The sequence below is a fragment of the Castanea sativa genome, chromosome 5 (genome assembly GCF_040712315.1).
Source record: "Castanea sativa cultivar Marrone di Chiusa Pesio chromosome 5, ASM4071231v1".
Taxonomy (NCBI): Eukaryota; Viridiplantae; Streptophyta; class Magnoliopsida; order Fagales; family Fagaceae; genus Castanea; species Castanea sativa.
In genome coordinates this window covers 37885707-37957795 of record NC_134017.1, presented here as the reverse complement: position 1 = coordinate 37957795, position 72089 = coordinate 37885707, and the positions used below count along the sequence as shown (strand labels likewise).

General features: G+C 36.9%; 3 protein-coding genes across 3 annotated transcripts; 1 reads left to right on the top strand and 2 right to left on the bottom strand.

The window, feature by feature from the left end:
• The first annotated feature begins 28005 nt into the window (after window positions 1–28005).
• Window positions 28006–34792, top strand: LOC142636871 (putative serine/threonine-protein kinase). The gene is made up of 7 exons (XM_075811160.1): window positions 28006–28192; window positions 28919–29034; window positions 30516–30628; window positions 31391–31601; window positions 31696–31933; window positions 33511–33661; window positions 34134–34792. The coding sequence occupies exons 2-7, from the start codon at window positions 28959–28961 to the stop codon at window positions 34449–34451; spliced, it is 1107 nt and encodes a 368-aa protein (XP_075667275.1). The 5' UTR covers window positions 28006–28192; window positions 28919–28958; the 3' UTR covers window positions 34452–34792.
• A 294-nt stretch (window positions 34793–35086) lies between these two features.
• LOC142636872 (clathrin light chain 1-like) lies at window positions 35087–38124 on the bottom strand. The gene is made up of 3 exons (XM_075811161.1): window positions 37586–38124; window positions 35905–36058; window positions 35087–35806 (listed from the first exon to the last, which is right to left on the bottom strand). The coding sequence occupies exons 1-3, from the start codon at window positions 37993–37995 to the stop codon at window positions 35366–35368; spliced, it is 1005 nt and encodes a 334-aa protein (XP_075667276.1). The 5' UTR covers window positions 37996–38124; the 3' UTR covers window positions 35087–35365.
• A 2222-nt stretch (window positions 38125–40346) lies between these two features.
• On the bottom strand, window positions 40347–50039 carry LOC142636000 (RNA polymerase II C-terminal domain phosphatase-like 1). Its single transcript, XM_075810059.1, has 17 exons — window positions 49299–50039; window positions 47800–48279; window positions 47171–47381; window positions 46810–46967; window positions 46651–46721; window positions 46396–46501; window positions 46216–46299; window positions 45404–45979; window positions 45231–45294; window positions 44323–44453; window positions 44111–44164; window positions 43879–43975; window positions 43006–43241; window positions 42810–42896; window positions 42102–42167; window positions 41906–41979; window positions 40347–41347 (listed from the first exon to the last, which is right to left on the bottom strand). Exons 1-17 carry the CDS (start codon window positions 49551–49553, stop codon window positions 41239–41241), a joined length of 2859 nt encoding a protein of 952 aa, XP_075666174.1. The 5' UTR covers window positions 49554–50039; the 3' UTR covers window positions 40347–41238.
• Between the last annotated feature and the right edge of the window lie 22050 nt (window positions 50040–72089).

Here is a 72089-nt window from a genome sequence, read left to right as displayed (position 1 = left end):
GCAATGTCTACAAGATACATAAAGAATAAATACATGCCCATGTAGGGGCTACATCACGCTACAACAAAAGGCTAACCCTACTGGGAATTATCGTCCCCAGACAAATCAGCTTCTATATCAAAAAGGAGATCCTCAGCTGGCGTCTCTCCTCCAAAGGTCCCTCTCCCCGTAGTCAGCACACACCGTGAGGAAGCCCCACTGGAAATAATGTAAGACTCAGAGGAGGCACTAGCCATCTCGGCTGAACACCGTCTCCTGGATCGGGTCTCCAGAGGGATCTTGCTGGTGGGCCTGATGTCATCACCCTCGTGGTCAAAATGGCTCTGTAAAACTCGAGCCGCCTGCTTACCTGCAGAAACAGTCTCGTCGTCAGAAGAGGATTCCCTATGGGACGTAGCATGAATGAAGGCCTTCCCCCGGTCTCCTTTGGAAGTCGTCCTCCATGACATAATCCACAAAACAACCAGAAATTCGCCTATGAAATGAATGGCAATATAGATGAATTAAAACTATTTCCTAAACATGTTTTGTAGGTTTATGTTAAGAATATGTTCTCACAAGAAAAAGATTCTTACAAGAGTCATACAATGGGTTATAGCGGTCGTGTCGTATGCTCGCATCTTATTTGAAGGCTATCTAGCGGTCGTGCCATACTTCTATAGTGGGTTATAGCGGCCGTGTTGTATGCTCGCATCTTATTTGGATGCTATCTAGTGGCCATGCCGTATGTCTCTACAGTGGATTATAGCGGCCGTGACTTATGCTCGCATCTTATTTGGAGGCTATCTAGTGACCATGCCGTACGTCTCTACATTGGGTTATAGTGGTCGTGCCATATGCTTGCATCTTATTTAGAGGCTATCTAGCGGCCATGCCGTATGTCTCTACAGTGGGTTATAGCGGTCGTGCCGTATGCTCACATCCTATCTCGAGGTTAATTAGCCACCATGTCATACGCCTTGCCATCACAGTTATCCAGTTCCTAAAAAGGTTTTCAAGTTCCTGATCTACAGTGGATTATAGCGACCGTGCCGTATGCTCACATCCTATCTCGAGGTTAATTAGAGACCATGTCATACGCCTCGCCATCACAGTTATCCAGTTCCTAAAAAGGTTTTCAAGTTCCTAATCTACAGTGGGTTATAGTGGCCGTGCCGTATGCTCACATCCTATCTCGAGGTTAATTAGCGACCATGACGTACACCTCGCCATCACACAGTTATCAAGTTCCTAAAAAGGTTTTTGAGTTCCTGATCTAGAGTGGGTTATAGCAGCTGTGCCATATGCACACATCCTATCTCAAGGTTAATTAATGACTATGTCGTATGCCTTGCCATCACGGTTATCAAATTCTTGAAGAAGTTTCGAGTTCCTAATTTACAATAGGTTATAGCAGTTGTGTCGTATGCTCACATCCCATCTCGAGGTTAATTAGCAACTGTGTCATACACCTCGCCATCACACAGTTATCAACTTCCTACAAAGGTTCTCAAGTTCCTAATCTACAGTGGGTTATAGCGGCCGTGCCGTATGCTCACATCCTATCTCGAGGTTAATTAGCAACAGGGTCGTATGCCTCGCCATCACAGTTATCAAGTTCCTAAAAAGTTTTTCAAGTTCCTAATCTACAGTGGGTTATAGCAGCAATGCCGTATGCTCACATCCTATTCCGAGGCTAACTAGCGGCCGTGTCGTACACTCACCATTTCCACTATTCCTGACTACCAGGTAAGTCCCCTTACCTATGTCCCACATTTTATTTTTAGCATTTAAATTCCCCACATATTGGCACACCCATATGACATAGACAAAAAGCAAAAAAAATATATATATATGTATATGTGTGTGTGTGTGTGTGTGTGTGTGTGTGTGTGTGTGTATACACACATTTTCCTAAGATAGCATGGCATAAATCATGGCAAAAAAAATGCTTACGAAAATTCCAAAATAAAATAAGCACTAGCATGCATCCTTAGTAGTATTGCTACTAACATCTTGCTAAAAAGAAGAAGAGAAGAAGAAAGATAGACACTGACCTCAAGTGTAGAAGAGACTGAAGCAACAGACTGAAGCTGAAAAGCCAGACCTGCAAAGTTCGCAAGTTGCTCCAGAGAACTTTTTTAGAAGTGAGAAGTCGAGGATGGATTGAAATGAGGTAAAAATGGGCTAAAGGGAGGCCTTTGTAGGCCTTTGGGCGACCTGGGCTGCCCAACACTCCTTCTTGGGCCACCAGTCAGCGTTGACCAAGTCAACGTTGACCCGGTCAAACCTTAAAAAAATTTGGGGGAGGGGGCCTTTTCCTCTCCCAGAGCTCATAGACAAGGCCATAAAATGTTTCAAAAGCAGTTGCAGTAGATCTGTCCAATTAGGTAAAATTCGGTCTCAATCTGTGAGTAGTCTCCACACGCAATTTGGGGGCGACAAAATTCGAAATCACGTTCTTTATCCAACAACTCTCATTCCACTTGAGATGCTAGATAAAAAAGTGGCAGCTGTTAATATCATATTTTGTCCACCCTCGATTTACGTGTCGAATTTGAAAAAACCCAAAAATATTATTTTCTCTCCATGGGGCCACAAGGACAGCCAGAATGACGTGGCGCAACCCATTCAGACACCAGAGCACCCAAAGTGCCTTTTTCGGCTAAAATGACCAAAATGCCCCTAGTCAACCCTGGGTTGACCAAAATTCAAACAAAGTCAAAATCCCCTCATAATATCACTTTTCCTAGTTTTACATCAAGCTCGAGCTTTTCGGAGACTTTTGGCAAGTTTGACCTAGAGTTATGTCCTAGCGGGCCCAAAAACCCTAATTTTGATCCGGCCGTCAGAACAGGTTGAAACTAATTCCATCACGAAGAGTACCGAATTCTCAGTCCAGTGACTATTCATGGGTCAAAATTGGAGTTAGAACGGCTATGAAATCATGAAAATCAGGCTAACGCATCAATCAATGCACTGCTAACTTCCGGGAGCCATAACTTTTGATCCGACCGTTGGATTTTTAAGTTCCATACCTTTTTAGAAATAGGAAGCCAAGATATTTCCAAAGGTGTCAAGATCAACTCGATCCGAGGAGGTTTACAGATGGCAGCCCTTGAAGGTGCACCTTGTAATTCGCCCTGGGGCTATAAAAGGCCAAAGGCACCCTTTAGACCAAAAAGAGAAGACTTCTAAGGTACTTGCTGTCACGCCCCAAACCCTAAAGGGTCCAAAGCATGAATAAGACATCTCAAGTACCTGTAAATTTTTCCTTTTTGACAATTCAATCCACATAAACCATATCAAGTACCAACATCAAGAATTATCATAATAATTCCATTGAATATACTCTCAAAGTAAGTCAGAGCTCTAAGCAATAATTACAAGAACCATTGGCTATAAAAGAATAGAGGTCTGAATAAATAATTACATATCATCAGCTTGTCCCATTAGTGGGAATAATGTCACAACCACTATAATATACAAAAGAAGAGTCAAGCCTATTCTAAGATGCACATCATCTAATATCTCCATTACAAAAGTTCAGCCTACATCAGTAGTTAGTCTAACTACTGTTAGCCACTAAAAAGGCTGTCTCAAAATATTGTTGCCTACTCTGAAAAGTTTATAAAATAATGGAATGAGATAGAGCCTAATAAGTAGCATAATTAATGAGGGTGAGGGAAATGCAAGTTTCATCTTCAATTATAATAATATGACAAGAATGATTAAATAATGAAACACAAAGTTTCTCAAAGTAAATACCTTGAAACTGTATACTATAATTTGTAGGCACCAACAATATAATTTTCAAAGCCATAATTTTTAACATAAGGTAAATTATCACAAATATACCACACTACCACATAGACCGGTCAAGGGATCCAACAATTCACAACTGGCATGATATTGTCCTCTCTGGTATGCAGACTCTTGGCCCCATGGACAGTAGCCTCACCCATACCCTCAAGGTTTTTCTCTCCCCCCATGGGTAGTAGAGAGAGTGCGTCAAATAAAACCTCTCTTGCATGTGGTCTTTTGGCCCCACGTTTGAAAGAGCACTAACCTAGATTTGATTCCATTGTCACAGAGACCACGAAAACCAAATCGGGTGATCACCAAGAAATCACACATGGCATGGTGTTAAAACCACATAAAGCTCACAAGTTACTGAAGGAGAAAACTGGCTAGAATCTAATCTATTTAAGCAGTTTGAGATAGACCCAAAATCCTAATTTCTGAATTATAACAAAGTTTAATTCTCAGGATGTGATCAGTCTTTCCCAAGTACTTTATATCAAACTGGACTAGATAACCAAAAACTCCATTGGTGACAATAAATCAACATCATTCTAAATGATTAGAATGTCATCAACATACATTAAGAAATTTATTATTCTATATAGTTTTTACACACCTAAGGCCTTTTAATACTTGATCAAAATCAAACAATTTGATTTCTTGATCAAAGATGATATTTTATGATTTAGATGCTTGCTTTAATTTTTAAATGGAATTTAAGCAACTTGCAATCGAAATACTACCGTTTCTTTGCTATGTACAAGTCTAGTTACATCATATAGATGTCTTCTTCAAGATTGCTACTAAAAAGAAGCTTTCTTGATATCCATTGCCATATTTCATCCAAATGAAATACAATGGATAAGAAAATCTAGATAGAGTCAAACTTGACTATTGGTGAAAAAATATTTTCATAATCGAATCATTTCTTTCTGAATAAATCTTTTCACCACTTGTCTTGAGTTTGAAGGTTTGCACCTTCAAATCTATCAATCTCATTTTTCTTATAGACCTATTTGAGAACAATAGGCTTAATGCCATTAGGCTCCTCTATAAGTTCTAGACTTTAAATAGAATCTAATTCTATTTACATAACCTTGATCCAGTAATTCATATTTATATCATCTATTGCCTCTACGTAAGACCGAGGATCAAATTCATATCCTTGTGGAATGACTTCAAAAGTTTATTCCAAAAGTATGAATTTATTTGATAATTGATAATCCTCCCACTACGATATTGTATCTGTGTATTAGCTATATATGTAGAATAATTTCTTGTGGTGTATCTAATACAACCATCTCATTTCTAAATGTATTTTATAGTTGTCTTACAACAAATTCTGACATTTTTCTTCTAGAACGATTCTATGTATAACTTTAAGATTATTCACATAGTCATCATCAAGAACTTTGTATTTGTACTTTACAAACATCTTTTATGACTACCAAAACAATCTTTTGAAATTTGTTTTGGATACACAACATAAACACACATTTTTCTACCTTTTGATTTCATTTTGTTAGACTTCCTTTCTAGCACAAGTGCTGAACATCCCCAAAAGTGGAAGTATCATATACTAGGTTTTCACCTAATCCACAATTTGACAAATGTCCTAGGAACAAACTTTTGAAATCAATTTTAGAAAATGTATAGTAATACATAGAGTATATCTCCAAAAGAAAAAAGGAAATGGAAATACTTATCATGTACTTTACTATTTCTAAAAGAGTCTTATTCCTCCTTCATATATGCACTGACTTAAAGAAGTCATTGAAGCTATATTCCTTTACAATAAAGGAACCCTAGATCATATTATCATCTAAATAGAATTCATAGATTGGGAATTTAACAAGATAATGGTTCTAAAAGCCCATCTTTCACCAATCTTGAATACCATTTAGATTAATAAGATCTAGACATAAGTGTCAAACATACAATACCAAAGGACGGAAATTTTCTCTTTAAAAAGTAAAACATGAAAATCTCCATCTAGAAAACGATCATGGACAAAGCTTAGCATTACCAAACTAGAAACACTTTCCTTTGGTCATACTTTGAGTCTAATTCCCTTTTGGCAACTACTAGGGCAACTAGCTTGTCCATCTGTTTGGTATTTTAATTCCTCTTCTTACCACCTTTTCCTTTCGGTCTAGGCTAAGAATTTGAATTAAATCATATTGATCCTAGCCTTAGCTTTTAGGATGTCTTCCGTTGTGTAGAACTCACTCATCAATTTAGATAATATAAAAGAAATTTATTTTCAAAACAATCTGAATTGGTCAAATGATTCTAACATGGACTTATGGATCATATCCATATGAGATTAACATTTAATCTCTACATCCAAGAATTCCAATTCATTTTAAAAAATATAAAACATTCTTATAAATGTTATAGAATTGAAACTCCTTAAGCTTTCTTGGCACTCAATATGACTTATATTAAATATCGTCTAGTAGCACGATATTTCATACCAAACATCTCATTTAGACTTAATACAAAGTCTAAGTCTAGTACTAACTCTTGCATCTCATGTTGTAGCACATTTGAGATAAAAGCTAATGTAACATATTAGCATTTCAATGGAGATTATGATCATATCATAAGCCATCTTCCATCAATGCATCATGCATAGGAAATTATGATAATGCTGAATCGAAATATATATATATATATATATATATATATATATATATATATGTGCTTCAACTCCTTTAAGCACCATGTCCAAAATTATATCTTAGTTAATGTGATTCAATAAAAATAGTAGCTAGAGAACAAAATTATGACAACTTTATTTTGAGACTATGAATATAATTACAGGGACATTATATTTTGCATCCATAACCATATAGTATAAAACCCGAAAAACATACTATACCAGGTGCAACGACAACCTAATCCCGCAATTAATATTCCTCAGCATAGAGTGAATACCAACCACTACGATCAGGCGAGAATTACTCTCATTATTAATGCTATCATGGTAACTCTTACCAAACAAAAATAATTTGCCGCTCTTCCTTTGACCTCTAAGTAATAATAGTAAGAACTCAGCATAGAGGATACTATCAAACTTAGTCTAGTGTACACCATTGCCTAGAATCATGTATAGCCACATTTCATCCCCTTAACAGGCTTATTATGTAGTGCCATGATACAAAACACCCTCCACATGGAATGCAAAGCTCGAGGCTAAGACAAAGTGTTTGATCAAACTACTATAAACCAAGAAATTCAATCCTGTAGTACCATGAAATAAGTACTCTCTGCATGGAATGCTAGGCTCGAAGCAAAGACAAAGTATATATTTCACACTACTATGAACCAACAATGGAGACCGGGAGATCCAACCCTTGCATCTCTCTCCCACTAGAAATTTTAAAACAAGTGGATTGTTTTGCAATCATTATGATCTAATCACAATTTTAACCCTACACATCAAATTTGTTTAATTGTTTAAATTCAATGTGATGTAACTAAGGCACGTGAAAATAGCGTAACGAACTTTCGCGCAATCACAAAGAAGTTTAACCTTGTAACCCGTGAAGCAAATACCCTCCGCATGGAATGCAAGACTCGAAGTCAAGACAAAGTATCTGTTCACGTTACAATAAACTTAACAAAAGGGTCATTTCAACACTCCCACTCATTATTTGGGTTTTTCTTAAATAATTGTGATCCCATCACAACTAATAACCTTGCACTTGTTGAAGATTCTAATCTCATTAGAATCACTAACTAAAATGGAAGTCCTAAACTATTTAGGATTCCTTAAACCCTAATGGATCAAAAATTAGTTATAAAGAACTCTATCCTTAATTTATTAGATAAAGTATTCTAATCACATTAGATACTATATAACTTTTAATTAGAATTTTAATCTAATTAAAAACCTCTAATTAAAATAAATTAAGGACTTCTAATCATAAAACAATTTAAGATTAAGAGTTCTATTTAACTAACATCTTTGATCTCATTAGATCTTTTAGTTAGATAATGATTAATAAATATCCTTAACTTTTAAGGACTATAAAATTAATCAAATAGCCTTGCTTTTATTAAAGTTTTAACACTTAGTCAAAAACAAGTGAAAATTCAAAATTCAGTGCCTTCGATCGGTCGAAAGGAATTCTCGATCGATTGAGACTCACAAAACTGAATTTTTTTCAGAATTTTCAGGTAACCGTTTTTGGCATCTTCATTGTTCCCCCATCAAACACACTTTTGATTTTATCAACGAAGATTTACAAATCAAACTTTAAGGTTTTCAAGATCATGAACCAAAATAATGCTAGATACTTTGAAAACATAATCCTAATCTCATTACGAATAAATTTCATTAAACTAACATTAATATATATATATATATATATATATATATATAACATAATATAAACTCATATATTATAAAACTATATTATATTATACATATAAATATATAATACAATATATATAATATATGATCATTATATTATATTATATTATATTATATATATATATGCATGCAAGTTGGCAACCAAAAGCTTCCATTCCAAGCCAAAAAATGCTAAAGGATGAAGTCAATAGTGGGCCATCAAGAACATTGAATGCTTGAATAGCCAACTGAATAGCCAAGCCGTGCAACACATTCAAGGAATGCAATCCATGCATTAAGCCCAAGCCGTAAAAATATAAGCCAAACCATGCAATCCATGCATTTAAGTCCAAGCGGTGCATTAAATTCAAGTGCTTTGACAGTTACACGGATTCCATTCAATAACCATATCCAAGCAACAACAACGACAGAGACACGACACCATTAACAAGATCTGGCGCTATTCAATCCCACTTGCAATATATATATATATATATATATATATATATATATATATATATATATATACACGGATTTCATGACACAACACCATAACTTGATGCAGAAAATTGAAAACACAAAGATAACAGTTTTCTAAAATTCTAAAATTCAATCACATATTATACAATCATGAGATGAAAACCTGGCTTTGATACCAATTGAAGGAGAAAACTGGTTTTGTATCTCATACAAAACACATAGCGGAAGCAACAAACAATGATCTATTTCATTCATGATTGATAACATACACTATGTAAATTTCAGAATTTAAGAACAAGATAGCGTACCTTGGTGTGGAGAAATTCAAAATAAAGATTAGAAGCACTTGGGAACACTTTTAATCTTCACTCCAATTCCACTTTACGCCCAAGATGTGTGGTCTCTCAATCAGTTTTCAAAGGGAGAATGAAAGTGTGTCTCACACTCTCTCACACACCGTTTCTTATTTCACTAATAAAAATTTTGTATGTTTCTCCCTTTATAAGTAACTGATTATCTAATTGGACTAGCCTATTGGGCCTTTCCAATTGGGCTTTAGTGTGTGGCTTGGAATGGGACCAAAAGGGACCAATAAGACACTAGCTTCAATGGGCCTTGGGCTTTTCCGTCAACTCTTGACAAGTCCAAAGTTACCATTAATTATATTTAATACCACTATACAAATATAATTGCACTCTAGGCCTTATTAATAAATTATATCCCAAGACTTTATTATGCATGCAACCCCTTCATTAAAATATCCGTAGTAATCCAAAGTCATGAATATAGACTGCCACTTTGAAGATTACTACATCTTAATCCTTGAGTACCCGGTTTAATCCTTTATGTTATTCATCATATATTTATGAAATCCAATTTCATAAATATATACTTTAGTAACTCCTTACTAAAGTGGTTGGGCACAACACTCTAAATAATTAAACCTATTAAACTTATCTCAAGAGAATATTTTGTATCTCCGTTAAGAGACTATGAATTCCATCTTGAGAATATATGTTCCATCAACACTAAATGCGGATGCCCAACATACTGAGGTTTTGACCGTAACTAATAGATCACACTCCTAATATATCAAAGCAACCTACATCTCATGATCAGGTCCATTATTCTCTCAGGATTTAGAATTGATGTAAATAGAAGTTGTGAGATTTATTATTCATTTGACAGTCGTTAGGAGAATAATAAATCTCACAGCGGTCCAGTTCAATATGTCTTAACTCTTAAAACATATCAACATACCAACTAGAAGTCTCCACTTCCATGATCAAGACAAATCATCTTAGTTGATATGTTATAGTCTTCGCAGATGAAACGCCCAATTTCATCACCGACTACGAACTAAACTTCTGAGTTTACAAAGAACTTGTGATTTATATCTTCTGTGACTTTTCACATAAATCACATACAATGCATCTCATGGACTATGATAATGTCTTAGTTCATTTATAGATAGTCTCATATAATTAAACAATTTAATTATTATAAACATGCCAATAAATTGGGTTTTAGGGCATAAACCCCAACAGTTACATATACTTTGAAACACATAGTTTATATTTAGGTAATTTCAGAAACAACTTAAATAATCTAACTTGCACAAAGTTTGTAAGGTTTTCAACTTCATTCTTGTCAAGAGATTTTCTATCAATTTCCCACATAACAAGACAAGATAAGCATCTTTAAATTTTATAATATACCATAAAATCCATGATTTCCTTATCAAAGATTAAATAAAAGATGCTCATTTTTTCATATCAACAATTCATGCATTTCCCCAAATGCAATACCAAATATGATACATTTTCATATATAATCATACATATATTAAGGTTACGACACAATAGTTTTTTGGAAAATATAGTTTCCATAGGTAGTTTCCAAAAGCATGTCTAACCCAAAAACAACATTTGTGCAACATGGTTACTTTTCAAAAATACCATTAGAAATCTACTTACCTCACAACCACAAAAGCCTAATTCTCCAAGCTCCAAGGAGATTAGCTAGAACCTAAACAATATCAAGTAAACCTATCACAATAAGAATAGAGCTTGAGATTGCATCTAGCTACAATTTAGGAATTGCTAAATAAGCACTTAATTAGACAAGCCTAGTATTTAACCTCATCAATAATAATATATTCCACTTCTAAAGTTTCTCAACAAATTGATTCACAAGACATCAACTCCAATTTATAAAGTTAACCCATTTAATATCATCTCCAACATTATGACTAGCTTCCATAAAATTTTCCTGCATCATCAATAGACCCATGAAAGCAAAATCAAAATATCCTTCAAAACAAGAAATTTAGAACTTCAACTAACTCCAAATAAACCTAATGGCAATGGAAAAATTAAATTTAACAACCATCACATGTTATAACTTAAAACCCCTAAATTTTCCACCATACATAAACCTTAAGTAGTCATCATTAGCACAAATTATATACCCACTCATCAAATAATTCCACCAATACAAAACCCATACATAAAAACACATAAATATCACTTCCAATGCTCATAAATCACATGGGTATCATTATTAAAGCTTAGATAAGAATAACCTTAAGTAAAAGTGTAAAACCCACCAAAAAGATTAGAAATTTTTACCTCAAAAAAAAAAGATGTGAAAGTGCTTATAGGTTTTTAACAATTTTCCCGTGATCTTGCCAGAAAAATGATAGTGGAAATGGTGGTGGTGGTGGTGTGGAAGTACCAGTGGAGAGGATGAGAGTGATAGAGAGGAGTGTGTTTAAGTGAAAAGAAAGAAAAAAAGAAACAAATGAGAGATATGGCCGAACATGAGAGGGTGAGATAGAATGAAATGAGTGGTGGGGAGTGGTGTTAGGTGGGGTGCACGTAGGAACTTAGAAAAAATTTGACTTCCTCTTTTTTTCTTTTTTTGTGTGACTGACTGGGATGTTACTCCTGCTCTCTGCCTGGGCGATTTCTGGGCTTTTCTCCTCTCTTCCAAACGCAAAAAACACATCAAAGCCTTTTGATTCTTCCTTCTTCACCAAAGATACAAAGGTATTGTTCTTATACCCAATCTTCTTCTCCTTGGTCCTATACTTTGGATTTGGGGTTTAGGGGTGTGGATGTAGCTTTTTAGCTACTATCCACACCCCTAACCTTCTAAATCTTTTTCTAGTATTTATCTTGCTTTTTTTGCCTTAATAATATGATTTGTTGCTTTATCTAGCATGTTTCTTGCTTTATCTTGCTTTTAGCATGCTTTTTAGCTTATTTCCATATGCTTCCATGTTTGTTCATGTGCTAGCTGCCTTTTCTACATGTTTGATGTTTTATGCAATGCTTTAGATGCTTAGATCTTTTCTTTCCAATGTTTTGTTGTTCGGGTCTACATGCGCACATCCTTGATATGATGTCTCCGGCCATGCCTTGCTTAGATCTACATGTTTGCATGCATGTTTCTATGCCTATATGTCTAGATCTATGTTTTCACATGCTTGTATGCTTGGATTTGTGTTCTTTCATGCTTTTATGCTTACATCCACATGCTTAGATGTATATTCACATGCCTTCATGCACTCTTCCATGCTTATATGTGTAGATCGGTCTGTTTACACGCTTAGATCAATGTTCTCTACATGCTTTATGCCACCATCAATGTGCTTGAGTGCTTCACACCATGTTTATGTTCTTAGGCCTAGACCTTGTTTGTCATGCCATGTGCTATTGTAGCCTTTTTGTTCCATTTATCGCATTTTCTTGTGTTTTGGCGTAATGGTTAGGACCCGATCTAGACCCTATGGTCTTTGTCATCATCCATGTATCATGGCCCATATCAAATGCATTTGTATCATTCCTATTTTCATGTCTATGCTTGCTTGCTTCTATGCTTTATGTTTGTGTTAGCCTCTCTAGTTAGGCTTTGCCATGTTTGGTGCCCTCCGCGGGCTTGACCTTGTGTGGTTACATCCGATGCCCATGAGGCCTTGTTCGGATGTAACCATTTGGGAGGCATCTCCGGATGCTGGTTTGCTCTGTGCGTACCCTTCCCTTTTCTACTTCACGCGATGCTATGCTAACCATGCTTGTTTGTGCCACTCATTGGCTTTCTATGCATCTTTACAAGCTTGCTTACATGTCCATGCATGAGTCTTGCTTGCTAGTGTGTCTTCCATGCTTCAACACAATGAACTTATGGACATTTGATCCAAACCGACATTTGTCCCTCACGGACACCACCTTTTGTTTGCTTTCTTGCTTGTTGGCTTTATTCCCATTGATTATCTATGCATCTTTTCCTTCCATTGCTTGTCTACTGGTTTTTTGTCTTTGTCTTTGCCTTTGCATGTACACACATGGAGAGAGGACACATGGAGCTAGGGCACGGTATCCTAGGCATAAGCAAAAAGGGCGAGGACGCGAGCATGTGTATATGAGCCAAGCGGCTATGTTTAGTAGGTTTAAAGGTCTAGCCTCTCCCATTTGGTTATGTACTCTTTTAAACCCCCTTCCTTCCTCCTTCCATTCTCTTTTAGATGGGTTGTATTAGGCATATCATGCCATATACCATTCGTCCTCATCTCTAGAGTATGACGACCCCTATTTACTTTCCTGCATCTATATTTTGGGTCATGCTCTAGGGATGTAGGCAGTTACTTTCTTTCTCTGTGTGCTTGCATTGTGCATGATATATGTATATATATACTTGCTCACCCCTTCCGGCGTGATTGTCAATGTCCATGTCACCTAAGGCAAAGCGATGCCTAATTTTCACCGTGAAAGTAAGGTGACATGTCGCCAGATTTTCACCGTGGAAATTTGGTACTTTGCCCAAATGCCTTAGGAAAGCATAGATTGGGACCACACCCTTTCAAAAACCAAACCTCAAAGCCTCCCATGCATGCAAAGCCCCGAAATCCAATGCCAAAATCATGTTTTTTATTGTCAATCTCCGAAAATTAAGGTTTTATCAAAACAAAAGACTGTCCTTGGACAGGCGTTGTGGGGTGCCTAACACCTTCCCCACGCATAACCAAACTTCCAAACTCAAGAATCAAGATTTTTTTTCATCCACTTTAGATTAGGAAAAATGCCCTTTTTCTAGCCTAAGATAGGTAATAAAATCAACTAGAAACAGGTGACCAATCACACCTTAGAAAAACCCAATGATTGGTGGCAACGTCACTTACCTTTCATAATCACCTAAAATTTGGCCAAGATTCTTGCCACACCGCCAAAGGTAGACAAATACCTTCCCCCGCCGAGAGAGAGAAAGCACCTGAAGCTCTGCGCAAAATCGTACCCATCATTCGAGAGGGGCCTCTAAAAAGCCCTGCGCGCTTGAGTGTCACCACGGCAGGTGGTCGGACGAAGGCTCGACGGTTATCCATTCTAGGCCGAGCTTCAACAAGTGAAAGTCCATGTGTTGTTTGCTTCTAAAGCAGCCATCTCAACAGCCATGGATTTTTTCCACTTAGGGTCATGAACAGCTTGGTGGTAATAGGTAGGTTTATTGTTTGAAGAGATAATGTTGCAATAGGATTTATAAGAAGGGGATAACTTGTCATAGGAGAGAAAAGAAGAAAGAGGGTAGGAAGCACCTAGTTGATGAATTGAAGTAGAGTTGCATGAAGTTACTTGGTTGTAGTGGGAAGACTTGAGGTAAGAAGTAACCTTATAAGTTCTAGTTGATCTCCTAATGTGAATATTAGGAATATCCTGGACATTAGGAACATTCTATACACTAAGGACATCTTCAAGGAACTCATCATTAGGCTCATGATGAACCTGAATGATAATATCATCAAAATGTTCTAAACCAGAATTAGAAAGACCAGAAGGAGAAGGTTGGGATGTTGGAGAACCAAAACTGAGAAGTGATGGAGTACGAAGGGAAGTATTATGTAAGAAAATGGAAGGAATAAGAGGAACAGTAGGTATAGGAGAAGAAGAGACATGTGGAGTAGGGGATTGAATAGAAAAGGGAAAGACATGTTCATGAAAGATAACATCTCTAGATATAAAAATAGAATAGTAGAAAGATCAAGCAATTTATAACCTTTGATGATGAAGAAATAGCCAAGAAAAATGCATTTTCTGGCTCTAAGGGAGAACATAGACTTGGTTGAGCAATAGTGGAAGCAAAACATGAGTAACCAAAGACTCTAAGATGAGAATATGAAGGTGTTTTGTGAAAAAGTAATTCAAAAGGAGTTTTGTAGGCTAGAATGAGTGATGGAAATCTATTAATGAGGTATACTGTTGTGAGAACACAATCACCCCAGAACTTTAAAGGAAGATTAGATTGAATTTGCAAGGCTCTAGCAATAGATTGAATATGTTGATGTTTCCTTTCAACAACAGAGTTTTGTTGAGGGGTATAGACACAAATTTTTTGATGGATAATACCAGTAGAATTATAAATTTCTGATAGATTAAACTTAAGAGCATTGTTTGATCTTATACATTTGATTTTGACTCCAAACTAGGTGAGAACCATATTATACCATATTATAGAAAGAAATAATAAAAGGTCTAACTTTAGATTTAGATCTCATCGGAAAAACCCATGTTGCTCCAGTAGCATCATCCACTATAGTTATGAACTATGTGAAACCTTCTAAAGTAGGCATAGAAAAAGGACCCCACACATCCATATGAATCAAATCAAATGAAAAATCCAACATTTTATTATCAAAAGGAAATGGTAATCTCTTTTTGTTTTGCCAAAGAGCAAACAACACAATCCTTATTACAACAATTCAATAAAAAAGGTCCAACATGACCTAGAGATTGAAATTTGACATCAGATGGATGCCCCAATCTTGAATGCCATAAGAAAGACAAATTTTGGGAAGAACTAGAACTTGAAATAGATAAGAAAGCAATGAAGTGATGAGCAAATAAGAAGTCGTCAAGTGAAAGAGGTGCTTGAGATAGACTAGAATTTTGCAACAAGTATAATCCATCAAGAACATGGCCTACTCCAATTGTTTTCCAGCATATAAGGTCTTGTATAAAGCAATAAGAAGAAAGAAAAACCAGGCAACAAGGTTGTGACTTTTAATGGTACTAACTAACAAAAGATTGAAAGAGAAAGAATGTACACATAGAACATTAGTGAGGGTTAATTGGGATGACAAGGTAACAGTTCCTATGTGTGTTACTTTATTTGTTTCCCCATTAGGAAATTCAGCCACAGATTGAACAACAGCAGCAATAGAAGTTAAAAAGTTCATGGAACACACAATATGGTTAGTAGCTCCAGTATCTAAAACCCAAACATCAGGATCTGTAAAGAGTGGGAAAGAATTGAGAGAGTAGCTAGATTCAAGGTCAATTAGGCCTTCTACGAACAAGAAGAATAAGAGAAGAATAGAGAGAATTGAAAGAGAAATCATTGAACATTACGTCTGTTTGTTTGAATTGTTGGTATACAAGTTGTTGCTCTCTTATACTACTCCCTTAGCACATGCCTTCGGTAACTGACCAACTAACACACAGTTGTCAACTAACTAACTCTCTATACTAACGGTTAATGTAACTAACTCTAACAGACTCATATTGCAGTGGCTATCAATGTCTATCATATTGAATTAGTATACCAATAAGTATTAATAAGTAAAGTATTAATGAGTAATCCTTAATAAGTATTAATGAGTAAAGTATTAATGAGTAATCCTAACAATACTCCTCCCATTACAAGACCTTTCCCACAAGGTGAGGGAACCTCTGCTACATGATATACAAATTCTCCCAAGTGGCATCTTCAGGACCTTTTACTTGCCATTGGATCAAGACTTGAGTGATGGTTCTACTACAAAGCTGATGAGTTATTTCTTGTAGTATAGCTGCTGGTTCTGAAGTGACAAATCCATCCTAGTCAGTAGGTGGTAAGGTTGGAATAGAGACCACATGTTGCCCAAGCTTGGCCTTCAAGCAACAAACATGAAAGGTAGGATGTAGCTTAGCACTGGGGATGGATCCAACCTATATGACATCTCACCAATCCTCTACAGAATCTGGAATGGACCATAATACTTGGGAGATAATTTTTGGACTTGGTGGTGCTTAAGGGACTTCTGTTTATAAGCCTGAAGTCTAAGAAACAGCCAGTCTCCCACTATAAAACTCCTTTCAATTCTGTGCTTTTTAGAATACATCTTCATCCTCTCTTGAGCTACCACCAGATTATGCATCAACAAGGAAGTCAATTGTTGTCTAGATTTTAAATGAGCATCCACACTTTCAACCTTTTTTGTGCTAGGAATATAATCCATAAGCCTAGGAGGGGCATATCAATACAAGGCCTCAAACAAAGTAAGCTTGAGAGAGGTATGGAAATTGGTGTTAAACCAAAATTTAGCAAGGGGTAACCATTCGACCCAGAAGCTGGTATATTAGCTACAAAAGCTCTCAAGTAAAGCTCAAGACTTTTATTCACAACCTTAGTTTGGCTATCTGTTTGAAGGTGATAGGCCGAATACATGACCAGCTGAATGCCTTGAAGCTTCATCTACTCTTTCCAAAAATGAGAAGTGAAGATAGGATCCTTGTCACTAACTATTGAAGTAGGCATACCATCTAACTTTAACACTGCTGCATGTAGAGAGCTGCTACCTTAGAAGCAGTATATGGATGAGACAAAGCTACAAAATGGACAAACTTAGTAAAGCTGTCCACCACCACTAAAACCACATCTTTCATTTGGGATTTTGGAAGACCCTCAACAAAATCCATGCTTATAACTACCCAAGGCTTCTCTAATATAGGTAAGGGTTGTAACAAACTAGCTAGATTGGAGGTTTCATGCCTGAGCCTTTGACAAGTATCACACTCCTTGACATATTTCTTAACATCAGCTCTTAACCTAGGCCAATAAAAATCCCTTTGAACCTTATGTAAACTTTTAAGATAGCGTGAATGGCCGCCTAAAGGACCATCATGAACTTGCTGCAAGATGGCTATCTTCATGGAATCACAAGTACTCAAACAAATTTTGCCCTTATATAAAAGAAATTCATTCTGCATAGTGAAACCCTTAGGACCATCCCCCATTGGTTGAAAAGCTTCCAAAATACTCTGAATCAATGGATCAATAGCATAGCTAGCTTTAAGCTGGACTAACCAATTAGGAGTGAGAAATGAAATCATGAACAAAACACCTTCCTGAGAAGAGGTTTCCCCAACCTCCACCTGCATGGGTAGAGCATCAATCACCACATTCTTCTTTCCTCTCTTGAATCCAACAATAAAAGCATACCCTAACAATTTGGTAATCCATTTTTGTTGAGCTGGAGTATCAATCTTCTGCTCTAAGAGGTATTTAAGACTTTGCTGATCTGTCTTCACCAAAAAAGGCCTTCCCACCAAATTTGACCTCCATTTGTGTACAGCAGTAACCAAGGCTAGCAATTCCCTTTCATAAGTTGATAAAGCCAAATTCCTACCTTTAAGAGCTTGGCTATGAAAAGTTATAGGCCTCCCTTCCTACATCAGTACAGCTCTCACCCCTCTACCCAAAGCATCACACTCTACCACAAATGTTTTATCAAAATTTGGTAGATCTAAAACAGGTGGATTGGACATAGCTTACTTAAGATTTTGAAAAGCTAGATTGGGTTTTTCATTCCAAGAAAAAGAATCCTTTTTTAAAAGAGCAATCAATGGGGCTGCAATATGCCCATAGCCCTTTACAAATTTCCTATAATAGCCAATAAGGCCTAAGAATCCCCTATAAGCCTCAACATCCATAGGAGTAGGTCACTGCTACGTTGCCATTGTCTTTTTAGGATCTGTTCTCACACCTTCACGAGAGATTAGGTGCCCCAAATATTCAACCTCACCACATGCAAAAATACATTTAGACTTCTTAGCAAATAGCTTATTCTTAGCTAATACCTCCAAAACAGCTCTCAGATGAGAAACATGGTCAACCAAAGATTTGCTATAGACCAGAATATCATCAAAGAACACCAACACAAACCTTCTAAGAAAAGGTTTAAACACATGGTTCATTAGAGATTGAAGTGTTGAAGGTGTATTAGTGAGGCCGAATGGGATAACTAGGAACTCATAATGTCCCTCATGGGTTCTAAATGCTATCTTAGGAATGTACTGATCTCTCATCCTAATTTGGTAGTAGCCAGACCTTAAGTCAAGTTTAGAAAAAATACAGGCACCATTCAACTCATCAAGAAGTTCATCAATAATAGGGATAGGAAATTTGACCTTAACTACAATCAAGTTAAATGCCTTATAATCAATACACATCCGCCAAGATCCATTTGCTTTCCTAACCAACAAGACTAGTGATGCAAAAGGCCTACAATTGTTCCTTATAGATCTAGCAGCCAATAATTCTTTCACTATCTTTTCTATTTCTTTTTTCTTTTTCTTTGATAAAAAGGATACCTATATGGCCTCTAGCAGACTGGTTGACTTTCCTTGAGGGTAATTTGGTGTTCATGTCCCCTAGAAGGAGGTAAACCCATTGAAGTGTCAAAGACTTAAGCAAATTCCTAAAGTAAATCTGCCAATTCTGGGGGTAAGGGAGTTTGCACTTCAATTGAAAAGGGTGCTGAGATATATACCAATAGCCCCTTCTTGATTGGAGCCTTAAAGAATTGATCACCATTCAAGAGATGAGATCCTACTACTTCATCCCTTGCAAAAGAACCTGGTGATCCTTATAACAGAACCCCATAGTCATAAGCTGGAAATTCCATTGAATGTCACCAAGAGAAGTAAGCCACAGAGTTCCAAATACAACATCACAACCCCCAAGTGGAAGTACATGGAACTAAATGAAATTTTATTCCCCTTTGATAAGCCAAAAATGTATTGACCCCTTGTGATAGATTAATTGATTAATTAGCCAAGTTTAATTAATTAATCAAATTAACATGCAATGTACGTGGCAGCACAAACAAATCACCAAATAGCTAAATATGCAGCGAAAATTAAATGACACGGTGATTTGTTTACGAATGAGGAAAACCTCCGAGGCAAAAACCCCACCAGGTGATTTTAAGGTCACCACTCCCGAGAATCCACTATTATCAAAACAAGCAGTTATAAGTAAAAGAATCTAAGTACCTTATACCAACCTACAGTTAAACCCTTACCCCAATACCCAATTGGACTTGTTATGTAGTGACAATCTCTGCTTGTATTGCACAGCTCCCAGTACGTGACTAACCAAAAGATGCGCGGATCCTTGTACGCGACTTGATCACCAACTTGAGAAGAATGTTGGCTCCAAAATTCTTCAGTTCATCACACGATGAAGATCACGAAGTTGCTTGGTCACAAAACCCTACGGTGTACAAACACAGCAGCTTCCTCAAAAGAAAGAAGAACTAGGGCAAATTTTGTCTCTAGTCACAATTTGCATGAACAAGACTTTGCTTAATACTCGTGCAACCCTAGACGGCCCTTAAAATAATCCTTTTATATGTTTAGAGTTGTGAGAAGAGAAAGCCTAAACACATACTCACGGATTGGATGAAAAATAGCTTTGAAAAACTGAGTTTCATAAACTTTGATAGATAGCCATCTATCGAGCTACTTGTCGAGTCACAGGCTTCAACAGCTTTTAAACCTCGATAGATACTAGTTGTCGAGCTAGCTATCGATTACTTGATTCTTGGACAAACTTGCATGGCTTTAACACTTGAACTTGAAACTTTGTTTCTTGAAGCATTAAACACATCCTAGATCTACCCAATTACAAATAAAGTGCGTTTTGTCAAAGGATTAGCCAATACATAAAATGTTGACATATGTTCCTAACATCAAATCACATATGCCCTAACACCCTTGAATACACACTGGTACCTTGTTGCAAAATCCATGAGTCTTAATTACTGCACCATTAGCTACCATAACTTCCAAGGTCTATGAATGATCAACAAATAAATGCAAGTTAGAAATTATTGCTGCATCAATTAAGTTGTGAGTGCTGCTTGTGTCTTACAAGATTGCCAAACTAATACCATTGATTCTTCCCTTAGCCCTCATAGTACCAGGTGTTAAAGTAATAATCAAGGCATATAAAGTTATCTCAACCTCATTTGAATTAGTATTAGAATTATGAACTTCACTAATTGGACTACCAACTTCTTCCTCTAACTTAGTAATCTTGACCCTAGATTGTAAATCTGGCGCAAATTTTATACCCTCAAAAAGAAATAATTTGGCACTTTTTACATTCATGGCCGGGACCCTATTTTTCATCAAAGTCATAGCATAAGCCCTTTTTCCTTTCTTTCATCCATTTGAGCAAGGGAAATTCTTTTAATTGGAATTCTTGATTTAGCTTCCACAAAGGTACTAACTTTAGGGAAACCCAAGATAGATGGCTTACCTGTTTCTTGTTGAGACTTAGAACTCCTTTTGTAGCTCACCATGTATCACTCTTGAATCTTAGCCAAACCAAAAGCTACATTTAGAGATTGTGGAGTAAGCATCCTCATTGGCAATCATATTTCATCCTTCAGCCCACTCAAGAAACAGCTTAGCTTAAGCATTGGAGATAAGCCTTCAATTCTGTTAGGCAAAGCTTTGAACTTTTCCTTATACACAGCCACGATTGAAGTTTGCCTCAACTTAGTAAGAGCCTCTATAGGATCATCATAAGGAGTTGAGCCAATTCTCATATGTAAAGCTTGTACCATACTATCCCAATCAGAAAACACTCTAGTCTCTTCTGCATCCTGGAACCAGACTAGAGCTTCTTGCTCCATCTAGAAGGAGGCTATCATGAGTTTCTCAACAATAGGGGTTTGGTAATACCCAAAATACCAATTAGCTTTGTACACCCATCTAGCAGGATCTTCACTTGAAAAGTGTGGAAAATCAAGCTTAACAAGCTTCACAAGGGACATTGTTGAAGAATTTCAAATTAGAGATGATGGTTCTTGAAATGATTGTGGTCTGGCTTCATCAAATTCCAACTTCTACAGAATAGCAATGAGGTGCCGATTCATCTCACTCATAGTTTTGGTATGGATTTCTTGTATCTTATGGATTTCTTGGATATCTTTCCTGTGATAGTCTGTAGTAGCTCGAAAGGAAGCAATAGCTTCATTGGTCATGGCCATGGCTGGGCAAATCATGTCTTTGCCATCGAAGTCACAGAATTACCGCTCTGATACCACTTGTAAAGAGTGGGAAAGAATTGAGAGAGTAGCTAGATTCGAGGTCAACTGGGCCTCCTAAGAACAAGAAGAATAGAGAGAACAGAGGGAGAAATCATTGAACATTACATCTGTTTGCATGAATTGCTAGTATACAATTTGTTGCTATTTTATGCTACTCCCTTATGCCTTCTGTAACTGGCCAACTAACACACAGTTGTCAACTAACTAACTCACTATACCAACTGTCAATATAACTAACTCTAACAAACTCCTATTGCAGCAACTATCAGTGTCTATCATATCTAATTAAGTGTATCAATGAGTATTAATGAGTAAAGTATTAGTGAGTAATCCTCAATGAGTATTAATGAGTAATCCTAACAAGCCTAAAAGCATTTTTGTTAATAACTTTGGCAGAAAACATAGAATGCCTTAGAGTTGGATGGTAGTAAGAGATACCTACAACTGCATTGGATGGCAATGTGGATGACCCTGCAACTATATTGGATTGCAATGTGGGTGAAATCACATTATTAGCAATGTGAGTTTCATGTCCTCGAAAATTTGGACTGGCTAGAGAGTTCTTTATATTAATCAATGCTAGCAACTAATGAAATTGATCTGGAGTGAAAGAAAGAGGATTCTTAATAGCAACATTGCTTGTTTCTTGAACTTGAGTATGAGAAGAAACTTGATGAGCCATTGTACCCTTTCCTTTGAACTTGAATCTTGGTGGGAACCCATGTAGCTTATAGAATTTATCAACTGTATGCCCCAATTTCCCACAATGTGTACACTTTGGTCTCTCTTTGCCTTTAGGAATGAAATTTTTCCTAGAATTAGGAGTAAAAGATTGCCCTTTTGCAACGAAGGCAATTGATTCAATCCTACAACCAAATTCTTGACCAACAATCCTTTGCATTTCTTCTTGAATCAATAAAGAATACACCTTATTAATGGATAGGAGTAGATTCATTAACAGAATTTGAGTCTTGACTTGGGAAAAAGACTCATTTGGATCCATAAGAAACTTCGTTACAGACTCTCTAACTTGCTAATCAGTGAATCTCTAATTTATACCATAAACACATTTGCCACAAGTGCATAAGGGAAAATGACTATGATCCTGTAATTGATCTCATAAGAGCTTCAATTGTGTAAAGAAATCAATGATAGAGAGTTCACCTTGTGTAATCTCTACCATTTCTTTCTGTAAATTAAAGATTCTTAGTCCATTGCCGTGAGAAAATCTCTCTTTCAGATCATTCCAAATATCCAAAGTTGTATCTCTATAAATGACACTAGCTTGAAGTTTGGGTGAAATTGAGTTGATGATCCATGTGCCAACGATATTGTCACAATGAATCCAAGCTTGGAAATTTGAAGGATCCTTTATCAAGGGAGAAAACAGAGTAAGAGATCCATCGAAGAAACCCAATTTGTTCTTTGTGATTAGGGCTTTTCTTATGGAACGAGCCCAAGCTAGATAATTTTCTCTAGTCAAGGGCTAAGAAACAAGAACAACCCATGGATTTTCTCCATGATGTAAGAATAGACGGTCATCCATACAGGAGTCTTGTGTAGATGAAGGAGATTCAGAACTCGAACCATTGGCTGTGACAACAGCCATTGAAGGAGTTTCGAGCTTCTGAGAATGAGAAATGAAAAAGAAAGAAGAATCTAGATATTTCTCTCTGATACTGATACCATATCAAAATGATAGGAGATTTGGAAAAATGATCTTGCATTAATAATAATACAATACAATGAGTATATATACAACTCAGATGCTAAGCTAGGCTTAATAGAAAATAACTAACTAATCTAAAAAATAAAACTAATTACTAAAGATTCTCCTTCTCAAAAAAAAAAAAAAAAAAAAAACTGAAGACTCACATGCCGAAGAGCAATCACACCAGATCATGCAAAAATTTCCTCTATTTTACACAAAAAACCTCCTTTTAAAATTTTACACATTCATTTTTACAAATTACCCACATCAGTTCATCTATCCTACCCCATCTATTAATTAAATAATAATTTTCACACTTTTTTATTAATTCACTCAACTACCCTACGCGCGTATTCATCTCCACATTTTTACAGTTCTGATTAATTTCTCTCTCTCTCTCTCTCTCTCTCTTCTTCTCTTCATTTCTTCTCTTCATTTCTCTCTCTCTCTCACACTCTCTCTACCCAGATCATCTCTCTCACTCTCTCTCTACCCAGAGCTCCGATCATCTCTACCCATATCATCTCTCTTCTTGATCCGAGCTCCGACCAGCGCTCGGAGCGTGATCCGAGCTCCGATCCAGCGCTCCGAGCTCCGATCCAGCGCTCCGAGCGCGATCCGAGGTCCGATCCAGCGCTCCGAGCGCGACCCGAGCTCCGATACAGCGCTCCGAGCGCGACCCGAGCTCCGATCCAGTCGCGCCGAGCACCGATCCGAGTTCCGATCCACTCCGATCCAAGCTCCGACCGCTCCGATCTGTATTTGTGTATCTATGTTTTTTTTTTTTTTTGAGCAAGTGTCTGTGTTGAGTTTTAGTTGGGTTGGTTGAGAACGGAAAGGAGAGAGAAAAAAAAGGAGGGAACGAAAATGATAAAATAATGCTATAAACGAGCTACAGTAACCGTGTATATTTACACGGTACTGTAGCTCGGGGATGAGTTTCCACATTTTTACCCAGTTTTAGATACACTGATGTAGCTCAAAATGTGTAAAATTGAAAAAAATTTGTATTATACATGATTTTAGATACACTGATGTGGATGCTCTAACACATGTGATTTAAAACTAACTTATAACAAACGAAAGAAAGCTACTGGTAGTTTTTGTACATAACACTAAGCTACAGTTGTTTGTCTTCTTTTTCAACAACTGATTCTGTCTTCTTAAATTCTTTCTTCTATCTGCAATTGTGACCTTTCTTGCTTGTGATTTTGATAGTAATTTTCTTTGTATCTAAGTGCCTTGTTCATGTTGCAACTATTGATCCCAACCATATCTTCGTAGTTCCTTAATGTTTCAATTCAATCATCGATTGTAAAATCTAGATCTCAGTTACTCTAAGGCTACTTGAAGATTTAATGATACCATCATGCACCCTCGGCGTAATGGCCACTCCATAAGGACTAGCTCTTGTGGGATAGGGAACAAGGTTTGGGGTTCAAGTATCTAAGGGGAGAGTTTCACACACATACACTTAAATTAAGTTAAAGTAGAATTTCTATCTCAAAAAAAAAAAAAAAAAAAAAACTGTCTTGGTTTTTAGTAACACTACAATAACACAATAAGGTGATCTTGTGTTGTGGGCATGAATCTCTACTCTACAATTGAGCGATTGGAGAGGGAGGGGGAATAAATAGATAACACTTGCTAAGGTTTTCTCATGATAAAACTTTGTGGACATCCCCCCTTTCGATCATTGATAAGAGCATTAGTATCCAACATGCTAAAGCTCCAAATATTTTAAAATTTAGCATCAAATCCCATAAATCTTGCATTACCCGCACTTCCAATTCTAAAAAATTTTACCATTGAGCTACAATACCATCCTACTTTTATGATGGTATTATAGCAAGATGGTTTTTTTTTTTAAATAATATTTTATTGGGTTTTGGGTTTTATTTGGGTATTGGATATATTATTTTATTGTGTAGATATATTATTTTAACGTATTGTATGGTAGCATAAAAGTTGTTGGGTGTATTGTAAAATGGTATGGTATAATAGATAAAGTAGCTTTTGAAATAGTAAAATAAAATATTTTTTAGATATCAAATGCTAATGCTCTTAGGGTTTTAATTTCATTCTTACAAGGGAAAAAAAAAAATTTTTTTAAAAAAACCAAGTGTTAGATTACAACAAAACTAAAAAGGCTATGTCTATAACTAATCTTAAGAAGTTCGCTCAATTGAAATTTAGATGAATGTTAAGCGAAAACACCACATTGTCATATATATTTTTTCTTTATCTTAAATCTTGAACACTAAAAGGACTAAGTTTAACTATAAAATTGGTTGTAGTTTAAAGTTACAACTTTACTCAATATTTTTTTATTGGAGGTGAATTTTAACAAATTCACCATTGGATTACATCTTTTTTTTATATCCTCCATGTTAGGATTAGTGCCCTTAAATCCTATTGTATGATGCTACGTATGACATTATATATGACTTAATGTTGTAATTAATAAAGTTGTTTTATTATTATCTAAAAATAATGGTAATATGAATATTGAAACATTATCATATAGTCCATGAGATGCATAGTATGTGATTTATGTGATTTATGTGAAAAGTCACAGAAGATATAAATTACAAGTTCTTTGTAAACTCAAAATTTAGTTCGTAGTTAGTGTTGAAATTGGGTATTTCATCTGCGAAGACTATAACATATCAACTAATATGATTTGTCTTGATCATGGAAGTGGAGACTTCTAGTTAATGTGTTGATATGTTTTAAGAGTTAAAACATATTAAACTGAACCACTGTGAGATTTATTATTCTCCTAACAACTGTCAAATGAATAATAACTCTCATGACTTCTATTTACATGAACTCTTAATCCTAAGAGGATAATGGACATGATCATGAAGTGTAGGTTGCTTTGATATACCAGGAGTGAGATCTAAAGTCACGATCAAAATCTCAGTATGTTGGGCAGCTACATTTAGTGTTAATAGAACATATATTCTCAAGATGGAATTTATAGTCTCTTAACGGAGATACAAAATATTTCCTTGAGATAAGTTTAATGGGTTTGGTTATTCAGAATGCTAAGCCTAACTACTTTAGTAAGAAGTTACTAAAGTATATATTTATGGAATTGGATTTCATAGAAATTTGATGAATAACATTAAAATAATTAAACCAGGTACTCAAAGAATTAAGATGTAGTAATTTACAAAGTGGCAGTCTATATTTATTACTTTGTATTACTACGAATATTTTATGAAGAGGTTGCATGTATAATAAAGTCTTGGGATATAATTTATAAATAAGGGATAGAGTGCAACTATATTTATATAGTGGTATTAAATATAGTTAATGGTAACTTTAGATTTGTCAAGAGTTGATAGAAAAACTCAAGGCCCATTGGAGCTAGTGTCCTATTGATCCATTTTGGTCTTACTCTAAGCCACACACTTAAGCCCAATTGGAAAGGTCCAAAATGTCAGTCCAGTTAGATAATCAGTTGGATAATAAGGGAGAAACATAAAGAATTTGTGAGTGCAAGAGACACTATTGTGAAATGGTATGTATGTGTGAGAGAAAGCCACTCTCTAATACTCCATTGGAAACTGATTGAGAGACCACACTTCTTGGGCGTTAGTGGAATTGGGGTGAAAATTAAAAGTGGTTCCAAGTGCTTTTGATCTTTGTTTTGAAATTTAGGGCTTCAAGGTACGCTCTCTTGTTCTTAAATTCTGAAATTTACATAGTATATGTTATCAATTGCAAATAAAGTAGATCCATTATTTTACCGTTGCGTATGTTTTGTATGAGATACAAACCATGTTTTTCCAACACTCCATGCTTGCAAAAGTTTTAGAAAATTAAATATTAATAGTTATGTCAACAATAAATTGTTTAAATTACAATTTTTGTAGTTTAAAATTATATATAAAATATAAGATTATAGATCACGTAGTAAATAATATCCGATTTATACACGATTAGATTGTCAAAATATGTAGTAATATTTATTTTATTGAGTAAACTTTCAATCAATTTTATAACTAAAATTTTGTCCATTTTATAAATATATTTTGAGAATCTTATTATTTTATATTTTAGTACACGGCACACAGTTTTAGTTTGACCGTAGTGTATTAAACTAGATAATCTGCCATATATAAACATGTGCGAGGACTTCCACTTGACTTGATTTTGGAGTAAATTGATTAATGTATTGGGTAACTGTGGATACGGTAGAAATACTAAAAATGGGGACGTTTGTTGGATGAAAATAAATAAATAAAAATAGAAAGAAGGGTCACTGTCGGGAGGTTGAGTCGGGACGTAAGATGGGAAATGTGAATAGTGAACAGAGAATGGAGAAATGTGAACACGCAAGCAATGCAAACACGGCAGTCAGCAGCTCCTCCTCAATATCGTTGGACCTTTTCTCACTCTTAAACTCAAAAGTCCACAATTACACTTTACAATCACAAACAACAAACAACAAACAACAAACTCATCTTCACCAAAGCCCACTACTCTTTCTTCCAATTATATATATATATTTTACTATTAATAATTTTAACCACAACCGGCTGGCCACAAAAATTTTTAAAAATCAAACCAAAGCCTATTTCTTGTTTCCTTTTATTTTTGTTTTGTTTTTGTCCCCCTTAATCGAAATTCAGAAGCCTCCAACTCCAACTCCAACTCCAACTGGATTGGTTGAGTTTTTTCCGTTAACCAGGTAATTATTCTTGATAACTACCAACTTAACTTAACTTTTAACTACTTTGCCCTTTGTTTAAACGTCATGTTTGTTGGGGTTATGGATCTGATGTGCTTGTTTCAGTTTTCATTACTTGTCGGAAAGTTCTTTGATCAAAATGCAACGAACTTTGGTGGTATGAGCTGGTTTGTTTGTTTCCCCCCCCCCCCCCCCCCTAAAGTGTTTATGTTATATTTGTGTAATTATGCAAAATAAGTAGCTTCAATGACAGAATTTGTGTATATCTGTGTGTGTGGGGAAATGGAAATTGATTATTGAGTTTTATAATAATTCTGGTAATATATTACCTTACCTGAGAGCTAATTTAACTTAATTATATATAAAAATATTACCTAGAGCTTTGGTGGTAAATGAAATATATAATCAATTATTATCTAAGAGCTAATTTTCATTTAGGGATTTTTTCAGGTGTGAGGGGTAGTTGAAAGTCAGATGTGTTGTCTTTTTTTTTTCCATGTGTGATTGGTATGTAAGAGTCAACATTTTACCAATGTGGAAATTTGAAATAATCAAATTAAGGTCATGAGTTGAATTTTCATGTATTCAATCTGTTTCTTAATCCTCAAGTTTTCTTTGAAATGGAAATTTCATGTTGACTTCAAGAAAGATAAGCTGTGTGTTTTGTTTGAAGTCATTATATTGAATGCATTCTTTTGTGTCTCATTTCGCTTTGTGTGTTGAAAGGTATAATTATACACTCAAGAAAATAGCAGTGACATCAATTATGGGTTGTAATTGCTTTGGAGGCTCAAGACATGAGAAAAAAAAGAGTTCTGCTAATTCTCATCATGAGATAGATGGTAAGGACTTAAACGAGCAATCTTAGTCATATTTTATGTTCCATCAACTACAATAGAAACTGAATTCCATTATTTTTGTTTGTTGTTAATGCATGTTGCATAATAATTATGTTTCATTGGGGAGCTTTTTGGCCTGTCTTTGACACATGAAGTGATGAAACTTTTGAGGAGTTTTTTTTTTTTAAATTTTTTAATTTTATTTTTATGTCCATTTGCAAGAGCAACATTGTTGGATACTAAGTGACGCAATTTCTTTTTTGAAAAAAAAAAGATCTGCTGAAATGCTTATTCTAAAACTTATATGGCTAATCCATCTTATATCCTTGAGTATATTCATACTTTGGAAGAGGTTGTGGTCATGCACATAAGTGATTTAGCCATTCCGGAGTTGTTGTAACTTGTAAGCCATTCGTCTCTCTTTCTCTTTCCCTCCTTGAGACCAAAACCTAGGGCTAGTGAAACTGAGCTATGAATTTAACTCAATTGCTTTAAGCACAAGTTCTGGTGCAAGTAATATCAACCTCTTTTAGGTTTACAGAAAACAAACTTTGAGAGACTTCTTATCAGATTGCTGAACTGATTCTGTATTGAATTCAGGGATTTGGGATCTGTTGGAAAGATGCATTCTTTAACAGTTGCACTTATGTACAGTACAATAACAACAAAACCTTATTTTTGGGTTGTCTATAGTCTATCGATTCTCAACAAACTAATTGGGGCTGGCCACATGTATTCTTCTCCACTATTCTATACTTTCCAAAATCATACTCTATATCACCTCTTTAATTAACATGTTGCATATGTACATGGGCCTCAAATTCAAAACTTCATAAATGGTTAGACTGATATGAACTGATGCATAACCCTGTTAAATGCCAGATCCAGTTTTATGTTCAATTATGTGGGCTTTCTTTCTTCTTATTCTTCTTCTTTTTTCAAATTTAAACTACTTATCTTTATTTTTCTTTCATAAAAATACTCTCCCTCTCTCTCTCTCTCTCTCTCTCTGTGGTACATTTTTTAGCATTTTACTCTATTACAGTTTTGAATAATTTTAATAATAAACCCACAATTGGAAGGGGGGGAAAAGGATTTTATTTGTTGTTTAATTATCCATGTTATCTGAGTCACATTGGTTTGTTTACATTATTAGCTGAAGCTAGTCTCTGGTATTTTTTAGCTGCTCTTGGTATTGATTTTTGACTTGAGAAAGGGTTATTTAGGTGCCCTGAGTTGTGTTTTCATAAAAGCTTTATATATGCCATCAATGCAAAAAATGTATCAGTACTTTGGGCTCATTGTATCATCATAGTTAATAGTAGCAGCGCAGCCGTGCTTTAGGTTACAACTAATATGCATCTGCATTAATGTAATCTATGGCACTCTTTTTTCCCCTTCTCTCAAGTCTTCAAGCATTGCTATACTTTCCATTTCATCTTTATGATTTTCTCTCCATTATTTCTCTTCCTTCTGTTGCCTAGAGAACTTGCTTGGGAATATTAAACATTTTTCCCACAAGGAGTTAAGATTGGCAACGGACAATTTTCATCCAAGCAATAAGATAGGGCGAGGTGGTTTTGGAACTGTTTACAAGGTATCAGAATTTACAGATGATTTTACATTTTCAAGTTTACAGGATTAGCACACAGTCATTATCATTTTGGAAAATTTGAACTTGTTATAAGATTCTTTGAAGGTACTTATAGAACTACTTAGACATATACATACTTCCGTTTGTTCTTCTTCCTTCCCCAACCTTCACCCCACACCCCCCCTCCCCCCAAAAAAATCCCATTTCATTTTCATGGTCAGTTTTCACAACTAGTTATGAGACATACATAATAAATGTAAAAGATTTTTCAACTCCAGGTATTCAGTGACATGGGAAAGTGCCTTTTCATTGGTTGGCTCAAAACGTATTGCACAAAAAACTTGAAAGATGATTGCTGACAGCCTCAAAATTTGAAGTTATAAAAGTAAATCTGTATCAAGTTGGAATTGGTTCATAATAAACAACAAATTCTCTGTATGATTATAGATTAAAGAAAACTTGAATTTTGTTATCTTGCTTTCTGATCTGCATTTTCTGATGTGTAGGATACATATTATGTTAGTCAAGTTGTATTGAAGAAAATTACCTCCAACATGAATTGGCTTCTCTGACTTCTTACTTTCTCTCTCAAAGAATATGATTAAAAAGCTTGGTTTTCTTAAGTTTAATGTCTTCTGGCTAGTCAAACTTCTGCGAAGGACAAACTCACATATGATTATGTTAATATATTAAGGAATAAAAAAAAAAGGTTTTTTTTCCATGCGGTGTTCCAAATACTTAATTACTGTATTGCAATTTTGCTAGGGAACCCTAAAAAGTGGAATAGAAGTTGCTGTGAAGACACTTTCTGCCCAGTCGAAGCAGGGATTACGTGAATTTTTGACTGAGATTAATACCATATCAAATGTCAGGCATCCGAACCTTGTTGAGTTGTTAGGGTGCTGTGTTCAAGAATCTAACCGGATTTTAGTATATGAATATGTAGAAAATAACAGCCTTGATCATGCGTTCTTAGGTAATTCTGAGAAACTCATTAGTGTGCTATATGAAATTGAGGTATTTATACACAATGAGGATTGAAAATGTTATCTTTTTCTTCATGTTTGTAGGTTCGAAGAGTCGAAACATCAAATTGGATTGGGGGAAAAGATCTGCTATCTGCCTGGGCACTGCTAGGGGTCTTGCATTTCTTCATGAAGAGCTCATACCGCATATTGTGCATCGAGATATCAAAGCTAGTAATATACTTCTTGACAAAGATTTCAACCCAAAAATCGGTGACTTTGGCTTGGCTAAACTTTTCCCAGATGACATCACTCACATTAGTACAAGAATTGCTGGAACAACGTATGTTATCTTTCAAATTTCCTGTTGACTGTTGTTTCATATTTAATGTTACAGCTTCCTTGCATTATTATATGATCCTTAAAGTTTTCATTGTAACCATAGCTATTCTAGAGGTTATTTATAAGTTTGCTGAAGTGGGAACTTCCAAAAACTGGAATTATTTTCTCTGAATCTTTGCGGCACAAATTTTATAAAAGGCTGGTGATCTTAGCCACAATTTGAGCTGCAGCTGTCAATCAGGACAGTAGAGCATCATATTTCAGAACAGAATTCTCCATCTTAAGTCACAATATAGGAAGCATAAAATAAGCTTCTAATGTACTGTCAATATGATTTGTGTTGTCAGAACCACATGCATTTTATGCGAAACACTGGAGAAAAAAAAAAGGACAAAGATGTGATCAACTATAGAAGAAACAGTCTGCACATAACAAAAAGTTCCTGATGCATCATTGAAGCTCGTGAACAATCCAGTTCCCTGATTTATACATATAGTTGATATTCAGGAACCATTATTATTAACCACTTATCTATGTAAAACTAAAAAAAAAATCTTATTAACTGGACAAAAGAGCATAACGTTGAAGAACTTATATATAAAAAAAAAAAAAAAAGAGTATAACGTTGAAGAAGATAAAACTGCAGGAAGAAGAAGAAATGCTTTAATAGATAATCTAATAGTCCCTTATGTCTAATGTGGATGCTTTGGTGGGAGAGGAATAATTGTACTTTTAATGGGATGGAGAGTTCTGTTATTAACAGTCTGCACATAACAAAAAGTTCCTAACACATCATTGAGGCTTTGTGAAAAATCCAGTTGCCTGATATATTCTTGATGTGAACCGTTATTATTAACTGCATTTATCTATAATAATAATAATAATAATGACAAAACAAAACAAAAAATTTCTTATTAACTGGACGATAGAGCATAATGTTGAAGAAGATAAAACTGCAGGAAAAGAAGAAATGCTTTCATGGATAATCTCATAGCCCCTTATGTCTAATGTGGATGCTTTGGAGGGAGAGGAATAAGGCATTCACTTATAGATTATCAACACTCATTTGTAGAAGTTTGTGTTACACCCTACAGACAAAAATAAATAATGTGCCCTTTTACAATATAAGTATTGTTTATATATATAGTCAGAACTCAGAAGATGAACAAGACTCGAGTAAAATTTGTCTCTTATTCGTGTTATAATATGTACTCCCGCATATATTTTCAGTTACCCCAGTCCAACTCTATGGTTTGAATTACTTTTGTTTTTGTTACGCCTAGATCTTGATTACACTAGCCTGATGAATTTGCATGCCTCTTTTGGCAACCTATTGGACAACTATTGTCAATACTTGGTCAGTCCATACTTTTCCCTAAGCAGGATTTCTGTAACATTTATCTTATATGAATTAGATGATTCCACTTAAAGGCAGATTTGCTAATTGTTTGAGTGACCAACCAGAGCTGTGTAGTGTATAATTATGTAACAACTGCAAAAGGGCCCTTGTAAGGTTTAAATTTTATGATAAGTGAAGTAGATGCATAACAATTCATGACTTGCTTTTGTTCTGTGCAGTGGTTATTTGGCACCTGAATATGCCTTGGGTGGTCAGTTAACCATGAAGGCTGATGTTTACAGTTTTGGAGTCCTTATACTTGAAATAATTAGTGGCAGAAGCAGTGCAAAGGCGAACTGGGGAGGGATGGAGAAATTTCTTTTGGAATGGGTGTGTTGATTTTTCCTTTCCTATCTTCAATAAAATTCTCAGTAGCTTCTGACATCTGCTGCTGCCCTCATTGATATATTAAATGACAAAGTAAAAGAAAAGAGTTGTCTTACTATAGTTTTGAAGTATAATCAATCTACAGTTTTACTAAAACTAATCAACATGCTCCTTAATTCAGAGGAATATTTGTTTTTAGATTGAAGATTGAAAAGCTGTTTCCTTGTCTTCATCCTCTCTCTCTCTCTCTCTCTCTCTCTCTCTCTCCCAAGAGGCCTGTCAACCATAAGTGGTATTAGTTTTCTTAATTATCCCTGTTGCTCCATTCAATCAAGATCTTCAATTTTATGGACCACGTCTTGTCCCTCTTTCTTCTTCATAAATGCAATGATCTGTCTGGCATACTCTTCTTAGGTCTTGCTCATATATGATTCATTACCCATCTCTTACCCTTTAATGACTACTGTTTGCTTAGGCATGGGAGCTCTACCAAGAAAAGAGACTCTTGGAGCTGGTGGATCCAGAACTGGAAGGATATCCTGAGGAAGAAATCATTAGATACATGAAGGTAGCATTTTTCTGCAGCCAAGCAACAGCGAGCCGAAGGCCACTGATGAGTCAGGTTGTAGAGATGCTCTCAAGGAACATCCGGCTGAATGAGAAGGAACTTACAGCCCCTGGTTTTTTCACAGATGCAGGGGAATCATCCTCAAAAAAAGGATCAATCACGGAATCTACCAGCTATCAGATGAGCTCTGTCCCAGTGACAATTACAGAGGTAACCCCTAGATGAAGAACGAGATTGACTCATTCTATTGCACATCAAGGTTGATGCAGTGAATGCCACGACCCAGCAAATGACGGGAACCACTTGTTCCAGAATGCATGGGTCTCCCATTAGTTAATATATTTTTCTGTATTTACATACAAATTTTGTGAATTTCTTGTCCTTTTAGGTTGAGGATTCTGGCAGTCTCTCTCTCTCTCTCTCTCTCTCTCTCTCTTAGGGTTTTTTTTTTTTTTCCTCTTAAATTCTTTGATGCTCGGATTTGCTTCAAGTGGGATGATTGCAAGTTGTGGAAGATATACAATGCAATTTTACCTTATACATGATTTGACTATTGTTTATGATTATATTTTATTATTATAGAGTGATGATAGAAGTGGAGCAGGTGATTGGTCAATACTCTCTCTCTCTCGCATCGCATGTGTGCAGGGAAACCGGCTCATTTAACTTGCATATAGTCTGGCCTTTGTTTGCATCAAAACAATTAAGAAGTGTTTCCAATCCAAAATTATAAAAGAAAAGAACGGGCAACTAACCTTGGTACATTCAGTTAGCAGCACCAGAACAAAGGCTGCTCAAGGCACAAGCAATATAAGAAAAGGCCCACTAAACCAGCTTTGATCCTTACCAAAGGTAAAATGTTGGTACAAAAGACTAATTTCATAAATAACATGAAAACAATGACAATTTTCAATCTCAACCATAACATATCACACACAAATGCAAAAATAGGATTCCAGTCAATGTTGAAGAAATGGAACCAACCACTATTCCTTGGAAAAAAACACTATCGCAACTTGTAAGATTTTAGAATTCGGGAATAAGATTACAGATTTAAAACACGAGAATCAAAGAAATGGGAAGAACAACAAATAAGAAGAAAGGTTTTGTATGAAAGAAAGTAATTGATGCTGCTATTGTTATGCAGCTGCAGACTCTTCAGCATTAGTAGCAGGAGCTTCTTGTTCAGAAGTGTTTGGAGTACCATTAGAGGTGGCATCTTTGACAGGCTCTCCTCCCACTGCAGCTCCCGTTGCATTTGATGCTGCATCTTTCCCTTTCTTGGCATCTTTACCATCCTTTCCATCTTTGCCATCCTTAGCAGGCGCAGGTGGGGGTGGTATCATGTGGGGAGGGGGAGTGTGCTTTAGCTTCACCAGTATCTGGCGCATCCTTGAAAGATCAGTGGGTTTCCCAGGCTTTGGGCCCTGGACAACTGTGATCGATGGCTTCTTGTCTTGATCTTTCTTGCTTCTCTTCTTCTCAATGTTGGGAACCTCATATGGAATGAGCTCTGCTATTGCTTTCCAGTACTGCTTGTCTGCTTCTTTATGGAATTTCTCTTGGTTAGCCAAGAATAACTGCAACAGGGACACACAGATATGTCTTAGCATTAAGAAGACCAGAACCAGAGTATAAAATAAGATCACTGCATTGAAATAGCTTCAACATTTTTTACCTTCTCCCTTTCTTTGTTGTTAACCTTACTAGTCTCAACATTAAGCTTCCTTTTCTCATAAAAAGCTTGAATATACTCCTCGGCTTCTATAATAATCTGGTTTCTCATTTCTTTCTCTCTCTTCTCCTTTTCCTCAAGCTGAATGGCATTTTGACTGCACCAGCAAATACATAGTTCCTCCTTTCTTAAATATAACTAGCAGGTAATTCCAATAGAATTCAAAAGAGAATATTCACATTCAAAATTAGTAAATAAAACAGATGGTGTTTTCTGTTAGAGAATGTCAGACATTTGCCTTCTTACATTTTGCCTTATGTTATAATATTTTGGTGATATACCGAAAAAGAAAAAGCCTACAAGTCTAGCATCACAACTATTGTTAACCTAAAAACTAAAATTGGTTCACTTTGCAGCAATCATGCTTCTACTTCAAATTGCAAAGTAAGGGTTCACAGCTGGTTCACTGACATCTGACAAACATGTTGCTCATTTTGAGCAACAAAAGAAGTACCAAGACCAAGACCCACAAAATCCTATCCCCCTATTACATGCATAACATCACAGGGCCTCCCTGCATGTGAGCAATGATTACTCAACCATTGGAATCAAAACAGTAACAAGGTTTGGCTACAGAGGGACCAATTCATATATAAGCAACAGCTTTCTAGGGTCACACCATTTGAATTTGTTAGGAGTCTACATTATTGCTGTAGTCCATTGTAATGATAGAATTGTATACTGCACTGTAATCCATTGTATACTGCACTGGACTATAAACTGACAGTTGTTAGCTACAGATTTAGTTATTTAGTTAGGCTCACTGGTGGGAAATTGATATTGATGTCTTGTATATTGTCCACCAGAAAGAATAAAAGAGGTAACCAGAAAATTAACTACAATTCAGTTCTAAACTTCTTCTCTATTCTCGGAGGCTGATTACCCTCGAAGTAATCTTCATCATCTTACTCAGCTACCAAGAGCTTAACAGAATTTGAAGGTCCACTTGTATTTCAACCTTTCTACTGAAGAACTTCACTTAATCACAATCAATGTTATAACATGATCTAAAATATTTCCATCGGGGAGGGTGGTTCAAATCCCTAATCCCCTCAACACTATTTATCAAATTATCCAAAAAATAACATGAACTAACATTAACATAGTGAATCATCCAGTAGAATAAAGTGAATATATATATATATATATGTATATATATTTGTGTGTGTGTGTGTGAAATACTGATCCAAGTTCTGAAATTCAGTAATCTCTCAATGATCATAATAAATAAAGCCATCGATTCAACTAAGATGATCTAATCATGTATTGAATAAAGCCATATATTCAACTAAGATGATCTGATCTAATCATGTATATTCAACTAAAACATTCCAAAAAATATTACTTCATTTAATCTCTTTCCACAAACAAATAAGTTTATATTCCCAATTTTTTTTTTTTTTAATTTACAAATCGATCTAACAGTTAAAACATCTTCGAATCAACTGAATAACCGAAAAAAGATCAAAATCACTCTCCAAGAATGAATATAAAAAAAAAATTACAGATCTAAGCAGATTGCAACAACATACAAATTAGATCTGGAAAAATCAACAAATCAGAGAATTCAAATCTCACAAAAATAAATAAATAAATAATAAATGAAAAGGACTGAAATGCTCACCGCCTCCATTCACGAAGAGCAAAACCTTCCTCAGGCTCCATTTCGGTCGGCGGCGGAAGGACCGGACCGTCGGAGGTGAAAACGCCGTCGTCGATGCCGTTTTCAGCGAAACCACCGTAACCGTTATCGTTCCCATTTCCATTATCCACGTGGATCGGGTTGAAGGGAGATTGGGAGTAGGCAGGGTTTGGATCGTCGAATCCGTAGATCTCAGGCGATGCGGAGGCGTGGTCCACGGCCACGTCACCGTCAGCTGGAAATCCTCCGGATGGGAAGCTGGAGTAAGAAGCATAGCCTTCGCCGGCGGCGGTGAAGCCCTGTTCATCTTCGTCGTCAATGAAATGACTATTCGATGCGTTCACGTTAATCTCCTCCTCGCCATCGATGCCGTACGCGTCGAAGGAAGACATTGCTCTCTCTCTCTCTCTCTAAAAAAACACTCACTTTTCTCTCTCGACCTGTGTGTCTGTGAAAATGTGACCAAATTGGAAGTACTACTTTTTATATACTTCATGGGTGACGGAAATCAGAAGCCAAACAAGCCATTGAAAATTATATTCATATATTATTATATTGTCAAGTAGATAGATGTCGAGTTTTTTTTTTTCTTTTTTACACTGCTAAAACGACGTTGTTTTTGCATTTCTTTCTTTTGACTTTGACTTGCTTTGGGTAATTTCTGCCTTTCCAATATCCTTTTCTATTTTTTATGATATGAACCTTTTTTTTTTTTTGGTGTGGGTACAGTCCATTGAAGTAATAAGGTACTTGGCAACCACTAACTACCAACTACCGGTGACGTGTCCTCTTTTTTCTTGTTTAGGAATTTGTATTTTTTTTTTTCCCAATTAAAAACCTATGATGTTATTTTTTACTCAAAGCTAGTGTTTGTGTTCGCTTGTCAAGTTCATATTATATCGACTTATGAGTATTTGACAATTTAGGACATTAACTCAATATATTTATTAAATGGATCAAAATTCTTCAACCTTTTACACAACTTGTTTGATAAGTTAGTTACGTTGACTTATTTATTACATTTTATCAAAAGTGTAAAAAATACATATTTTAGTATTAATCAAATTGATTTGAACTATGAAAATTCGAAGAAAAAAAAATTAATATCAACTTCAGAACTAACGAGTAATTGTATCACAAATAAACATTTAAAACTAGAGTATATCTTAATATCACAAATAATCAATTACAATATGCCAAAAAATTAAATCACAACAATTAATAAATTTATTTACCTAAGATTTGAAGGATATATTAATAGAATGACATTTAATTAAACGGGTCAAACAGGTTCAATGGATTGGACACAAACTCGACATGTTTATTAAATAGGTTAATCGTGCCAACCTGAATATGACACAAACCCATTAAGCTTTAACTCCATAATCTGTTAATTTCGTATTTTTAGGTTCATAGATCGTATCAAATTTTAACACCCCTACTTATACTCAAAATTTTCAAACAACTACAACTTACCAAAATTGTAAATAAAAAAAAAATTATATCCCTTGTGTTATTCTATAATCTTATGTACTCAATGTTACGTACGATTCTTTTTACAATCGATTTATGAAATTTGAGCGAATAAAAAAAAGAAAAAGAAATTTACATACATAATAATTTCTTTTGCCCTCACTAATCAACTTTTTCACGTTTCACAGTTATAACTTATAAACAGTGGCATGGACAGTTATAACCAATTAAAATTAATCATTTTATTTTATTAGAGTAACACTAAACAAATTATAATTAATTAAATAACATTTGATTTCCCTAAATACATTCTCTAATTTTGACATTTTAATTTATCAATAATTTTTTTTCCTCACACACTGAATTTTTTTTTTGATGAACTCTCAAACACTAAACAAGTTAACATGTTGTGGCAACAAGATTTTTCCATACATTGAATAGGTTAGCATATAAAGTCCCTCTTGCTTATAATTTCATTCTTCATGTTCAACGATAAGAAACTTTACTAATTAAGCTAATAAGTTGTATTTGTTTGGTTGTTGCAATTGCTTACTCAATTTTTTCAAGTTATATTTTGTGATGTAACCACGTAACTTTCTTTTTAATATTAATAATGTATATTCCTAACCGTTAATTAAAAAGAAAAAGAATGTGTTAACATGTAGGATCTATTTAGATACTGTTTATTGCTAAAAATTGAAAACACTGTAACAAAATAATTTTAATGTATGAATAGTACTGTGAAACCCAATTTTAAAGTTGTTTTTTTAAAAAAAGTAGTTTGCAAGTCCCGTGAATAGTGCACGAGACCCACTAAAAAAATGCACCGCTGAAAAATGCAAAACACGCTTCCCAAACAGAAGCGTAATTTAAGATCCGTTTCTTTTGCTAAAACTGAAAACTTTTTATTAAAAGTACTATAGATAAAGGTAAAAGTGCAATGAGACCAATAAGATGTACAAAAAATACATATTTAAAACCGTTAGACTCATAAATAGTACCAAAAGTGTAATGAGACCAATAAATAATACAAAAAATAAACTGAATAGTAAAATAAGCTGGCAAAAATTAAACTATCCATACAGAGCTAATGGCTAATTTGTACTAAATGATAATTTCTAGTTCAAGGGAATTTTCGCACTACATTAATAACAATTACCAAAAATAAAAAAAAGGCAAGGTGTAAAGATTTACGGAAGACTGGAAATTCGGAAATGATTCAAACACAACGGGGTTGACGGAAAAAGTAGTTTCCCCACCAACTCTCTCATTTCAAAACCATATTTTCATAGGAGCTAAAAATATATACAATTCCAAATATGGTGGCTAATAAGATGATGTTAAAGAAATTTCAATAGTAGTGCTTAGAAAATTTTCAGTAATCAATGATCCTTGGAAAACATCCTTCTTTAAGGCACAAGGCTCATGCTTCTGCAAGGTCTGGGAAACTTCCTTCTTGAAGTGGCTACCTAATCAAACTCAAAAATGAAGAAAAAAAAAAAAGATAAAAACCCAACCCATACATACAAATGAAAAAAACTAAAATACATCAGCTCAGTTCACTATCACTATAAACTTTCACCAATCTCAGGACACTGAAATTATCAATATTCTGTATCTTCAGAGAGGTGGGCAATGAGAAAGGCAAAACCCGTCAACGATTAGTAGGTTAAGTGACTCCGAGCATAGCCAGAAACTGCCCCTGATCAACACCATATTCAGTTTTCTTCCACTTAAACAAATATCAATACACTGTAAAAAAATCCAACTGAAACAGGCTTGCAGAAAATCTTGACAACGATCGCATCAGCCACATACATATTGGGACAACATTGGCCTTGTATCATCTCAAAAGGAGGTCTTTAAGTATTTTGAGAAGAAATGCCTCATAGAACAGTGAGTGGAAATTCTGAGACAAGAATATCTTAGGACTGTAGTAATTTCAGTGCCTCCTGCTCTCTTATGGATGTGAGATGAAAGCCACAAGAAATATCTCGTGGAAGTTCCACTTGACTTTTTGGACATCTTACGAAGAATCAAAGGTTCAAGAAATTGGCAGTCCTGGATCTCAACGGCCCTTGCCCATCTATGAGTTAGTTATGTACCATAAAATGTGCAGCAGCCATACCAAAAAGTGGGATGAATATAGGTGATATGGTCTTTCAGGGAACAGGAGGAGCATTCTTGGCATATCTAGCAGAAGAAGGCATCCGCTGCATAACTCGTTGAAATTCCGGCTTCATCCGTTTATTTGACATACCATGCAATGCCCTTGTTCAAAGGTAAAAAACACCATATAAGAAAAAGAGAAACTAGAAAACCATGTCATACAAAAAAAAAATGGGAATTCTAACTAATAAAAATCACACAGTGAGGAACCAGTTTCATCTACTTCCATTCTGCTAGTGCTCAAAAAATAATAAAAATGGAACTTTCAGGATAAAACTGAGGGTCATTTTTCTCCTGTTATTTCAGTTATATTCACTTTGTTTTTACTTGTTTACCAAAGTAATTAGCAATTATCTGAGAAGAGCTTTCATGTGCACCAAGAAAACATCATAACCAAAAAGAAAGAGGTGGGAATAAATAAAGAGGGGGCGGTATAAGAATGCTTAATCTTTACCATGCTACCCCAATCTGAATAACAATGACAAAAGTACAGAAACTTTAATTAAATGGGTATATCCATCAGTCCCCCAGTCCCACAAATCAAAATATTTTATGATAATTTGTGGGCCTGGCTAGTCACACCATAACTCATCTGTGAATTAGAAGTTTTATGCGAAGAAAATTATTAACTGAATACAGGGAGCTTGTTAAATTACACACCTAGGAGAACCCTGACGCTTCTGACTAAATTGACCATGTGTTGATCTTAGAGTTCCAAGAGCCTTTTCAGCAGCCTAAGGAAATGCAAGTCGAGGTGGTTGGAGAAAACATATGAGAAATAAAGGTGCATAAAATTCACAAAAGAAATCATGTGGGTCCCTAGAAATAAAACTCTGTATATAAAGAAGTAATATACCTGCATCTTCGCCTCATCCCATGTTAACCCAATCCCTTTCCCTAAAACCTGCCCATCTATTTCAACCTGAAGCATAGCACCAAATACAGAATAAAAACTGTTAGAATTAAGCACAGGTAAGAAGCAATATAATGGCGATAAAAATAATCGAAAACTATGTTGCTACTTCAATGGGGAACCATCTCTTAGACATTGACAATTGAGAGCCCAAAGACATAAAAATAGTAATCAATTGTAACATTGTAGGACTCAAAACAATTTTGCTAGAACTCCTAAAACACAACCCCAGCCCCTAAAATTCAATTTTCCCCCCTTGCAGATGAATAGGAATTTTGATCCACTATTCAAACTATGGATGGGTAACCAGCTAAATGACCCTAAACTCTATCATGCACAAATAGGTAGGCCCTAAAGTACAAGCAAAAATAAGGATCTAAAATATCAACAATTTATATTTGAAAAAACCCATGTCAACCTCAAAGGGTGCCTGGTTCAATATTTGATTAGAAAGATCACTGCATTTTTATAAAAAGCCTCACAAAAAGTTGGCCTTTACTGTTCTTTTCTCATTCCAATGAGTTTGCCAAAGATTTCAGAAAGAGGGGAAAGAAACCATTCCACAATTCCCCAAACTAAGATGTTAAAACTCAAGACAGAAGCATTCTTAAAATTCATTCAACCTATTAAAGCAAAAATCTCATAACAAACCTGTGCATATACTTCCTCGTTCTGAACTGAATTACCAGAAGGTGGTGGTCGAGGTTGAAAAGCTACATCAAGGCCTTCCAGTAAGCACTGAAGTCAAATGCAAAATATATCACATATAAATAATCATTAATTTTTTACCAACTGCAAGCAGTAATGGGCATTAAAATCAAAGATGTTCAAGTCTTTGTGATCTTACTAATTCTTTGAGTGCAGAGACTGAACCCATTGACTTTTTAGAGCCTTCCAACCTAGGGTCTAGAAGCCTAGATGGTTCAGCTGCAGTTGAAAATGAAACAGACTCCTCTTTGGGCAATGGCTGATTCCCAAAAGAACTTAAATTACCCACAAAACCATTGTCATTTGCATTAGGAAACCTACTCAAATCCCCAGGCATAGACCCAGAATCAGCCTTAACACGAGACATATATATATCTGTGGGGGAGAAAAAAAAAAAAGAATGTATGAAGTGGTCAGGATCACAAAAAGGAAATTCCATGAGGGGAAAATTACAAATTTGAATGAAATTTCCCCCAAACAAATTAACTAGGGAAAGCCAAGATCTAGTAATGTAAAATAAAAATTTGAATATGATATTCCCTTATTGTAATACAACAACTAAAATGGTTTGGCCAGTAGGAGATGTTTGTAATACTAGCATGAAACCAGCTGATTTGGGACTTGTAGATTAAAGCATAACCTCAAGCAAAGAACAAACATAAAATGCTGAGTATCTAACTAGAGTTCCAAGAAAAACTTTCATTAAAAAATACTTTAAATTGCTATGAATGCACTTCGGTGAGCTTGAGCAATTCTTATGGGAGAAATTTTGATTAGATTCAAACATAGCCCATATGGTCCTTGAATCTTTAATTCTTACAATGAAAAAGTCAGAGTAAATGGATTATAGCAGAGCTGGACCCTTTATAATTTTCATGATTTCTGAATTTATATTTTTATGTGATAGCTTTTCAAGTGTAAAACTACTTAATATATCATCACTTGTAGGCACTTCAATGAATAATTCAGCTATAGTAAAAAAATAACCTAGGACAGCTATAAGAAAGCTTACTAGCCAAATTCTTAAGAGAACACTCAGCAGCAAGGCGGTGTGCTTCCCTTCTTGTTCTACCAATTCCTTCACCAATTTTCTCTCCTGCAAACCAAGCCTACAAAAACAGTTGTTGGAAGAGTTATCAAGACACAACATCCCAGAACTAAGAAATTGACAACATAATCAGGGCATTTAAGAAAAACTATTTTTAAAAGAAGTTAAGGGTTTGGGACTAAAGGTTTAAAGATACCTCAAAGGAGAACTGCAGTTCCATGCTGGAAAACAAAGCCGGCCTGAACTCCACCTATCAGTTCCATTAAAAAGAGAAGGGGGAGAAAAAGAGCTTAGCTGGAACTTAAGGATACATCATACATGATATGCATATATGATGAGCTCTAACTATCATCAAAAAAATATGATCAGCTCTAACTTGTCTCTCACTATAATTCTCTTTCTGATTACCTTGGTTCCACACTTCATTGCAATGTCATGTAACACTCCAGCTGGAGTTTCTGCATTTGAAACACCTCGTCCAGAGTCAAAGTCAACATCCCTAGAGCTTGAAGACGATCGAGGCAATGGAAAATCCTCACCTTCAAAATGACATTGCATATAACACCACTCAGGATAAACTATTGTAAATTGCATAATGAATATAAGATCACTCTAACCAATCAAAGTAACAATGCTCCAAAGTTAATATCTCTAAAGCTCTGATATATATTATCCAAGAAAGTCAGAAGCAAGACACTTCCTTATATGTGAATACAGATTCAGAAAAAATTTATAACCAAGGAACATATAAATAATCAATACCTGCTTATGGGCACAATTGGGGTTAGACAGACAAAATCCTAAATAGATACCCACCTAGTAAGGGCCTTATTCGGTTATGCCACAGCTTAGGATTGGCTACAGGTCATCCCCTTTCAGCATTCAGGTCTATTAAAGACTATCTCTCCTTTTTGAACATGGTAAGTTTAAGGCTGTTTCATTGATTAATGCTGCTGTCTGACAATCTAGGATGCTTAGAAATTTACTAAACATCAAAATTTAAAATTTTCTAGATAGAAGTATATATTTTTTAATTGGTAAGTCACACTTGTACCCAATGGGTTTTGAACCCACAACCTCACCCTCCACCTAGAACTTATAAGGGGAGAAGATGACAATTGAGCTAGAACTCATTGACCTAATATAAGTCTTTTTATCCAATAAAGTAATAAAAGATGACAGTTATATTTCATAGAAATACATAGTCAAGTTTATATCCTTTTGGGATTAGCCAAGCATTCATTACAGCAAGACCCACCAATGAAAAAGACCCATAAGCTCTGTCTCTGTATGCAATTAAGTGTGTCGTAGCTCACCTGAGAAAGAATAATAACTAGACAGCGCATGGTTTAATCTCAACCGATCATCTCTATGAAATGCCTGCAAATATATAATCTTGTAAGATTCATATGCTACCTGGAGTCAGTTAACTTTTAACCTTTCAGCACAGAAACCGAAGAATAACATCAGACCAACAAGTAGCAATCACCTCTTTAGACAATCTTTGATTTTCATGGACAACTCTATCAGAAGTAACAGAACTCTCAACCTTAGGGAAAAAAGATGGATGCTGAGGGCGATGCTTCTCAATGTGCATTGGTTCTGCATCTAAAGGAAATTCTTTGGGTACTGCTCGGCTCACTTGCCGTGGGCTCATCTCTTCCTCTACTGGGAACCAGCCACTGTGTGATTGAGCACGTGGAACAGCAACTTGTAATGGAGGTCTTACAGGAAATGGAGGCTCAGCTGGTGCATGATCTCTTGTGTCTTGCCCATGTTGCAATATGAGTAGCCTCCGCCTTGTATCAGGATCTAACTCTGATTCCGGTACTTCACCCTCTTCTCTGGCAGGAGAACTTTGCAAGCTTGTTTCTGGGGCCCCAACTTGACCCAATGGTTTAACAAGTGAAGTCGCCGGAGGGAACTGTATATTGGAAAATGGCATCATCGACCCTTGAGTTGTTTGCATTGCAATTGAGCCAGAGGGTGGCGCCACAGTAAACTGAAGAGCAGGAGGAAGCCTTGGATCTAGAGTAGTGACTATTGAAGGAGCAGATATTGCATCCTGATTGAAAGTAAGAGGTAAAAAAGCCTGATTTTAATTCAAACCTCGAAAGCACATAAAGATTCAAATACATTCACCCACAATAAATGTAGAGTAACAAGAATATTCTGCATTTTAGAATAAACACCAGAAAAGCATTCCTCATAAGAGTAGATATCTCTTCACCTGAACTTATTCGATCCCAACGAAAGCATATATAATCATACACACATCAAATTTAGAACTTAGCAGGTTACCTTTAGCCTTCTTTCAACCTCAGCATCTGCCATGCCATCAAAAGAAAGTGGATCTTTGCTTCCATTTGACGCAGAACCATCATCCTGTACAGCAGAGAAACATTACTGGGAAAAACAAGAAATCCACATAACTAGCAAAAAGCAAAAGAATCCGAGCAAACAATATTTTCAGAGACTAACCTCAGAGACTAAATAGTTGCTCACATCGGGAGGAGAGGGAATATCTTTAATATCATCTTCATAAGAAATTTCAGGAATCTTCTGTAGAAGACCCTCATCAAATTCTCTGTCATCAAATTCAAAGGTCATGTCATGAAAAAAGAATGATACATATATACACATTGGACCAGAAATTAATTGCTCAAAACTTAAGTCACAACAGTACTAAATAGAGGCTGTGTTGGTGTTTGTATGTCTTGGGTATTGTATTCTTACTTGAAAAAACCACCTCTAACATTGCAAGCAACATTTCTTGCCACACACAAGACGGGTATAGCATTATTGGCCTACAACATAATGAGTTATAATAAGTTAGTCACTAGTGTGCATTTGTAGAAGTGCAATGCACTACATACACATGCAAATGGAGCATACCTCAGCTTGGGGAGCATAGTAAGGAGCAAATGCAGGAACTACATGCACCCGTGGTTGATCTTTCTCATCCCATACTTTCAAGCGATCATCAATGACCAATGCCATCTTAGGATGGCATAAGCCATCATGAAAGACATTGAAGAGCGACTTCCTTGAACCTATTAATGTAATTTATAAACAAGTAATAAGCAGCTTCATAGGGAAATAAATCTGATTAGCAAGTGCAGGCAAAATTTATAAAAATGGATAAATTTCACAATTTTTTTCTCTCAAGTAATGGCGTGATATGACCTATATGTAATTAGCTTCTATTATTGATGAGCTGCAGAGGAGTGGAAGATATTTGCAAAAAATCATTTACCAGACTTGACACACACAATGCGATCCAATAATTCTTTTGAGTTTATCAAATTTAAATCTGGATCAAGAAGCCTCCACATCTCTAAAGCATAATCCCTTTCAGCCATGGTGCAAACATAAACCTCAAAACGCTTGCGCCCTCTTGCAATCAAGTAGCTCCTGAGATCATCCCATGCAGGTCTCAACCTCACAAGAACACTTGTATCACGAATCTATAGAGAAAAAAAATCTTATTAATTCAACCAACTTATTTTTATCAGTCTAAAAATGCTAAAATAATAAATTTCATCCCAAACATCTAAAGGTGTCTCCATAATCTGGTCAAATCCACGGATATTGCAGTAACCTCTATTAGCATTGCAGGCATCTGGTAGAGTCGAAAAAATTATCAAGTACCATTATCTAGTATCCCATCAATATTCAAACTTCATGCATATAAAAAGAGTATCACAATTTTACTTTAAAGAAATTTTTTTTTTTAAAAAAAATGCCTTAAATAAAAGAGTCAGGAATCTACAAATTAATGACCAGAAAATCAACAACTAAAACTCGGATAGATACTTTCATAGATGCAACAGTAGACAAGATCAACCAAACAACAGGCTGAAGTTAGCATTACTTATTACATACCTGTGGATTGATGCGAGTCAGAATAATATTCTTCTCCTGTAACCTTATAAGTGGCCGAATGATAGTTTGATGGTTATCTGACAATGCTGGGACAACCTCAGACTGAGTTTTGATCACCTTCCCATTTTCAACAACCTGATCATTTTCAGCATATTGCTTTAATATAATTTTGTCATCTTGATAGCGCTTGACCTCCGCCAGCATACCAGAAATGCGTTGTGGGTCCACCTCACTGTTAATTTTCCGCTGTAGGGCCTCAATCCTATCTTCAAATGAGCGCATTGTATTTGCTACTATGAGTGTTTCATCAAGATCAAACACTATTCCAAGACATCTAAGGTTTAACATGACAAGACAAGAATCATATAGCCCTGATGCAACATTGAATCCCCAGAAACATGGATATTGTTTGTCATTATTCTTGGAATACATAGCAACCAAATGAAGCTCCTCCCCTGCTCCTAGTGGCATTATGGCAGTCTGTATAGGCCAATATGGCAATCATTGTCAACATTTGCTAAAACCATCCAGACTCAAAAGAAAGAATTGTGGAAGAAAAGGCAACTTAAATCTGTGTGGGTGATTCATAAACACATATATGTTATAGGAAAGGGAATCACACAAGAAGATAAAGCGACAAAATGAAGAACATTCGTTCACATAGTATGAAATCAGATAAATTCTTCATCTTATAACCATATGTAAAAAATTTGGAGAAATCCGTAATCTTTTATAATGAGTGAAACAAAAATACACAAGCAAGACATTTAATTAGCGCAGAAGTTTCTCCTAAACCATCCACAAGGAACAATTAGAAAACAGTTGATTTCGTGCACAACCTTACACATACTTCACAAAGTAAAAACAGAGCCACAAAGTTGCTCATTTGTCCTAATTTTCTGAGCTATGTTCTCAAAAATAACAGCTAAAGAGCTGCTTTGCAGAGTTCTGGAGTACCTTCTCTTAAGAGTTTTCTCAAATGCAGCAAACCCTAATTGTGCCAGAAATGCAATCCTCAACCATAATTTTAACCCAAATAAATAGCAAACAATTGTCAATAACAATCATATGGCATATTCTCAATATCACAAAAAAGTTCAACTAAGTAATCCACTTAAAATCAAGCCCAAAGAAGGCTGGTCAGTATTGTAGCCCTACTACAGAACAAGATCCTATCTTTCTGGGTAATACATCATTAACAAGTTCAAACAGTTCAATTTTCACAATCAATCAATCATGAAACTTCAATTTCACAAAGTTGTCATAAATTCTTGGAAAAATTAGTAAGTTCACTGAAACTGTCAAAGCCAAAAAAGAAATTAAAAAAAAAAAAAAAATTTTGAACTTGTTAAATTATTGTCCAGGTGTCCTCAGCAAAGATTAAAAGTGGTCTGGGGTTTGCATAATTTTAAACAATTTGGAAGTTTTAAGCATCTGGGGTTTGGTTTATTAAGTTGTTAAATTGGTTGGGGTTGGGGTTGGGGTTTGTGTTATTATACCTTGTGCTCCTTGACACATGAGGAGTGCAAAACAAAGAGCGGCGAGTCCTGAGAGAGAGAGGACTTTGACTCCATTTTGAAGCTAATCCCAGTAGCAGTAATAGTATGAAGCACAGCCAGTGGTGGACATCTTTCACTTGCCTGTGAAAACTGACTTATTCTGATTTCCTTCACTTCGATCTTCTCTTTCTCTTCTGGGTATATCTCTACGTCTCCAAGTAACTCTTCCCCTTGATACAACACCGCTTTATACATTTCTTTTTTCTTTTTCCTTCTTTTTTTTTTTTTTCTTTTTTGGGGGCCCAAATCCGAAAATATAAAAAAGAAATTATATAATCAAAATCTCACTCTTTCAAATGGGTGGCTGAGATTGTTGTTGTTGTTGTTGTTGTTCATCAATTTCTTTGTAAAACCCATGATGGTGATTTCGTCTCTGAGTCAGAGGGATTGCTTTAGATTTGATCCGATTCGTTGGGAATTTTATATAAAACAAAAACCAATACAGTAAAATACAATAATCTCTGATCTGTGAGGAAAAAAAAACCACAATTTTAGAACAATTTTAGATCTGATTGATGGTGATGATCGCAAAAGAGAAAACCCTAAAAGCTTTTTTTTCTTTTTGTTGGCCTCCGATTCCGAATTTTGTTTGAGTTCGTCTGAGAAGCAGTTTTTATGTGGTGGAGCTAGGGTTTTGATTTTGATGGTGATGATGATGGTAGAACAAAAAAAAAAGTCGTCAAAAGCGAAACCCTAGATCCAGAAAGCGAAAGGTCAAAAATAACACTCCAATCCTGCAACGCAGCGATAATTTTAAAAATTCATTAATATTAAATAAAAATTTTACAAATATAGAGAAATAGTTAGTGGGTGTAGTAGGGGAGCTGTTTTTTAAATTGTTGGTTCTCGTGTAAGAGCAATTACATCAGCTCATTTATAATTTTTTAAAATAGAAAAAAGTACCAATTTTATATATTTTAAACCAAAAAAAATTCACATCAATCTTTTTAAAAATGTGCAAATATATATCATAACCGTGTAAATGAACAGTAATCGTGCATATATGCACGATTACTGTTCACCGTGTAAATAACTTTTTTATTCTTTTTTTTTCTCTCTCCTCTCTCTACCTCTGACTCACCTCACTCTCTTTTTCTCATTTCCTTTCTCACCTCACTCTCACCGATCAACTCTCTCTCATTTCATCAAACTCTCTCAGATTAACTCTCTCGTCAACCCACACCGCCGACTCAAGCCTCATCGCCGATCTGTTGGTTGTTGGTTTTTTTTTTTCTAGTTTTTTCCCTCATCGCCGATCTGTTGGTTGCTAAGTTTTTTTTTTCTGGTTTTTTCCCATCACCGATCTGTTGGTTGCTGGTTATTTTTCTGTTGTGGTAGGCTATTTCTATTGGGTTGTGTGGGTTATGATTGGTTGCTGGTGTCGATCTTGTGTGAGTTCCGATTGTTCCGATGGTGGCTGTGTGGTTGTTTGGGTTGTGTTGGGTCTGTGAGAGATGACTGTGTGTGGGTTGTGTTGGGTCTGTGAGAGAGATGACACTGTTAAATAAATGAATATTTTATTTGAATAAATGTGTATAATAGATAAACTGATGTGGGTGTTTTATAAAAATAGGTGTGTAAAATAGAAAAATTAGGTTTTAAATGTGCAAAATGGAAAAAAATTTCCACATACTGATGTGGATGCTCTTAGGAAAGCAAAGCTGGGTTTCTCAAAATTAAAAGTAAATAAATAAAAAGGAAAACTGTGGGTGTAGGTACAAAAATGAAATTATGGCAAAGTCAACATCTAAACAATAAGAAATTCAGCTTTTTTTTTTTAATTGGAAGAAATTCAATCTTGATAGTGATATACATTGTATATGCAAATCTTTTTTTTTTTTTTAAATGCAAATCCTTGTTGATGTTCATTTTCAAAAGCCCAGCAACAGAAAGAAACCCAACAATATGGACAAGAAGAGAGTTAGTGGGTTGATAGGAATGAACCATTAATGGCAGGAATGAACCATTAATGGCAGGAATAATAGATCATAGGCCCATAAAATAAATAAATGGGTCTTGAGAAAAGCAAATGAGCCTAGAGGAGCCCAAAGAAGAAAGTAGTAAAATCATGAGTATTATGTAATGAAGAAAAGCAAGAATGGGTCACGGCAGGCCCGAAGTAATGAAGTAAGAAAAAAATGGGTTTATGGAAAGCCCATGAACCCCAAGGATGAAGAATAGAGTAATTGGGCCAAGGAAACCCAAAAGAGTTAGCAAAGTGCACATGGGAATGCATAATTAGGAAATGGGTCGAGTGTTGGTTAAATACATATTTGTATTGCATACAAAATATACGCAGCGGAAAATTAACGGATCTACTTTATTCGCAATTGTTAACATGTACTATGCAAATTTCAAAATTCAAGAACAAGAGAGTGTACCTTGGTTCGGTGAAATTCAAAAACGAAATATCAAAAGTACTCGGGAACACTTTTAATTTTCACTCCAATTCCACTTTACGCCCAAGAAGTGTGGTCTCTCAATCAATTTTCAAAGGGAGAATAAGAGATTGTCTCACCCTCACATACACACCATTTCACAATGATGCATCATACACTCTTTTTTATTATTATAGAATTTTATATGTTTCTCCCTTTGTATCTAACTGATTATCTAATTGGGCTAGCCTTTTGAGCCTTTTCAATTGGGCTTTAATGTGTGGTTTGGAGTGAAACCAAAAAGGACCAATAAGACACTAGCTCTAATAGACCTTGGGTTTTTCTGTCAACTCTTGACAAATCCAAAGTTACCAAGGATGCCTTCCGCCGCTACCAACTCATTCATTAATTTAGACAATGAATAAATCTTTTTGTTCATATTATAGTTAAGTCTGAATTCTTTGAATGATTCTGGTAGTGACTGGAGTATCATATCCACTTGGGATTCTCCATCAATATTGGCACCTAAAACTTCCAATGTATTCAAATTAGAGATCATCCTAAGACAATACTCCCTCACTGAAGTACCTTAAGCCATTTTAGTATTATAAATCTGTATCATAGTTTCTTGCCTTGCAGAACGGCATTGCTCACCAAACATCTCCTTCAGACTTAGCATAATGTCTGAAGCTAGTTCAACATCTTGCATTTGATGCTATAGAACATTTGAGATATATGTCAGGATATAGCACTTAGTCCTCTCATTAGATTTCTGCCAATAATCATATCGTTGTTTTTCCTCAAGAGGAGCATCTAATGATAGAAAGCTAGGACATTGTTAAGTAAGCATATATTTGTGCTCTTCAACAGTAAGAACAATGTTCAAATTTCTTTTCTAGTCAACATAGTTGGATCTAGTCAATTTGTTTTGATTAAAAATAGCAACAAGTGGGCTAAATGATGCCATGATTTAAATTTGAAAACAATAAACATGAATATAATAAGTAAACTAGACATTATTAATTTAACACATAAACATATAGTATGGAATCTTAATAAAACCATAATATAATATATGCAATGACAACCCAATTCCATATTCAATATCCCTCAGCATAGAGTGAATATTAAATACTATAATTGATTGAGAACTATTCTCATTATTAGTGCAATCATGATAACTATTCTTATTATTAATGTTATCATGATAACTCTTAACAAACACTAATAATATGTCGTTTTACATTTATCCTCTATGTAATAATAGTAAGAACTCAGTATAGAGGATACTATAATACTTAGTCTAATGTATACTATTGTCTAGAATCATGTGTAGCCATATTTCATCCCCTTAACAGGTTATATTTTGCAGTACCATGATACAAAACACCCTCCACATGGAATGCAAAGCTCAAGGCTGAGACAAGGTGTTTGATCAAACTACTATAAACCAAGTAGTTCAATCTTGTAGGACCATGAAATAAATACTCTTCGGATGGAATGCTAAGCTTGAAGCAAAGACAAAGTATATATTTCACACTATTTTGAATCGACAATGGAGGCCGTGAAATCCAACCCTTGTATCTCTTTCCCATTAGATGTTTTAAAAGAAAGGTTTTTAATTTGTAAACATGTGTAATCTAATCACACACAGCCTTGCACTTTATACATTTGAAAACATTTAGAAAAAACTCAAAAGTTCCCTTTCAGAGGCATTTTCGCGAGAATCTCGTGATTAAGCTCTTCCCGCTAAAATGGGTTAAGGGAAAATAGTGAAAACACAAAATTCAGACGAAAACTATTCCAATTGTCAGGCCACCCATGAAAAGTTTTGTGCTTTAGAGGCATTTTTCGCGAGTAACTTCGCAAGAAGGTAACCCGCGAAAAACCCGTGTTTTCATTTTTTAAAGGGCAGATGTAGACAGTTTTCAACGGTTTTTCATAAACAAACAACCACCATATGAACATAATAAATAGAATTTGATATCAAAACTGAATTCCATTGATGCTATAGCCTTAAAGATCAATTTAACATACTTAAAATCAAATTTAAACAACATCATAATATCAATATCAGTTTTCATCAAATCATAGTTTCAACTACCATGCAAAAAATTAAATGCATAATCTTCTAACAACATGAAACTATTATCTTTAATTCTAAAACTCACAAAATATATTATTCAAATTTGAAATTGAACACCGCTCTGATATCAATTGTTGGTTAAATACATGTTTGTATCGCATACAAAACATACGCATTGAAAAATTAATGGATCTACTTCATTCGCAATTGTTAACATGTACTATGCAAATTTCATAATTCAAGAACAAGAGAGCGTAACTTGGTTCGATGAAATTCAAAAACAAAATATCAGAAGTACTCACGAACACTTTTAGTCTTCACTCCAATTCCACTTTACGTCCAAAAAGTGTGGTCTCTCAATCAGTTTCAAAGGGAGAATAAAAGAGTGTCTCACCCTCACATACACATCATTTCACAATGATATATCATACACTTTATAAAATTCTGTATGTTTCTCCATTTATATATAACTGATTATCTAATTGGGCTAGCCTTTTGAGCCTTTCCAATTGGGTTTTAGTGTATGGCTTAGAGTGGGACCAAAAGGGACCAATAAAACACTAGCTTCAATGGGCCTTGGGCTTTTCTGTCAACTCTTGACAAGTCCAAAATTACCATTAACTATATATAATACCACTATATAAATATAGTTGCACTCTAGGCCTTATTTATAAATTATATCCCAAGATTTTATTATACATGCTACCCCTTCATAAAATATTCGTAGTAATACCAAGTCATGAATGTAGACTGACACTTTGTAAATTACTACATTTTAATCCTTGAGTACCTGGTTTAATCCTCTATGTTATTCATCATATATTTATGAAACCTAATTTCATAAATATATACTTTAATAACTCCTTACTAAAGTGGTTAGGTCTCACACTTTGAATAACCAAATCCATTAAACTTATCTCAAGGGAATATTTTGTATCTCCGTTAAGAGACTATAAATTCCATCTTGAGAATATATGTTCCATTAACACTAAATGTGGCTGCCCAACATACGGAGGTTTTGATTGTGTCTTTAGATCTCACTCCTGATATATCAAAGTAACCTACATTTCATGATTAGGTCTGTTATTCTTTAAGGATTAAGAGTTCATGTAAATATAAGTCGTGAGATTTATTATTCATTTGACAGTCGTTAGGAGAATAATAAATCTCACAGCGGTCCAGTTCAATATGTCTTAACTCTTAAAACATATCAACATACCAATTAGAAGTCTCTACTTCCAAGATTAAGACAAATCATCTTAGTTGATATGTTATAGTCTTCGCAGATAAAATGCCCAATTTCATCACCGACTACGAACTATAATTCCAAGTTTACAAAGAACTTGTAATTTATATCTTCTGTGACTTTTCACATAAATCACATACTATGCATCTCATGGACTATATGATAATGTCCAATATTCATGTTACCATTATTTTATATTATAATAAAACAACTTTATTAATTACAACATTAAGTCATACATAGTATCATACAATAGGATTTAAAGGCATACATCCTAACACCGAGGATACAAAGGAAAGTAAATGGGCCAAGGATGCCCAAGGAGAAAGAAATGGGACAAAAGAGCCCATGAACAATGTAACGGATTGGGAAAGCCCAAAGTAACACGAATGACCATATAGTTGAAAGAAGGATGGGTAGCAAGCCCAAAGAGGCCCAGCAAACACTAGGTCAAGTAACATCATGGCAAGGACATCATGGTAAGGATAGCAGAGTGGTATGGCAGGAATGGCAACAAGACTACAGGTGGAGCAAGAAATGGACTAAAAGGAGAAAAAACCAAGAAAGGCCCAGCCCTTGAAAGAAACAAGTCAATAAAGAATGAAAGACCAAAAAACAATTCATGCCATAAGAAGTCAAGAATGAGCGACAGAATGCACAGATGAGCCTTCAGACCATGGCAAACACATGAGCAGTAAACAAGCTTTCAACATACACAAGAAGTGGAACACGCACAAGACCTAGGCTAGACCAGCCTGTACCCAGCCAATACAGGAGTGGTGGATCATGGGTCAGAGGTAAGAGAGGGTATGGTCTGGCGGTGGGGAGAAGAAGAAGCCTATTCTGGGGTTTTCACTTAAGCTCTTTAGGGGGAAATGTCCTGTTGGGATCACATATCACCCAAAAAATGAAGGATGAGCTGGAACCATTAGGTACATGCCATGGGAGATAGGAAGAGAGAACACCCATACTGTGGCAGATTAGAATGCCACAGTGAGCAAACAAACAAAATAGCCATCTTTATCTAGTAATGGGGAGTGACACAGCTAGCACGGGTAAGTGGTGGTGGCTGGGGAGCTGACAAACCAGTGGTGGTCGATAAGGACACCCAGACCAGACAAAGGTTGTTCAAGGCTAAAATGGTAAAAAACAGTCACGGCAAGCAGTATATAAAGGGCATTTGTCGTACATAATAGAGGGAAGAAAGAGGGGGCAATAGTAGCAATCACCACAAAAGTAATCACCATCATATCGCACGAGAGAACACAAAAGAAAGAAAGAAAACAAAGGAAGAAATTGAAATAGTAAAACAGAGGAAGAGAAACAGAAAGTTAGAAAAAGACAAGAGTGAGAGTAGAATGGCAGACATGCACCAATAGGCTTTTTTTCTTCTCTCCCTCCTAAAGCCTACCCTCTGCTAAAGATAAAGAATTCATTTGGGGCAAACCATTCAGGTCCGTTCCCTTAAAGTGAGTAACTTTCATGGCAAGATCCTCCTGTGAGGTTACCCACATTGAGGAATTGGTTTCCTCCTTGGCCTTAGTCCAGTGACGAAATTGAATGTGACACACTAATCATCTTCTTCTTTGACTTTACCAATGATTGCTATCATTTCTCCTTATGTATTTATTATTACACTTATAACGTGTTCTTTTCTCTTGCTTTAATGAAAGATTGTTTACTTAGTTTGCATAACAGTAACGTATCCTGCTTATCATTGTTTTATTGCACCCATCTGCCATAGCTTTTCTGCAGCAATTTCCCTTGCCATGGGTATGTGACTAAAGTTTCATCAAATGGGGCATAATTTGTGCACAAGCCAAACCAAAGTGAGTTGTAGTTAGGCCGGTCTCGACTCTCTTATCCAGAACACTTGGGCCCAGTACAACAGGAGGCAGTCCAACCCAAAATCATAAAAGGCCCACCACATTTAAATTGGCGACTTCCCTAGGGAGTTAGGAAATAAGTCGAGACAAAAGAGAGAAGTCCACGTAAACAAATGCCTCTGCAATCCAAGACGATACAAAACATGAGTGTCGTGCCCTAACAGGTAGAGTCTAGGCCAACAACACCTCACCAACAGCAGCCTAACTAGGCGGAAGGCATCAACAGAGTAGGGGCTGAACCCTAATCGTAGCCAAGGATCCCCACTAACAATGCCAATGTCTTTATTGAAGTGTTGCAAGCGCTGCAACATTCGCAGCAGCAGATGATGGAGGAAATTTGCGAGCAGAAAATAGATAAGACAAAGGAAAAAGGGAGCCAGCATGTCCCAGAGCATGCGACAAACAAAGAGGAGACATCGGTTGGAGGTGCTCCGCAAAATGTGGAACAACGTTTCATCACTATGGCTGAAGTAGTGGCTCTCTTAGAGCAGGAGAAGGCCAGAGTGCCAAAGGAGAGATTTTATGCATGAAGACCTTTTTACCCACTAAGAGTACTCAGCAAACCATACCCCAAGAGGTATAAACCATAAGTCTTCACACAGTACGATGGCAAAAAGGGAAGTACTGTCGAGCATGTAAGTAAGTTTATTGACACTCTTGGCACTTATGCAGTAGACGACGACTTATGTCTTCGAAAATTTTCCAAATCACTATGATCGTGCCTATACCTGGTACATAGTCTAAAGCCGGGATCAATCCCAACCTGGGATGACATGGTGGACATATTTTGCACTAAATATTTCCATGGAGAAGAAATAGTAACACTTGCGACCTTGCAAGCAACCAAGCAAAGAAGTGGTGAGGATTTAATAGAGTATATCAAAAGATTCAGAACATAGCACTTGACTGCTATGATCATTGTGAGGAAAAGACATTGGTAGAAATGTGTATGACAAACATGATCCGGAAGTATAGAGCCATCTTGGAAAACTTGGAGATCTCCTAGTTTGCACAATTATTGCAAAAGGCCAGAAAGACTGCTTAGTTAGTAAGGCCAAGTTCTGACAAAAGAAACGCCCCACAGGTTATGACAATATCCACTGGCGAAAGAAAAAGGAAAGCAAACGGGAGGGAGTACGATACCTCTCCACCACTACCATGTACCTTAAAGGAGTTGGATGTGCTCCTAGATAAATGGATAGCGAACGGGGTATTCAAGCCCAATTAGGTTTCTAGAGAACCCACAGAGGAAGAGCAGAGGGACCCATGCTTCTGCCGCCTGCACAACTACGTGCAACACCTTACCACAGAATGTTAGGCACTCTGTAGATTGGTACACCATAGAATCAAAGAAACCCACTCCCAAACCACAAAGGGAAGGGTGTAGCAGCGGTTGTGATTTGTGTGGATCCAGAGGAGGAAGAAGAAGAAAGTCCAACCTTGCCTGCCACAATAATTACCACCTTACAAAAGAGTTCAAGTTCAAGAATTTATTCGACCAATTGGGGCTAACAGCAAGAGAGCAAATGATAGCCACAGAAGCTCTGGTGAGCATTGCCTTTGGGGTGGGGATAAAATGCCTAACGGCAGAAGTTGCAGGTGACAGGGCTCTCCTGCAAGAGTCAAGTGAGATCACTTTTAGTGATGAGGACATAGAGGTGGGGTACTTAGATTATAGGAGGCCCCTTTACTTGGCAGCATCTATAAACCAAATCCCCATCAAAAGGGCCTTGGTGGATACAAGCTCTTCTATAAATCTCATTACATTAAGCACTTTACAAGTGGCAAGAGTTTCAGAAATAAAGATTTAGGGGTGCCCAATAGAAATGATAGGATTTGGAGGAAGGGGTGAATACACCGCAGGCCACATCCAGCTGTGGTTAAAAGTGGGCCCCATAGCTTCCTTAGCTTATTTCCACATGGTAAAAACGGAGGTCTCATATCATGTGCTTTTGGGGAGGCCATGGTTGCATAAGCACCGATTAGTCCCATCCACCTATCACCAGTGTGTGAAAGTGAAGATTAAATGGCAGAATGATACGCATAACAGAAAATCCATCGCCATTTGAGCGAGTAGAAGCTCATCTAGTAGAAACTATGTTCAATGACCAATGGGCACCATCTAGGGAGAGCTCAGAGTCAAAACCGCGAGGCACCTTTGTACTTAGGTGGGAGGACATCCGGAGTGACCCAGAACCTGATTTGAGGGAGTTACTATCTCAGAGGAAGAAAAGGAAGGAAGCACTCACTGCGGAGTTAGATGACACACCACAATGTGTCAGGGTCCGAGGCCTTGATGGCAGGATTGTATATAAGTTATGAAGGTGCGCGGGGTCCATGTGTGAAATTCAAGCTGGCCCCAGACAAGAATGGCAATGCAAAAGCTTGGTGTGTTACGTGGCTCAAGAAGATTCGGGGGAAGAAACTAGTAAAGAGAAAGACGAGGAATTTGTGGCAAAAAAAATGCACAAGTTATGGCAGAAGAAAAGTTGGAGGAAATTGACCTGGGATCTAACTCGCAGAGACCAAGGTCCATCTCAATCAGTTTGCGACTGTCAGAAATTGAGAAATCAGAATTGATACTGTTGCTAAAAGAATTCAAAGATGTCTTCGCATGGGATTACAGTGAAATGCCAGGATTGGATCCCGAGCTAGTGGTGCATATATTAAATGTGAATCCCGAGGCCAAGCCAGTGGCCCAACCTACTTGGGTATTCCACACTAAGATAGAAGGGAAAATAGTTAAGGAGGTACAGAAATGGCTGGCCGTAGGATTCATCAAACCCATTCAACACCAGCGTTGGTTGTCCAATATAGTACCAATGAAAAAGAAGAACGGACAGATAAGGTGTTGCGTAGATTTCAGAAACCTCAACAGAGTTTGCCCAAAGGACGAATTCCTGCTACCAAACATGGATTTACTGATAGATTTTACGGCAGGAAACGCCATTTTTTCATTCATGGACAGATTCAATGGGTACAATCAGATTAAAATGGCGCCAAAGGACACGGAGAAAACTGCTTTCAAAACACCCATAGGCAACTTCTACTACACTATGATGCCCTTTGGATTAAAAAATGCAGGTGCAACTTATCAACGAACAATGACAACTATATTCCATGACATAATGCATCAGGAACTGGAGGACTATGTGGATGACATAGTAGTGAAATCAAGGAAGCGAGAAGAGTACGCCCAAGTTTTAAGAAGGGTATTTGAGAGGTGTAGAGCTTTCAAACTGAGAATGAACCTTTTCAAGTGTGCATTTGAAGTGTCCTCTGGGAAGTTCCTAGGTTTCTTAGTTCACGGTAGAGGAATTGATGTGGACCCGGCCAAAGCTACTGTCATAGTAACCATGAAACCTCCAACCACGGTGAGGTAATTGAAAATTTCTTGGGGAAAGTCTCATACATTCGAAGATTCATCCCTAGGTTGGCATCAATTACTTCTGCTTTCACCAAATTACTCAAGAAGGGGCAAAGCTTTGAGTGGGAAGAAACACAAAAAATGTCCTTCAAAAGGCTACAACAGATTATGATAAATCTTCCCACTAGACATGGCAAAAAGGGTCAAAATACTGACCCGACCCGAAAAATACTCGACCCGAACCCGATTTTTTTGACCCAAAACAAAAACGGGTTAACCCGTGACCCGACCCGAGTTTTCCAAGTTTATTAAGGGTCAACCCGACCCAACCCGTGACCCGCCCTGAACCCGAATCACTTTTTTAAAACTCTTTTTTGTTGAAAAAAAAAGTAAAATTAAGACAATAGTAGTTTAATTGTTTATTGTGAGCTTTAAGGAAACAATTGATACATTTACATATGCAAATTAATTGAAAGATAAAAGTTAAGTATTCTGTAATGAGTAAAGATTTTTAGATATCAAATAACAAAGTACATGCCAAGATAATATGGTTACAGTAGAGTTAAAAATATAGATTTAAAATTGTAGACATGTGTGAGAAACATTTACAAGTGTAAAAATAGTGAAGCTAAAGTATCAAATTAGCATAAATTATGAATACTTAGACTTATGTTTTAACAATTTATGTCCAAAATAAACGGCTTTTCAAAATAAATTATGATATTTCCTAGAGTGTATGTTGCTTAACAATGATATAATATTCATAAAAGAAACCATGTATAAATAAGTAAGCAATCAAATTTTAATGTATATCTCAAATTGAAATAGAGTGCCAACCACAATTGATAATAGATTATATAATTAATTTTCAAAATTGTAAATTTCTTATATGTTTTTATTCTTTATCAAATGAGTTATCCAATAAGTCATTTGCAATTTTGTTTTTATATTTTGGAATGTTGATATTGTGTAGAAATAAAATATGTGTATTTGTTTTACTTATATTTGTGTTATTTTGTTTTAGATAGCAATGTTAGGATTTGTATAATTTTAAAATTATTGAATAAGTATTAATAAGTATAACTGAAATCATTCTTGATATAAGTGGTGAAGTCAAAATAATACATTTTACATCAAATAATTTGTTGCATAACTTTCCAAATGACAAATACATGTTGTTTTATTTATATAAAAAAAAATTCATGTGAAAAATATGGGTCAACCCGACCCAACCCAACCCGACCCGCAACCCGATTGACACGAACCCATTTTTAACTCGCTTAAGATGACCCATTTTTGACCCGTGACCCGTTTGACCCGCAACCTGATTGACCCGGCCTGAACCTGACCTGACCCGCCCGTTTTGCCATGTCTACTTCCCACTGTGCAAGCCCCAATTCGCAAGAAGCCATTGTTGCTTTACCTAGCCACCAACTCGTATGTTATAGGTGCATTGATTGCCCAAGAAGATGGAGGTGGCATTGAGCAACCATTTTACTATATCAGCTGTGCCTTAAGGGATACAGAAACTCATTATCCAAGGGCAGAAAAAGCATGCTTAACCATAGTGTACGCTTCGCAAAGGCTGTGTCACTACTTCTTGGCCTACGAGGTATGATTGACGACTAAGTCTCATGCAATCAAAGCTTTGTTATGGCAGCCGATTCTCTTTGGCAGAATATCCCGATGGTTGCTCAACTGTCGCAATACGACTTGAAAGCGGGAACACCTAAAGCAGTAAAGAGCCAAGCTATAGCTGATTTGCTGGCACAATTCCTAGGAGAAGAAGAATTTTTCCTAGATGATGAGGTCCTAGGAGAAGTAGCTTTGGCAAAAGAAGTTAGAGAGCAATGGTTGATGAAGTTTGATGGGTCCTCTACCACCCAATTAGAAGGAGTAGGAGTATTCTTGTATCATGAAGAAGACAAGGCTGTGGCACTTTCATTGAAATTAGAATTTCCTTATTCAAACAACACGGCGAAATATGAGGCCTATCAACTGGGTTAGCCGTGGCCCTTGTGTGGTAGGCCTTTTTGTGTTTCTGGGCTGAACTGCCTCTTGCCGCACTAGGCCCAAGTATTCTGGATAAGAGAGTCCGGACCGGCCCAACTGCAACTCATTTTGGTCCAACTTGCGCACAAACTATGCCTTTGTTTGCATAAACTATTGTCACGTGCCCACAGCAGGTGAAACTGCCGTAGAAGAAAGTTGTGGCGGAATCAAAACAATGATAAGTGGGATACGTTATTGTCAGGCAAATTAAATAAACAATCTTTTAATAAAAGAAGGGAACGGGTTGTAAATATAATAATAAAGGCTGGAGGAGAAAATATAACAATAATCAATAAAGTCAAAAAAGAATATGACTAGTTTGCCACATCTAGCTTAGTTACAAGGCTGTAGCTAAGGAGGGAACCTTTCCTCAATGTGGGTAACCTTGCAGGAGCATTCTGTCGTGAAAATTACATACTTTGAGGGAGCGGACCTGAATGGCTTGTGCCCAAGAGTATTCCTTAGCAGAGGGTAGGCTTTAAGAGGGAGAGAATGAGAAAACCCATTGGTGCATGCCTGTCATTCTAATCTCCCTTACTCTTTTTCTTTTTAACTCTCTGTTTCCTTCCCCTGTTTTACTATTTCAATTCTTTGTAACTCTCCATTTTTTGTTTTCTCTCTTTTCTTTTAGTGTTCTCTTGTGCAGCATGATGATGATCACTTTCGTGGTGATTGCTACTATTTTTCCCCTTCCATTGTGCATGGAAAAGGCTCTTTATATACTGTCTGCCACGACTGTTTCTTTACCATTTTACCCCTTAACAACCTTTGTCTGGTCTAGGTATCCTTACTGACCACCATTGGTCTGTCAGTGCCCCATCCACCACCACTTACTTGTGCTGGCTGTGGCGCTCCTCATTATCAGACAAAGAAGATCATTTTGTTTGTTTGCTCACCGTGGCATTCTTATCTACCGCGATGTAGGTGTTCTCCCTTCCTATCCCTCATGGCATGCACTTAATCGTTCCAGCTCATCCTCCCTTTTTTGGGTGATATCTCATCCTAGTAGGACATTTCCCTCAAAAGAGTTTGAGTAGGAACCCTAAAATAGGTTTCCCCTTCTCCCCACCGCCAGACCATACCCTCTCTTACCTCTGGCCCATGACCTACTACTCTTGTATTGGCTGAGTACAGGTTGGTAGGGCCTGAGTCTTGCGCGTGCTCTACTTCTTATGTACGTCCAAACCTGTTTGCTGCTCATGCGTTTGCTGTGGTCTAGGGCTCGTTTGTATGTTTTGCCGCCCACCCTCGACCTCTTATGGCGTGAATCGCTTGGTCTTTCATTCTTTATTGGTCTGTTTCTTTCCAAGGACTGAGCCTTGCTTGGGCTTCTTCTTTTAGTCCATTTCTTGCCTTACCCGTAGTCTTGTTACTGCTCCTGCCACACCATTCTGCTATTCTTGTCACGGTATTATTGGACTCGTGTTTGCTCGGCCTCTTTGGGCCTTCTACTCAGCCTTCTTTCAATGACTCTGTATGGTCATTCGTGTTACACTACTTTCCAAATCCGTTACATTGCTTGTAGACTCTTTTGTTTCATTTCTTTCTCCTTGGGCATCCTTGGCCCATTTGCTTTCCTTGGGCATCCTCGGTCCATTTCCTAATTTTGCATTCCCATGGGTACTTTGCTAACTCTTTTAGGCTACCCTAACCCAATTACTTTATCCTTCATCCTTGGGACTCATGGACTTTCCATCAACTCCTTTTTTTCTTACTTCATTACATCGGGCCTACTGTGGTCCATTTTTGCTTTTCTTCATTACATAATACCCATAGGTTTACTATTTCCTCATTTGGGCTTCTCTGGGCCCCTTTTCTTTTTCTCAAGACCCATTTATTTATTTTATGGGCCTATGATTCATTATTCCTGCCGTTAATGGCTCATTCCTATTAATCTGCTAACTATCTTCTTGCCCATATTGTTGGACTTCTTCTTGTTGGTGGGTTTTTTCAAAAAAATGAGCCTCAACATTTAGCCCACTGAGCATATGAAATGCTCTTGCGATTCATATGCGAATAAAGACCTTCTTACGCCTCCTATTTTTTTATTCTTTTCCTTCACGGGCTTTTTTCGAACAGTGGACCCTAACTCGTATATATATACATTTTTTTCTTTTCCTGCCATGAACAGTGTTGTCTCTTCGAATTTCCCAGTTTAGCAGTTATTCTGAAACACAGCCTCCGCTTCATTAATTCATTCCCTTATCCAATGACTGACCCATCGCATCTCTTCGTGTCAATCTTGATGATGTTGGTACTTAAAAGAGTCCTTTCACATTTCAAACACAAAAATTCTCTCCTTTCCCCTTTTCTCTTCATGTCTTCTTTCTCAAACACCACCAGCCATCTACTCTGATCAACCAATACCTCATGACACCAATGAAAAGCCAAGTTTCTTTCCACCGTAAGGGAAAAGAGGTTGTCTCCGATGATCCTGCCATGTGCAAGATAGGTGAAGAGGCCACCTATTCAGAATCGGACCATTCTGACCAGGAAGAGAAATGATGCGATCCCGATATTGAGTGCGCTCCTCTTATAAACCTTTGGTACGATACCTATGCCCATTTTCCAAAAGTTCCCGATGAATACACGCCATCGCCGCTAAGCCGTGTGTGGCTTGCCATTTGTTGTCGCAACACAGACATCTCTTGGGCTCCGCTGGCTTCCCCGGTTCCTAATCTTGCCATCCGCTAAAGTACCTCACTTCCTGTGCCCATTTTCTTCGAGTTTGGATTAGGTACTGCTTTGGGTTAGAAGGAATAGGTGGACAAGGAGTTGTCCAACACGGGTTTTATGGAGTCGCTATAGTGGGTCGGTGCATTGAAGACTATTGTCTCGTCTCGTTGCTTGTTTAACTTCAGAGATTTGTTCAATCTCCGCCATTTGGTCCATTGGTGGTGCACCGCTACTCACACTTTCTTTCTTTCTTGTGGTGAGATCACTGTGACTTTGGAAGATGTGACGAACCATTTACTTTTTATTATTCTTGGTGACACTGATCCTAGTGCTTTGGAGCTTTCTCTAGAAGAAGAGGCCGAATTGAGGAAGAAGATGAGTGGCAACGCAAAACTATCTTATTGGCTTGGTTCCTCTTCTAAAATCTCCGTCGCTGCTCGCCGTGCAGCCTTCGTCACGTTTTGGCTCTGTAAGTTTATCTTTGGCTCTCATCCCTACTATGCTGTAAAGCCTTTGTATTTTCAATTAGCCATTAAGATTTCTGCTAGGGTGAATTTACCACTAGCACCCATGGTCCTAGAACATCTGTATGTTCAGTTGGATATCCTACGAAGTGATGAGAATTAGGTGGATTCCTGCCACATAGTCACTACCTCTGTTCATAGCACCATTCTGCAGCATTTATTCTACAAGCGTTGTGTAAAGCATTTGACAAAGTGTAAGGCTGTCCGCTTTGTTAAGGAGAAGTACCGTTCGTGTTCGAGGCATCACTAGTTATTGCGGTAGGTTTGAGTCTGACTTTCCATTGGCTTTTCGTTGGGTTGGTTTGAAACCGATTGATCATCCTGCTGTTGAGTTCTTCGATAAGGGAGTTGGGTTTTCGTGGAGAGCATATAGGAACTTAGGCACGGGTTACACATGTGCTGATTCTGTGATGGGTCTGTTTGTTGATACTGCTGGCACCACTACCTCGTTGACTGGTTTTGAGGAGAGGGGTATCACTTACTTGGTAGCCACCAATTCCGGGTGGTTGCCTTACCTGGCTGATGAGGGTGTCTGATTTCTGCACTACCCTGCTAATAGAGTGAGGAAGCAGTTTGGGCTGGATCAGGATGTTTTTGATGATCTTTCTTTTCTCATGGAATCCCCTACTTCCATTCAGCCATTCCTACGGCACACAGCCTTCGAATTTTGGAGTAAGCGCTTCACTGCAGTTACTATTCCAGGTTCACAGAGGGAGGGTGTTTGTATTACTGCCATGCACGGATATTGGCAAGCAGTGATGACTTCATTTGAGAAAGAGTTATTGGGTAATCGTGGGTTTTCTCTTATTCCTCCTGATGGGCTTGGTGCAGTTGTTTCTACCAATCCTCGATTACTTCTGCCTTCTAAGTCTGTATTGGTGTATACCAGGAAGCAGAGTCGGTCTACCATATTTGAGTAGGTCGAGGAAGAGAGAGGGTGGTTCTGGCATGCCGGTGATTACCCCGTGGGCTGGGAGAAGAGGGTGAAGGTGACCAACATTTCTGTGCCCGTGAAGAAAGAGTTCTGCCAAGTCTAAGTCAGTGAAGAAGAAGAAAGGTGATGATTCTTCTGAGACCTATTCGGACATTGTACCTTTTGGCAGCGGCCTTCCTTCTATGGGCAACATAGTTTTAGAGATTTATACTCCTCTCTCTGCTCGTACCCGTTCCAGCAGGTGCCCTGCCACAGGTAAGTCTAGGCCTATTATTCCACGGCCATCTACTGATGCTCCTCCTTCCAGCAGGACTTGAGGCAGCAAAAGGAAGACTTCTCCTCCTCTTGCACCCACCACTACTGAGTGGAGAGTATGTCATCTCTAACCTTTCTTTCCTTTATTATTTTTGTATAAGGCTCTTCCTGCGGCTAACTCTGTATAATTGTTGGCTCATTTCCTTTTTCTTGTCCCCTCCCCTTTTTGCAGTTTAAATACAAGGAGGATTCGTCTGCCACCCATCCTATTTCACTTGATAAGCCCGAGTTCGAGGTATGTTTCTTCTTTTTTTTTTTTTATATATATCATTAACCTTTTTCCTTGTTTCCCAGGCCGAGCCCGAGCTTATCTCTGTGTATCACCCCACAACTGAGGAGATTTCTGCCTCTATGGGCACACCTATGGAGGGTTTCTTTAATTGGGCTGATGTGGTATTTCCTACCACAGCTTCTGCCACTCCTGCTGCCGCACAGGGAGTTCCTACTGAGGGGGTTAGTGAGACCGCTCCCGTTCCTGCCGAAACACTTACTCCCCAAGAGAAGGCCGTTTCTCCTACTGCTGCCTAGACCGAGGTTGTTTCTCCTGCCACACTTCTTGTTATCTCTACCAATGATCCCTTCGTGACTCTATCTCAGGCTGTGAAGGATGGCTCTTCCTTGGTGGTTACCCCTTCTTCCATCCCTAGCTCTGCCACACGTGGGCCTGACGTGGATTTGTCTTCTGAGGGATTTGAGGATGTTCTTGAAGACCCCGATGACGAACCTACCATGAAGAAGAGGATTTCTAAATCTGAAGAAGAGGAGAGCGTGAACCACAAGACTGAGTTGAGTTCCCTTATTTCTCCCTTATTTCGTTAAGTTCCCCCCTTTTTTTTCTTTGCCCTTGCCCTCCTTTTTTCTCCTTATATGTATATATATCTGTATATCCCTCTGATGTGGTCTCCCTTTACTTCTCATATTTGTTCCTCTGATTGCAAAGACCCCTAAGGAGTCAACGGTTGCAGCAGACACAATGATGCCTACTGCCATTTTTCCTGCTGCACCTACGATACTTGTTTCTGCCGTTACCACAGCACCAGTTTCTGCTATTCCTAAAGCCCCCATTCTCACAGGCCCTGGTGAGTTCTCTTCCTTCCCTTATCTTCCTCATTCTTTCATCATAAATTCAATCTGATTGCTTCATGATCTCTTATACCACTCTTCGCACCTCCTACCAAGTCCACTTCCCACCGCTCCTTCTCAGTTTGAGGTGGGCAACAGTTCTACCACAGTTCCAGATCCGGTGAGTGAGGCTGCAGCCTTCTTCACTCGTTTCGACTAGCATGACGTCAATGACCTCGATCCTGCAGACTTCTGGGGTTCTGGGCCTCCCTACATTGACTTCCATGGCTTTAAGGTACTTGAGGATTGTGCTTCTCATCTGGAGGCGGTCTACAACAGCCACGGTGGCTTTATGCAGGGATTTCGCTTTGGCCGTTTTGCTAGGGAACACTTTCTAAAGTTGCTGGGAAGTGTGATGAATGACATCGAGCATGTTGATATTGTTTCTACCGAGAGGATCCTGCAGTGGAGGGCTGCAGTACAGAAGCTTGTTAGTGTGGGCTTTGCTATGAAGTTCATTCTGGACCACCATTGTGAGATCACCTGAGCCTTCTTTATAAGGAAGGTTCAGCCTGCTGTCGATGCCATTAATACCCGTATCGAGGCTTTGAGGAAAGAGGTGGCAAACTTAGAGGGCCGCCGTGAATGCCTTCTTTCTAGTATTGGATGGTCCAGTCGCTTTGGAGGTCAGACCCTTAATTTTGGGCTTTGTTGACGATGTAGTTTCCCCTTTGTTTTATTTATCACTTTTAGCATACTTTATGTTTCCCTTTCACTTATTTGGCAAGTCCAACATGACTATCACAGTTTGGGTTTGTAATTATGATGCTATATGTTGTTACTTTAATGCTATTACTATGACATGGTATGTTTTTTTTTATAATTCTTCATATTTCATTACACACTGCTAGAAAAGCATGTTACAATCTTGTTTTATGACATAGTCACTTGAAGGAAAAGGAAACATAAAATAAACTTAAGCAAAAGGGATGACTACATAACTTTTTCTTTTAAGCGTAATAATGCTTCAGCCACTTGCCATTGATGGGGTCCATCAGATCCTTGCCATTCATCTGGGTCAAACACTAGTACCCACTTACATGTGTTTCTCTTATCACAAAGGGTCCCTCCCATTTTGGTGAAAACTTAGAAGGTCCTGCCATACCTCGCTTGACGTGGTCTGCTGCCTTTAACACGAGTTGTCCTTCTGCGAACACCCTTTCTTTGGTCATTCTGTCATAAGCTTCAGTCATCCTTTGTCTATATCTGTGGCCGCGTTCTTGGGCCTCTTCCCTTTTTTCATCAAGCCCTTCTAGGTCTTCGCATCTTTCTGCTGTAAATACTCATATTTCTTTTTCTTTCTCTCGCATCTGCATGACTCTAAAAAATGGAGTCATTACTTCCACTGGGCTCATTACCTCTGTCCCATAGACTAAGGAAAAGGGTGAAAATCCAGTGGCTGACTTTGGTGAACTTTTGTAAGCCCAAAGAGCATCTGGCAAGTGCACGACCCATCCTCCTGTGTATTCTTGGCTCATTTTGCTGATGATCTTTATGAGGGTCTTGTTTTTCGCCTCTGCTTACCCATTTCTTTATGAGTTAGGTTTGACAAGGATCGGGAAATCAAACAAGAACAAGAGTATGGCACTGAAGGCTAAGAGCAGTGACACTGATGAGTCTTCTAATGATGAAGATTTTAAAATGAAGTCCTACATCACCCGGCAATTCAAGAAGTTCATGAAGAATGCCAATGCAAAGAGCTTCGACAAGGACCGTAAGCAATCTAGTTCTTCTCAATTCAAGAGTCAAGACAAAAGGAAGAAGGATGCAAGGGATGATGGTCAGTACACTGTTCCCTCAGGAGATAAGTGTTTCGGTCATCAAGGATTTGGTCATATGAAACAAGAGTGCCCTACTTATCTCAAGTCTATTGGGAAAACAAGGCACTTGCTACTATCTTGAGTGACACCGAACCTGAGGATGATTCCGAAAATGAAGATGACGGAATCTTGAATGCCTTCACCGCTAATGTCAGTCCTATTGAAGGGGTTGTAGAAGATGTGGAAGAAGAAAAAAATTTGGTGGAGTCAAAATTTGAGAAGATGGATGAGTAATATGATATCCACACTGCCTATGCAAAGTTATAGAAGGTCTCAAAGAAACATGAGAAGTTGTATAGGTTGGCCACCAAGAAGCTCAGTGGTGTGGAGCTTGAACGTGAAGAACTCTCCACAAAGTTTGATGAAGCCAATCAAACTATAGGAGCACTAAGGTTTGAGAACAACTTCCTGGCTAAGAAGACCAAGAAGCTTGACGCAAAAACCCCATCAGGTGATTTTAAGGTCACCACTCTCGAGAATTCACTATTATCACAACAAGCGGTTACAAGTAAAGGAATCCTAGTACCTTATACCAACCTACAGTTGAACCCTTACCCAATACCCAATTGGACTTGTTCTATAGTGACAATCTCTCTTTTCAATGCACGGCTCCTAGTACGTGACTAACCAATCGATGCGCAGATCCCAGTACACGGCTTACTCCTTTGCACGAATCCCAGTACATGACTAACTCCATAGCAACCCTTTGATTATTGTAGTTGATTTGCAGCAGCTTCACATAGAAACACCAATAAGATCTTCAATGTTGATGCAAGAGACTTTGCTTGGTTACAAAACCTAAAGGCATACAAGAAACGCAACAAAAACTCTTTCTTCTGTAGGAGGAAGCTAGAGTTTCAAAAAGATAACCTTATGAAGCGCTCTCTAGGGTTAGGTTTTTCTTTTTCCACTTCCTTTTAATAAGAGCTTAATAGGCTCTCCTATTTCAAATAGGTTTACACAAACCTTGGGCTTTCCTAGTCCAATAAGGATTATACAAATCCATAAACAAATAGCCTTTTAAAATACAAACGTTGCTGGCTATAGTTTGAATCCCGTAAGCTCGATAGATCGAGACATCTGTCAAGCTTTAATGAATCTCAACAGATCGAGCTTCTGTCAAGGAGGTATCGAGACCTGCAGATTGCACTTTTCTTGAGTAGTTCTTGAGTAATTTTTATGTCTTCAATTTAACCACTTGTAACGATCATCTTGAACCTACTTAGATATACCTAAATACTAGTAAAGTGCGTTTTGTCAAAGGATATGTTAATTACATAAAAATATGTCCCTAAAAATCCCCTTTTGGCAATCCGTGACAAAACTACAAGAGTACATTGAATGTCCTAGAATACATTCTACTCAAGATTACAGAATAAATAAGCCTAGGCTAAAAGATCTGAACCTTGGAAGTTGCTACAAGAAAAAGGTTCAGAATCTTGACTTGGCTTTAACTTGTCTTTCCTGAAAGGCACTAAACAAAACATATCAAGGTATCATGTGGAAAACAATGACAAGTTAAATAAATAAGAAACATGTGTATAAAGAGAGAAAAGAAACTACACATGTGAGATAAAGAGTGAAACACATACATCATCATCAAATATAGAAACAACACATGATGTATGTAAATGGTTACAAAACCAAAAGATACACAACATAAAAAATATATCAATATCAATGTGCAACAACTAACTCTCCCCCTAAGCTAGTTACCTCAAAAACTTTCTTCCCTTTAACATGAAGTTCTCCGCCTAAGTCTATTACTCTCCTTGATGAATGACATTCAATTCTCAAATCTCTCCTCCTTTTCGACACGATTGTCAAAGGGCATAAAAAGCCAAAGAAAAAAACTTGACAAGAGACAAACAAAAAACTGACATAGAGGGAACAAGAACAAGGAACCATAGACCTACAAGAAAAAGAAAAACAAGATACTATGGACATAAAGGAAAAAAATGCGAAACAAAGAAAAATAAAATGCATCCAAGGGTATCTCGATCGATTGAGAGGTGTCGAGAATCTATTAAGAAGAAGCCAACCTCGATAGATCAAGAAGCTATCGAGCATCTATCGAGGAGACAAAAACTTTCTCGATGGATCGAGAAGCTGTCGAGAAGTTATCGAGATTGTGATAAGAAAAAGCTAAAGAGTTCGATAGATAGCATAGCTATCGAGAGGTGTCGAGGAGCTGTTGAGATTACTAAAAACCAGTTTTTCAAGGAAGAGAAAAACACAGATATGAATGCAATCAAGCATGCTACTCAACCAAAGATCCAAACAACATGTTAAGCTCTCAAAAACATTTCTCAACAAGAAAAATAT

What these genes read in the sequence shown, in the direction of transcription:
- LOC142636871 (XM_075811160.1), top strand. Translation starts at nt 28,959, where the DNA reads ATGGGTTGTAATTGCTTTGGAGGCTCAAGACATGAGAAAAAAAAGAGT. An exon ending in TTCTCATCATGAGATAGATG is followed by an intron (nt 29,035 to 30,515) that starts GTAAGGACTTAA and finishes TCTGTTGCCTAG; the next exon opens with AGAACTTGCTTGGGAATATT. An exon ending in ACAAGAATTGCTGGAACAAC is followed by an intron (nt 31,934 to 33,510) that starts GTATGTTATCTT and finishes TGTTCTGTGCAG; the next exon opens with TGGTTATTTGGCACCTGAAT.
- LOC142636872 (XM_075811161.1), bottom strand. Translation starts at nt 37,995, where the DNA reads ATGTCTTCCTTCGACGCGTACGGCATCGATGGCGAGGAGGAGATTAAC. An exon ending in GCTCTTCGTGAATGGAGGCG is followed by an intron (nt 36,059 to 37,585) that starts GTGAGCATTTCA and finishes TTGCTGGTGCAG; the next exon opens with TCAAAATGCCATTCAGCTTG. An exon ending in ACAACAAAGAAAGGGAGAAG is followed by an intron (nt 35,807 to 35,904) that starts GTAAAAAATGTT and finishes TCCCTGTTGCAG; the next exon opens with TTATTCTTGGCTAACCAAGA.
- LOC142636000 (XM_075810059.1), bottom strand. Translation starts at nt 49,553, where the DNA reads ATGTATAAAGCGGTGTTGTATCAAGGGGAAGAGTTACTTGGAGACGTA. An exon ending in ACTATGCTCCCCAAGCTGAG is followed by an intron (nt 46,722 to 46,809) that starts GTATGCTCCATT and finishes ATTATGTTGTAG; the next exon opens with GCCAATAATGCTATACCCGT. An exon ending in ACGAGGAAGTATATGCACAG is followed by an intron (nt 42,168 to 42,809) that starts GTTTGTTATGAG and finishes GCTATGCTTCAG; the next exon opens with GTTGAAATAGATGGGCAGGT.